Here is a 53538-nt window from a genome sequence, read left to right as displayed (position 1 = left end):
CTTGAATGCCTTTGCTTAATATATATAAAATATATGTGTGTGTGTGTGTGTGTGTATTTTTTTAAGTTCTGTAGCACAAGGGAAGGTGTTTCTTATTCTTAACTATATCAGTACTTTAGGGAGTAAGAAATCAACAGATTTAGCAAAATTGCTGTCTTTTTATTCTTAGCCTAACAAATTCAGCTAGATTTTTGTGGGAGGTACTACTGAGATTTCACCATCAAATATAAGGGAAGCATTCAGTGTATTTGAGATATATTTATTTTTGCCTTATAAAGAAAGTATCCATCCATTTCTTTTTTTGTTAGGAGTTTCCCCTTTTAATCAGAAATGCATCTTGAGTTTTATTACATGACTGTAGCATTTGTGAAGATCATATGGTTTCTCTTTACTAGCCTATTAATACGATGACTTAAAGTTATAGGTTTCCCAGTATTAAGGTTAAGTTTATTAGATTCATTTGTAGGTTTTGATTGTTTAGAACAATCACTGGCCACATAATATTCTATTTAAAAATCCATAGTAAAGAATGAGATTGTGCTGTGTGAGTGGAAGCAGAAAGAAGAGCAGGAAGCATGATAACAAAAAGATAAGAACTGTAAATCTATGCTACAATATAGTGCATAGTGGCATGACTTACAATGCAATAGTGCCTCTACTGATGATATATATGGAAAAGACAGTTTTTGTCTTGAATATCCTATGACTGGACCTGATGAAAACATAATCACTGTAGTTTACAAAGATAAGTATAATCCTGGGAAATGAAAACCTCAAGTTTGAAAATTGATTTGTATTAGCAATATATAGTCTGTCCTGGTAAAAATGGTTATTTTCAGTTATTCTCACCTTATCTACCCCTGCCCTTCTCAAAAGATACAGACTATTTAAATTAAAAACACACACCTTGAAGTTTTAAAAAAGTCTTTGTTTTAGCTACTTTAAGAGTTTTGATTTTCATGGGATATCTAATGCAATGCCAACAATCTCAGCCTTGATAATAGGAGTGACGGATTTAAGAAGCTAGCCATGGTAGGAAGTTTTAGAGGCGGGTATGTCAATTAGGGTATAATATTTACTTCCTTTTAAAAAATTAAATTCTATTTATGTTTATCCCTTATATAATTTTGAAAAATAGGCTCTTCCTTAGAGATAAAAAAGTTAAATCAGATGTACTAGTTTTCCCTTTAAGAAAGAATATTAATTCCTAATTAGTGAAATATTTATATTGACTGGATTTGTTAGCCTAATGAAAAGTTTTAAATATATTTAAATTTTAAAAGATATTTTCTGACATCCAAGGAGAAAAGATTACTGGTGATAATGACACTGGTTGTTTTTTCTTTTCTGTTATGATAGTTTCAATGCTTGAAACACTGAATTACATTTGTCATAGTACAATGGTTTGTATGATATTTAATATTTCAAAACTTTTATCAACTGATTAAACAGAAAAGTTTGTTCAGATTTTTAAAAGGGTTTATTTTATTCAAAGACTGTAAAAACAGTTTGTGATAAGGTGGGCAAGAGAGAGACTACTTTGGTTCTCTGCTGTAAAGTGTTTGATAGTTGTCCCCCTCCCCCCAAAACGTACATTCATTGAAAAGGATTGTTGATTATTTTTTCCCACAGTAACAGATAGACTTAATTTCTTATTACCGTAAACCAAATATATATCCATTGTTCAATTTAATCTTCAAAATACTTTGACACTTATTTTTGCCGTTGTGTTTGATATTTTTTAAATTGGGAAGAAATGGTGAAGTATGTGTCTGTGTTTTATGTCAGTGAGGAAAGTGGAAATGTTTTGGCTCTTTGTGATAACACTCAACTGAGCTGGCCTGTTTCTACGTGAGTAACATAAATTTCGCCTTTAAAATGAGGGGGAAAAAAAACAAAAACAAACCTAAGCTCAAGAAGGCACAACCATCCCAGCCAACCGATCACAGCAGGCGCAGGGCCGGTCTTATCCCTCTTCCGCCAGGCGTAGCAGGACACCATCGAGCCGTGGTCCTCCAGTGTTCCTAGAGCGTAGACAAACGTGCTCCGGAGAGTGGGAGCAGACCGTCGGCAAGGATGTCAGGCGGTGCCAGAGAGTGTTGGCTCCTCCTGTGGGACCTTGGACGGGTGAGCTGGACCTCGGACTGGGCTCTGAGCTGGGGCGGAACTGCGGCCTAGGAGACGAGGAAACAGCTAGTTCCCGGCAGGTGCAGAGAAGTCTCCCTGGACCGAGAGGCCGTGCGTACTAGGGATGGGGTTCGGGGCGGGAGGTGTCAGTTCTGAGGCCTACGAGAAGGATAAACCTGTGGATCAAGTTAACCGGGCACAACCTTCTGCTGCATATTTTACATATATTGATCACAATTTTAAATAGGTATTAAAGATAGGCCTCACTGAGAAGGTAATATTTGAGCAGATACCTGAAGGAGGTGAAAAGACCTGTGTGGCTTTTGGAGGCAGGAACTTTCTAGGTAGAGGTAACCGCGGTGCCAAAGCCCTGAAATGGGAGCTTGTTTGGCATGTTTGAGGGATAACAGGGAGACCAGAGTGGTTGGAGGGCAGTGAACAAGGGCAAAGCTTGTAAGAGACTGGGATGTTGGGGAAGGCGTGTAGAATAAATGAGCACTGTATTGTATGAGGAATTTTGTCATTTCTTTGTGTGAGTCTTTAGGGGATTTTGAGCAGAGAAAAAACGTGATCTGACTTATGGTTTAAAGCATCTTTACCTGGGAACTCATGATGAGAATAGATTGTAAAGGGGTCAAGAACAGGATAAGGAAAACTTAAGAGTAATTCCAAAAAGTTGCGAGTAATTCAGATGGTAGATAAGGATATCATGGGCCAGTGGTCAGATTATTGATCTGCTTTGAAAGTAGGGCCAACACTATTTGCTCCTGGATCAGATGTAGGATGTGAAAGTAAGAGAAAAGACAAAGATAAATCCAAGGTTTTTGACCTATGGATGTAAGAGATATTGGAGGAAAGATCTGAGGTTCAGTTTTGGGACCTTGTGTAAGTTCTTCAACTCTCCATGTCTCAGTTTCCTTTTTTGTACAACGAGGTTAGTGATAGTATCTTCTTTTTAGGATTGTGTGAGGATTAAATAAATTAATACGCATAAAGCATGTAGAACAGTTCTGGCGTATTGTTATGCTGAGACATGAAGTGTGAATGGACATTAGCAAGAAGACAATTGGAGGGTTGAAGGGTGTTCCAGGCAGAAGGTCTAAACTGTGGAAGGACCCAGGAGCAAGAAAGAGTATTGCAAGTTTAAATAGTTCATTAGATCACAAGAAAATTTTAAATCATATTAAATGTTTTAAACTTGATCGTAAGGGTAATGATGAGCTATTGTATGTAAGAGGCACAGCAGAAACATAATAATATTTCCTTTCCGCCTTAGAATGATCACCATTCGCAGTGTGGGAAATAGACCCAGACCAGTCACAGTGGTCTGGGTAGAAGATGGTGGCAAAGGGGATGAGGAGAAGTGGATGAATTTGAGAGATATTTAAGTAATAGGATCAATAGAACTTGATTGATTCTATTTATAATGAGTTATGAAAGAAGGAAGGAATGATCAGTTTTCTGATTCAAATAGCTGGGTATGGAGCTCCCCTAAAAAACATTTATCAAATTTTTTATTCTATATTGCTTTCGATATATAGTTAATCACATAATAGAAATGAGCCACCACTAATTAAACATCATATCTTGTATACCTGTATTAGGGTTCTCTAGAGAAACAAAATTTTTCTAGAGATATAGGATATCTATAGGATATCTATATCAATAAAGATAGATATCTAGAAAGAGATTTATAATAAGTAAATGGCTCACGTGATTATGGAGGCTGGCAAGTCTTAACATCTTCAGAGTGACTTTGTAAGCTGCAGACCCAGGAGAGCAAATGGTTTAGTTCTAGTCCAAGCCCAGAGACCTGAGAACCAGGAGAGTTGATGTTGTAGTTCCAGTCTGAAGGCCAGCAGACCCAGAAAGAGCTGGTTCAGTTCAAGTCTGAAGGTAAGAAAAAAGCTGATGTTTCAGTTTGGAGGCTGTTAGACAGGAAGAATTCTCTTAGTCAGGGAAGGATCAGCCTTTTTGTTCTTTTTTTTTTTTTAATTATTTTATTTTATTTTATTTTATTTTATTTTATTAAAGAGATGGGGTCTTAGTCTTGCTCAGTCTGGTCTAGAACTCCTGAGCTCAAGCAATCCTCCTGCCTCAGCCTCCCAGAGTGCTAGGACTACAGGCATGAGCCACCATGCCCGGCCATGCCTTTTTGTTCTAGTTAGACCATTAACCCAATTGGATGAGGACCACTCACATTATGGAGGGTAATCTATTTTACTCATTCTATAGTCTACAGATTTAAATGTTAATGTCATCTAAAAGCACCTTCACAGAAACATTCAGAATAATCTTTGACCAAATATCTGGGTACCCTGTGGCCCAGTTAAGTTGACACTTCTAACCATCACAATACCAAACTTTTATTTTCTGGCTAATAGTCATCACTTTCTTGGGCTTTTTCACTTCCATTAAGAATACTAGGATTTGGCTTTTAAAATTTTAAGTCCGTTTTTGACAAAGAAAAAATAACTATCAGTTGTTGAGTATTACTATGTACGCATTCAGGAATATATAGCAGTGAGAAGTATTTGGAGCCTAGCCAAGCACAGCTACTAATTGAGTGAGCCAGCCTGCCCCACCTCCACTCCCTACATGCACATCCATTCAAAGGCATGTATCAGCAGTTGGCAGATCCTATTTCACTAATCTATAGAGTCAAGAGTAGTCAAAATCAAGAATGCTAAAGGCCTGCTCCAAGGGACGATGGTGGAATTCTCCAAATTCATTTTTGACATATTGAGTTTGAGACGCTTCTGTAAGGTATGCAGGTACCAGATAGGAAGAGGGAAATTCAAGTCTGACACTCAAGATACCTGGTCTGAAAAATAAGGAAATCATCATCATAAAGATAGTAACTTAAGTCACAAACATAGTGTGTATTATCCCTACCTAGTTTCTGCCCTATTTCTCTCTTCCATTGAATGTCTTACTTTTTGAAAGAAGAATTTTTGCTGTCTCCATTTTCCTATGGCAGACTGGCTGTTCTCCCCATTTTACTACCAAAATTGTCTTCAAAGAGGTGACCAATGGCATCTGTGTTTTGAATCAAGTGAGTATGTCAGGTCTTAGATTAATCCACCTTCTTATAGCGTTTCACACTCGTAAGCACTGCCTCCTTATAATTTCACTTATAAATCGATGAATTCCTCCTATTCTTTACAATTATTATGTCATTTACCTCAAAATCTCTGTGAATTTGATATTATCTTCATTTTACAAATGGGTAAACTAAGTCTCCAAGAGGGTAAGTAACTTGCCTCAGGTCAGACAGCTTGTAAGTGGTAAGGCTGGATTGGAACTCAGGCCTGTCTGAGGCCCAGGCACCTTCTACCCCTACACACTTACAGAGATAGACCTCCTTGGCCTTCTTTGTACTGCTGTTTTTGTTCTCCTCCTACCTCTCTGGTTGTTGCATCTTACTTTTCTTCCTTAGGTGTAGGTGTTTCCCAAGATTCCAGCCCATGTAATCTTTTCCCAGCTATAACTAACTACCACACTGAACCTACTACACTGAATGTCAGACAGCTTTTACACTTTTCTCTCTGTATGAAAAACCCTTTTCCTATTTCCTTGTCTGACTAATTCTCACTTGTCTTTTAAAACTCAGGAGGACTCACCTCCTAGAATCCTTTTCTGACCTGCTTCTGAGAATGAGCTGCTTTGCCATTCACAGGTGCTCTGCTAGCATCCTGTGCGTACCTTCATTATGTCACTGAAGTACAGTTGCTAAGTCACTCAAGATTTCTTGAGAAGCAGAGAGCTGTAGAGACCACGGAATTGTCTTTTGTCTCTGTATTTCCAGTAACTAAGAGGGTCTGGTACATAATAGATAATCAGTAAATGAGATGAGTTATGAATATTCTTACCTTCTTTTAGTTAATTCTGATATCAAGTTTAAAGAACATCTAAATGGTTATATTTATTTTGTATCTTTTTTCCTTTTAACAATTTGAGAATTTTTAAATCTTACGGAAAAATTAAAAGAATAGTACAATTAATACTTATATACCCATCATGTAGCAGCAATTGTCAACTTCCTGCTACATTTGTGTACTCTCTCTCTTCACATGCACACTTTTTTTCCCTGAAACATTTGAAAGTAGTTTAGCATGCATCTCCTGAGAATAAGGATATTCTCTTTCATGACCATGAAACTATTATCCCATCTGAGAAAATTCTATATCAAGGGTTAGCAACCTTTTTCTGTAAAAGGCCAGATAGAAGATGGTTTTGGCTTTGCAGGTGATATGATCTCTGTGGCAACTACTGAACTCTGCCACTGTAGTGCAAAAGCAGATGTAAACATATCTAAACAAATGGGTGTAGCTGTATTCCAGTAAAGGAATAGAAAAACAGGCTTCAGGCTTTATTTGGTCTGCTGGGCTATAGTTTGCTTACTCCATTCTGATATATCTTTCATATTCAGATTTCTGAATTCTTCAAAAAATATTGTTAGCTGTTTTTTTTTCTAATGCAAGAGCCGAATTTCACACATTGCATTTAGTTGTGTCTCCTTAATCTAAACAATAACCTTCCCATACCCTCTTTTTATTCTTATAAACTTGATTATTTGGAAGAGTCTATGCCTGTGCTACATTTTGGATTTATCTGAAAGTTTCATTATTAGATTCATGTTAAACATTTTTAGTAAAAATTGTACATGGATGATAAAGCACATGATGTCAGTTGTCTTAGTGTTGCTAAGTTTGGTTATTTCGTTAAGTTTTCAACTGCCAGAAATCTCCATTTTTTCCCTTTGTAATTAATAAGCAATCAGTATGGTATTCTTTGAGACTACGAGAATGTCCTCTTCACCCACTCCTTTCACCCAGTGGTTTTAGCAACCATTTACGATTCTTGACTGAATCAGTCATTTTGAGGGCTGCAAAGTGGTGATTTTTCGATTCTATTATTCCAACTACATTAGCTGCCAATCTTCTGTAAAACAGGGTTTTTTTTCATTTTGTATGTGTGTTTAGGAGTGGTTGTTTTAAAGAGAAAAATAAATGGATAGCAAGAAATGTATAAACCCAAGAAGGGGTTATTGCTGTTGTTACTACTACTATTACTGTTTCTGTGATTCTTGTTATTATAATTTTAGGAGTATCCCTGAGGATACAGTCAAAAGAAAGTTCTCTGAAACAGAGAGAGCAGTCCGAAGCTCGGGATGGCAACAGCATTGGTGAGTGCCCATTCCCTGGCTCCCCTGAATCTGAAGAAGGAGGGGCTTCAGGTAGTGAGGGAACAGGGATTCAAGCTGCAAGGAAACAGCAAAGGCCTTGGACAGGAGCCATTGTGCAAACAATTCAGGCAGTTGCGCTATGAAGAGACCACAGGACCTCAAGAAGCACTGAGCCAGCTGCAAGAGCTCTGTCGACAGTGGCTGCAACCTGAGACCCACACTAAGGAGCAGATTCTAGAGCTACTGGTGCTGGAGCAGTTTCTGACCATTCTGCCTAAGGAGCTTCAGGCCCGGTTATTGGAGCATCACCCAGAGAGCGGAGAGGACATGGTTGTTATTCTGGAGGATTTGCAGCTGGAGCTTGGAGAAACAGGACAACAGGTGGTAAGGGTCAGATGTGCTCTTTTGCAGGAAAGCACAAATTGAGATCTCTTGCCGGACAGGTGAATGTGAACTCACCAGTAGGAAGGAAATTGCTAAGCTTTGGTTTGGTTTCTTTCTAGTCCATCTGTTCATTTCTGTAGGTCTCACCTCAACCTTGCCTGTCCCCTCCCCAGAGGAAACTGACTGTGCTCCCGATTCCTCAACCCCTTTTCCCTGCCCCTCTGGGGTTTCTCTTTGTTTTTTTTTTTCTAATGTTTGTTTTTCTGAACAGCAGTTTCCTAAACCCACATGTGCCTAATTGTATCTACATGTACCTAATTGTCCCTAGGACCTAGACAGGCAAAGAAACAAAACTGCTTGTGGAGGAGACAGCCCCTCTGAAAGCAGTGCAGGCGCAGCAGGTTCAGCCTGAGTGTGAAGTTTCAAAGCCTGAGAAAGAGAAGGGTAAGAACTGGATTGCATCTTTTTGTGTGCGAGATGAGGTGGGCTGTGTGGTTCCCTCTGAGGCCCTGCTGATCATCCTTGTGTTTTGTTTTTGAGTCAGGTTTATTGAAGTATAATTCACATATAGTAAAATTCACTCTTTTTAATTGTACATATCAATGCGTTTTCACAAATGTGAATTAATTATGGTTGGTCTTCAAGATATACAAGATTCTATCACCCCAAACATTTTAGTTGGATAAAACACCAAAGGAAAGGGTACAAAGGGAATCTAGACCTTCGCCCTGCTCTTTTCTCCTTGCTATAGGGATAAATAAAAAAAGTAGTGCTAGTTTCTCACCGAAGGCAAAGAATCCCAGCCATATGCTTCATTACTCATTTTTTCTTATCTCTTTCAAATTATTATAAATGGCTACTGTCTTTTATTTCTAAATGTCACCTGGATTTCTTTTTTTGTTCTACTATATTTTCTTTGTCACTGAAATTCCTCTGTCTAATTTCTGTTCCTTACATTTTTTTTCTTCTTTCTAGTCTGATACAGTCTCTCTCTCTTTTTTTTTTTTTGCTTTAGTGTCACCTTGGTACTTCCATTAAAGTTAAGTTACCTCCTCTTCAGTCTCCGTCATTTAAATGCAGATTCATCAATGTTTCTCCCTTCCTTAAAACCCTTCACAGAGTCGGGTATTGTTATTCTTTCTACTTTTTTTGATGTTTGAAAAATTCCATAATAAAAAGGAAAAAATAAAAGTAAGAAAAAAAATCACCACCTTCATTGACTCCCAGTAGCCTTTAACACAGGCTCACAGAGCATGTTCTGGTGTATGTTTACATCTCAGCCTCATGTTTTCTTGAGAAAACATGTCTTCTCAAGTCCTAGTTTTCTTGAGACTTTTAGCACTGACAGTTCCATGTCCTGGGAATTTCCTCAGTCCTCCCAGACAAATTGGGACAGGTAGTCACACTATGTCCCACCTGCTCACACTGTGTATTCCCATGATGCCAATATACATTCCATTTGCTCCTTGATGTTTCTCTCTTCTGAGTCTCTTCTGCTCCGTTTCTTCTATCTGGAATGTGTTTTTCTTACTCTCCCTAATTCCTACTCATCCTTCAAGACTTATCTTAGATATCACTTTCTCTACCCTTCCCTAAGTCTCCCAAGTCCAAGTTAGTTTCCCCATCTATGCTCTTAGAGCTCCAAGATTTCTTCTGTCATAGAACTAATCACATTATACTATAGTTACTAGTTTACTTCTCTTTTTCTCCTGCCAGACTAAAAGGACAGGAGCTTTATCTTGTTTCCTGAGTCTGCTTCAGTCCCTGGTCTAGAGTAGATAATCAATAAATGTTTATTTGATGAATGGCTGATTTTATATCTAAAGCCATGCTTTACTTTCTGCCTACTTCCTTGTTCGACTTCAAAGGTCCCCTTCTTCTGGGAGCCTTCTGAATAAAGAAGCTGAAAGAAAGGGGCCTACCTTTTCTGAATAGCCTTGCAGAAATGAACTTAAGCCATGTAATCAATGACAGGTATGTATTTTAAATATAAAGCGAATGAAATGACAGTAGATTCTTGAAAATGTTCTTTACCCCCTGGATTTGTTGAAAGTGTTATTTTATATTTAAAGTTAAGGCTGTTTTTTAATTTCAACCCTTCTCCCTCCTTTTAGTTATATATGCCATTACATTATTACTGCAAAAGAATCTATCCTATTCTGTTCTCTTAATCTCTCACTTCCTGCCCTCATTGTAGGGGCTACTTCATTCTGTTGCAGAGGGCCTTTACACACAGTTTATTATTTGCATTATTTAATCTCGCCACTCCCCACATGTGACTTGATTTTTTTCTTATATCTCCTTACTAATCCCTCACTTTCACTTTCACTTTTGGCTCTCATCCACTCTCTCTTTTTTAATTATCTGCTGACTTTATCTTGCTCACACTGATTAATCCTCATTTGTTTGTTAATGGTGCTGCTTAGAGTCTCTCTCATCTATTTTCTTTCTCCAGCTGCCCTTTTACTCTCTCATTCTGACTTTGCATCTCCATTCATGCTCCTAGCCTTTAAAGACTTATCCAATTTGCCCATCCTTCTCACCCTTCTGCTTGTGTGTCTGAGCTTAGGTATTTCTTCATGTTTTTTTAATTTCACCCTTAAGACACAGGCCACTTATTTAGCAAACATTTGTTTAGTTTCTATTATGTACTAGTCACTGTGCTAAAGAAAACAAAGTCTGCTCTGCATGTGCTTATAGTCTCTTGGAACATTGGAGGTTGAAGGGGGAGAAACGGACTTATGAACAAATTATTACAGCATTGGGATAGAAAAGATGTGTTGAACCACTTAGGAAAGCAGTTACTGCTGTCCAAGGGGATTGGGAAAGGCCAAGGCATTTTTGTGAACTTCATGTTACTCTCAAGATCTTATGATCCAGTGTTTTTAATTTATTGATGAGGACACTGAGCCCAAAGGATTTAAATTACCTTTCTAAGATTACATAGTCAGTGATAAAATTGGCACCACATCTACATTTCTTCATTTTTAGTTAAAATGCTATCCCTCTCTTATTGGCCTAGGGTCCTCAATTAACCTAGCTTTTTTATTTTCCATGTGATAAATCATTTTCAAGAATATACAGTCATGCCCTTTAAGACAGTTGGTTCGCTTGCTTACTAGCTTCTCTGTGTATGGTATGTATCACTTGATAAAATTTAAGCCATTTAAAATAATTTACCTCCCTCCACAATCCCCATCCTTCCCCAAAGGCAATCACAGTTAACAATTTCTTGTGTATCACTTCACATATATTTTATGCAAACACAAGCATCTACAACATTTTTAATTTGCACACATGGCTTGATTTAAATTTTTCCTCTTAGTAGATTCCTTTCCCTAAGCATCAAAAAACAAGTAATTGGTATTATATATTTAATGTTTCAGGTGAGGAGACAAGGATTGAGAATTGGAAGCTTGTTGTAGTGACAGACTTTTATGGAAGAGTTGAATCTTCTGGGAAAATCTCTGAACCCATGGAGGCTCATTATGAGGAGTATAACTTGGAAAGGCAACTGGCCAAGCCCGAGGAGACTGACTACAAATGCTCAGAATGTGGAGAGGGATTCATCCAGCATTTGGACCTGATTGAACATCAGAGTGTATACACGGGAGAGAAGCTCTATGAATCTGAAGCTTGTCAGAGTTCTGGCCTTACTCGACATCAGAAAATCCTCTCTAGAGAGAAAAGTCATCAGTGTCATGAGTGTGGGAAAGCCTTTCAGAGGAGTTCACACCTTGTCAGACATCAGAAAATCCATCTTGGTGAGAAGCCTTATCAGTGCAAGGAGTGTGGAAAAGTCTTTAGCCAGAATGCAGGCCTTTTGGAACATCTCAGAATCCATACTGGAGAGAAACCTTATCTATGTATCCATTGTGGAAAGAACTTTAGGCGCAGCTCTCATCTTAATCGACACCAGAGAATTCACAGTCAGGAGGAGCCCTGTGAGTGCAAGGAGTGTGGAAAAACCTTTAGTCAGGCTCTACTCCTCACCCATCATCAGAGAATCCATAGTCATTCCAAAAACCATCAATGTAACGAGTGTGGGAAAGCCTTCAGTTTGACCTCAGACCTTATTCGACACCACAGGATTCACACTGGAGAAAAACCTTTCAAGTGTAACATATGCCAGAAAGCCTTCCGATTAAACTCACACCTCACTCAGCATGTAAGAATCCACAATGAAGAAAAACCCTTTGAGTGTAATAAATGTGGAGAAGCCTTCAGGCAGAGATCAGGTCTTTTTCAACATCAGAGATATCACCATAAAGACAAACTGGCTTGATGAGGTGTTTTCTCCTTGTAGAACATCAGAGAGGGCACATTGACAAACAAATAGCACTTTAAGAGAAGTCACTCTAGCTAATGTTGGCATCAGAGCATTCTTGGAGGCCAAATTGGAAGCCGTCTGCCTCCATTCCCTCTGCTTTATTTTCCTTGAAGTCAATTTTGGACAATGGCAATTTCACCCTAGATGGTACTGTGGGATCAAGGTTAACCAGCATTCTTCACCACAGGACTTCAGAGTCTTTAACATAATAAATGCGTAATTATGGATCTCTAAGCAGTAGAGAGCCTCATGACTGAGTGAAGGCTTTAAGTCAGTAGTGAATCAAGGGTCCACAGATTTATAGGCTTAAGCAAAACAAGGGCAGGTTGGTATTTTTGCATATACTATAGTAGCAGACTCCTATAAAATAAGACTAATGATATTTGGAAATATACCACTCTCAAAGGTGTCTTAAAGTACAGGTTAATGAGGGCATTTTCCCCTACTGGCTTCACACCATTCCTCCCACTGACCTTACCCTTGTGCTCCCTCACCCAAAATCAGTGGAAACATTTTAGAAAGCAAAGATAATCTTTTGCTGGCTAACTATAGAACTTGCCTTCTTGGTTAGCTTCATGTAATTTTACCATTTCCCATTATTATTACCCCCATCCCCACCACATTATCTTATGATTCAAGTTATAAATCAAAGTTTACTTAGACTATGGAAGAGATTTCATGAGTCATTTGAATGAACTGTGCTGAATTAATCCAAGTAGCAACTGTCTTACTTGGTAACTCCAGTGCCAGTATAGATGCTGCTGCATGGACACTATTCAATAAATGTCCAATGAAAGAAATTGGACTTTTTTCCTTTAATATTGATGCAATTTTAAAATATTGCTTGTTCTGGAATTCTTTGAAAATTAAAACAATAAAGTCACCTTGGAGAGGAGATCATGGTCTTTATATCATGAATACCAGAATGTCATGGTAATGATGAGGAATATTAAGAGAGTCCACTCCAAAACACATCACCAGGATGATAAGCATCACTTACTGATTGGTAGCAGCTGCATAGAGTACTGCTGTTTGGAGAAGACTTCTTAGTCTGCCAATGTGGGAAGATTGGTGAACCCTCATGTACTGATTAGGACTAGGTCGGCACATATAGTTTAAAAACAACAACAACAAAATAGGAGTGACTTCATAAAAGTTTATTTTTCTTTCCAACAGAAAAGGCAGAGATAATCAGTCTGTCTTTGATGACTGCCGAAGCTTCAGCCATCACATGTAAAATGTTGACAAAAGGCAGGACAAAAAGAGGTTCCTCCCAATTCAGTCAGCTCCCTTTGGGCAGCCTCTCCAAGAATGTCTTAGCACATATATCATAGGCCAAAACTTCGGAAAGGAAGGCTAGAAAGTGAGCCTTATTCTGGGTTGTAGAGTACCCGGCTGAAAATTAGGCCTCTGTCACTAAGGATAAAAGGGAGAATGAATGTTGAATTAGACAGTTAGCAGTCTTTGGCCCACTTCCTATTCCTTCCCACTCTAATCTGACTGGGTGCAAGCTGACCAGAAGCAGCAGTCGATACCATTTTTTGAAGGGAGAACAAATCTGTAGGAGGAGCTATAACTTTTTGAAACACTAAAAGATTTCATATAAAGTCAGTCATAGTCTGTTGCTTAGGAAGCCATAAAACTATGTATGTTTTACTCTGCCTTTATGACTAAAATTAAATTGATGGCAGGAATTTTTCCCCCAAGTATTTTGAGGGCTATGCTAAGGTCAGTACCTAAACATTTAGCTGTATGTCATAGTTTAAAACTGTTTGACTCTGTTCAGTTTAAGAAGGAAAGTACATAGAATATCTTTATTATTCTTATGAAAAAGCAATGAAAATGAAAAGATTCCTAATATGAAGAACTATATACCCTTAGTTATCTGGAAAATTTATCTTGGCTTTCTTCATGATGATTATGTAGAACAGGTATAAACATTATATATTCACTGACATCAGGGACAACCTAATTCTTTCTTACAGCTCCAAAGGAAATGGTGTTATCATTCCACTTGGGGCAGATCCATATTCACCTGGGCATAAATGTCAGAGGTATATTTAAATAATAATGTTTTCCTTCTCAAAAATCATAGAAACATTGAACAAAGGGCAAGTGTCATAACAAATCTCAAGGTTTTGCTTGCATTGTAAGACACCCTAGTCACCCTAAAATGTAAATTAAAAATCTATTCAGAGGACAATGACCCAGGAGGAATGTATTGCTGCAGTATCTTCTGATCAGGCATTTCTGTTTGGGTAGCATCCTGTAATATCCAAATGTAGAATGGAATGGAAAGCCTCTGTGTCTCCATTTCCCTCTCTCCTGTTTAAAAAACTGATAAAATTATTACATAGCTTGCAATTATAAAAGTATTATAGTGTGGAAAAATAAGGGGAAAAAATTACCCTAATTGTCCACATTATAATACCTTCATACATTCTTATTAAATTTTGTCTATGATAAAAACGCATTGTAAAGAAAACTTGAAAAATATAAAAATAAATCACTATGTTTCATGGTCCAGATATAACTTCGTATATATTTTGAGATCCTATTCTTTTTTTGCACATAGAAACACTTTGCTTTTCTCACTGAACTTCAATTATATCATAAACAGTTTTCATTTGTAGCAGACAGGACAGTCAATTTGCTTATCTGCACACCCCTTTCTAGTCCAGTCCTGCCATGATCCTGAGTGGGCAGCCTGCCATGTGATCCCTCCCTGACCACTGATGCTTGGATAAAGAGGGAACCCCCTAAGCAAGGCTTAGCCATTTAGATACCCATAGGAAGTTGACACTAGATCACAGATTGTGGTTGGTCTTTATTAGGCATTTTAACCAAAAAGTAATATAGAGCTGGAACAATTTTTGTGGCCACATAACGAAATAGAGACAAATGGAGAAGCAAAAGAATGAAGCCAGCTCCTGAAGCAGAGATCCCACGAGGGCCGAGAGAGACTCAGGAGTAACAACCTCAGGCCTCAGCTTATGAGATCCATCTACATCCTGGTCTTGGGAGTCCCTGGAATACTCCTATTCTCTTCCAATAAAGGTTTCTTTTTAAGTTAGTTTGACTGGATTTCTGAACCTCAGAAACAAACAAATAAATCCCTGATTAAGACACACAGATCAGGCCGGGCGCGGTGGCTCACGCCTGTAATCCTAGCACTCTGGGAGGCCAAGGCGGGTGGATTGCTTGAGCTCAGGAGTTCGAAACCAGCCTGAGCAAGAGTGAGTCCCCGTCTCTACTAAAAATAGAAAGAAATTAATCGGACAACTAAAAATATATAGAAAAAATTAGCCAGGCATGGTGGTGCATGCCTGTAGTCCCAGCTACTCAGGAGGCTGAGGCAGAAGGATCGCTTGAGCCCAGGAGTTTGAGGTTGCTGTGAGCTAGGATGACGCCATGGCACTCTAGTCCGGGCAACACAGTGAGACTTTGTCTCAAAAAAAAAAAAAAAAAAAAGACACACAGATCGTTAATAATCTTCATGGAAGATAATTTTGTAGATAAGTTGCACAATATTCTATAGTACATGTCCCCATTTGTAGTCATTTAAGTCATTTACAGTTCTGAAATGCTCCAAAATCTGAAACTTTTTGAGCATTGACATGGTGCCACAAGTGGGACATTTCATACCTAACCTCATGTCACCGTCAAAATGCAGCCAAAACTTTGTTTCATGCACAAAATTATTTAAAATATTGTATAAAATTATCTTCAGGCTATGTGTATATATGGTGGTATATACAAAACATAAATGAATTTCATGTTTAGATTTGGGTCCCCTGCCAAAACTATTTCATTATATATATGAAAATAATCCAAAAAAAATGTGAAATCCAAAATACTTCTGGTCCCAAGCATTGTGGATAAGGGATCCTCAACTTACAGTTGCAATCATGCAGTATGTAGCCTTTTCAGATGGGCTTCTTTCCACTTAGTAATATGCACTTAAGTTTCCTCATGTCTTTTCATGGCTCCATAGCTCATTTCTTTTTAGCACTGAGTAATATTCCATTGTCTCAATATACCACAGCAAGATGTGTCTGTGAAAGGAATATTATCCAAAATATAGAAAGAACTCAAGCCTGAACAACAAGAAAACATTTTAAAAGGAAGCCAAAGACCTTAACAGACTTCATTAAATAAAGTATATACATGGCAAATAAGCATATGAAAAGATGCACCACATCCTTGTCATCAGGGAAATGCAAATTAAAACAACAATGATACCTCTACACATCTACTAGAATGGCCCAAATCCAGAACACCGACCATCCCAAATGCTGGTGAGGATGTGGAGCAACAGGAACTGTCATTCATTGCTGGTGGGAATGCAATTATGGTACACTCACTTTGGACGACAGTTTGGCAGTTTCTTACAAAACTAAACATAATCTTACCATATAATCCACCAATTTCCCTCTTTGGTATTTACCTAAAGGAGCTGAAAACTTATGTCCACACAAAAACATGAATATGAATGTTTATAGACGCTTTAGTCATAATTGCCAAGACTCAGAAGAAAACAAGATGTCCTTCAGTAGCTGAATGGATAAATACTGGGTCTATTTTTAAAAGGACATTTTTATTTTTACTATTGAATTGAACATCTTTTCCCATGTTAATTGGTCATTTAAGATCTTGATTTTGCGAATAACCATGTTCACTTCCTTTATTGATTTTTTTCTATTAGAGTCTCCTTTTATTTTAGACGGAAGTGCCTTAAAAATTAATAAGGAATTGCATATCAAAATTTTGAATGCCCGTGTCCTTTGACTGATCAGTTCTAATAATGTGTGACATTTGTCCTAGAAATATAAAAGAATGTGAAGGTATTGAATGGTATTTCCTACAGTATTGCTTTTAAAGAAAAAATATAGCCTAATTATACATTGATAGGGATAGTTAAGTAAATTATGGTACACTCGTACGATAGCATACTATTTAGCTGTTAAAGAATAAGTTAATATGGAGATATCTCCAAGCTATCTTAACTGAAAAGAGCTAAGGTGCAAAATTGTATCGTGACCTCGTAACTGTTGTAAAATATACAAACTTATTCACTAAACAAAATGTTTATTGAGTGCTACTATGTAGCAGGTAATGTCCCTGGAAGATATACACAAAATATTAACAATGTTTAACTCTAAGTTTCTAAAGGACACTTTTTGTTTTACAGTCTTTATGCAGCTTGAGTTTTTATTGTGCATATATAATCTGTATGCTTAAAGAAAATAATTTGTAGTGCTTGCTGTATTATAATTATTTATTGATCTGTCTCTCCCACCAGCCTGTGATGACCCCAGACAGAGATTCGGCTTTGTCTTCACCATTCTGTGGTTTGTAATTGAAATGATTTACATAAATGCAGGGCGTGTTTGAGCCTTCCGGATGGGCCTGGGGTCGAGCAGGCGGCGGAGACACGCCTGAGACGGGCGGGAGGTGGCAGAGGGGGTCCGCCCGGCGCACCAGAGAGACGAGCGGTCGCGTTCCTAGAGAGGCACGGAACTGGCCGGACACCGCTACTCGGCTGCCAGTGAGGCGAGAGGCGAAGCCCTCGGCCCCCCGCCCGCCTACAGGAAGAGCTGGCGAGACCCGCGAGCCCACGGTCGGGGATCTGGGGAGGCGGCCGGCACCCCCGACTGTGGAGCCCCGGGCCTCCGCGCTCCCTTGGGAGCCTTTCACGAGGTCGGCCACGTCTTTATTGTGCACCGTCTCTGAACTTCTGGTCTATTAAACAACAATTAGACACGCACTCATTGAGTGCCCACTGTGTGCCAAGCGCTGTGCTAGGTCCTGGGGTGTGATCTCCATCAGATACCTTCTGGGCCCGCCTAACTGTCCTGGCTACTGGCATCTCAGGTACGTCTGCGTGCATTCATCAAGAAGTCCATCAATATTTGTTGAATACCAGGTACGTACCGGGCTTGTAGAGGCTATGCAGAGATAAACCCTCGTCCTCAAGAAGCGGGGGTGGGGGTGGGGTATCTGTAATACAAGATTGGGTGGTGGTGCAGTTTTCCGTGGCAACACCCCATTTGCACCTGTGTGGCTTAGAGAGCAAAACAGTTTTCCCTGGCTCCACATTAGTTTTGGGGTTGGCCAGGGAATGTTTTACATAGGTCATTTGCGCTGGATCTTGGGAATTTACAGTTAGAAGGGAGGTCCTGGCTGTAAAGTATAAAGTGCATAGAAAAATTTGAGTACTCAGAATGGCAGCCACACGAGGAATTTAGGAAGACCATGGCTTTCTCAAAGGTAGGAACTGTGTCTTTTATTCTAGAGTTAACTTTATGCCTGGAAAATAATGAGGTGCTCCGTAAATGTTTATTGAGTGACAAACAAACCGGTAAAATCCAGTAAAGATCAGTTCCTGGGGAGTTTGAATTTAGTGCAATGAGGATTAATTAAAACTCGTTTTTTGGAGGTTTGTTGAGTATAGTCAGAATTGTGCTTTAGGAAATATTAATCCAATGACAATGGGTGGTGGTGGGGGGGAAGGTGGACAGGAATACCCCACAGAAAATTACTGTAATAGCGAATGAAAATGGTAACAAAGGAATAAAAAGGAAGGCGTGGCTGCAAGAGGCATTTCGAAGAATTGACTGAACTCAGAGTTGATTGTATATAAAGTCTGGTTTTAAGACTGAATACATGGGATGATGATGATGCCAGTAGAAATGGAGAAATACCAAGTGAGTGCAGTTTTGAGACACTGATTTTAATTTGGGCTGTGTTGAAATTATAGTGCAGGAGAGGCCCACAGCTGCTGGTGCTTTGAGATATGGGTTTGGAGTGTGAAAGGCAAGTTGGAGCCAGACAGCGATTTGAGTCTTCTTGGAACAGAGATATATTGAAATTGTGACTAATGAGATCACAAAAGGAGAAAATAAGTGAAGGGAGAGAAAAAAAGAACTCGATGGTTGTATACTGTTTCAGTTATCCATTGTCACGTCAAAGATAAATTAAAACTCTAAATTTAGTGGGTGAAAATAACCTCAGCTGTTTATTTCTCAGAATTCTGTGAGTTGACTGGGCAGTACTACTGCTGATCTCACCCAGAGTTACTCATATAGCTCATACAGCTGTATATAGCTGATGAATCATCTGAGCACTAGTCCCAGCTGGGCTTAAGCTTGGGTGTCTTGGTTCTCATCCACAGGACCTCTCTGCATGGCTAGCTTGGGCTTCCTCACAGCATGGCAGTCTCAGTGATAGTGTGCCAAGAGCTACAGGGGCACTTCCTCTTACAATGTCATTCTGCCATATTCGATTGGTCAAAGCAACTTATAGGCCAGCATGATTCCAGGGAAGGAAAAATAAACTCCATCTCTTGATGAGAATAGTGGCAAAATCTCATTACAAAAGGTATTTGAGGGTGGGGGACTTTGGAAATGGTCAACCACACCTACATTTAAAGTGGAATATTCAATGAGAGATACACAGACGGATGACCTTTGAGACTGTATTATTTGTCCATGAAGGCAGCCATTTAACTCAATGGGTAAAATTATTCCTTCTCCCCAGCTAACATGTAAGCTGCTCAAGCACTGTTATTGTTAACCCTTCTTCCTTTATATCCTACACATCCCTAACCTCAGGGATCAACCCCTTTAGTGTTCAAGATACGTTTCTGATTAATTTCGCTGACAATAGAGGTAAGCAGGTTCAGCTTTTGATCTTTACCTAGAGGGAGGACAAAAATATAAGTACATTACATAGAGTTTTGAATCTCTTATAATTTGCATATTACTGATCAATTCTTATACCTCAGATATACATTTCTGAACATAGACCCTAGCTAAGTGAACCTTTTTCTAGCCTCCAAGCTCAACATGTATGAAGCTTTGCCAGGCCCTGCTCTTGAAAATGAAGATGGCTCTGTAAAAGTGAAGGAGGAAGATCCCACCTGGGAGCAGTTGTGCAATGCACAGGAGGGCAGTTCCCACACTCAGGAGCTTTGCCGCTTGCGCTTTCGGCAATTCTGCTACCAGGAGGCTTCTGGGCCCTGGGAAGCTCTGGCCCAACTCCGAGAATTTTGCCATCAATGGCTAAGGCCAGAGATGCACACCAAGGAGCAGATCCTGGAGTTACTGGTGCTCGAGCAGTTCCTGACCATCCTGCCCAAGGAGCTCCAGGCATGTGTGCAGATGTATCCTCTGGAGAGCGGAGAGGAAGTAGTGACAGTGCTGGAGAATCTAGAGACAGGACGTGGAGACACAGGACAGCAGGTAGGAAGAGAATGTATGTGGTGGTGTGGGAGAAGAAATGGGGGACATGTATCTGTTAATTTTTAACTTTTTATTTGGAAATAATTTATAACTTACAGAAGTATTGGAAGATGTAGTCCTAGTTTCTTGGGAGGCTGAGGTGGGAGAATCACTGGAGCCCAGGAGTTCGAGGCTGCAGTGAGCTATGATTGTGCTACTGCACTCAAGCCTGGGTGGCAGAGCGAGACCTTTTTTCTGAAATCTAAAAAAATAATAAAATAAAATAAAGAAGTATTGGGAGAGTAGTTTACAGAAATCCTGTGTACTCTTCACCCAGATTCACGAGTTGTTAATATTTGTTTCATGATGTGCCCGCCCCCTACCCCGTGCACACTGTTGTGAAAACAAGTGCATATTCTCTGTTGCTCTGTATGCATATGTGTGTGTATACACACATATACATACAGGTTTTTTTTTTCTCAAACCATTTGAGAATTAGTTACAGACATTACGTCTCTTTACCTGTATTGCTAAAGATCAAGAACGTTCTCTTATATAACCTGAATATGACAATCAAGTTTAGGGAAATTAAAATTGTTATGATACTATCATATAGCACTAGTTTTTATTCAGATTTTGCCATGTTATCCCAATAGTGTTTTTATTGCAATTTCTCCCCAATCCAGAATACAAGCCAGCATCACACATTGCATTTAGTTGCTGTGTCTCTTTAGTCTCCATGAATTTGGAATATCTGCTCAGTCTTTCTTTATTGTGACATTGATATTTTTGAACAGTATAGGCCAATCTTTTTTTTTTTTTTTTTTTTTGAGACACAATCTCACTCTCTTGCCTGGGCTAGAGTGCCGTGGCATCAGCCTAGCTCACAGCAACCTCAAACTCCTGGGCTCAAGCAATCCTCCTGCCTCAGCCTCCCAGGTAGCTGGGACTACAGGCACGCACCACCATGCCTGGCTAATTTTTTCTATTTTTAGTTGTTTGGCTACTTTCTTTCTATTTATAGCAGAGACAGGGTCTTGCTCTTGCTCAGGCTGGTCTCGAACTCCTGAGCTCAAGCAATCCTCCAGCCTTGGCCTTCCGGAGTGCTAGGATTACAGGCGTGAGCCACCGCGCCCGGCCAAGGCCAGTCTTTTTGAATGCCCCTCAATTTGGGTTTGTCTTATATTTTCTCATGATTAGATCCAGGTTGCACATTTTGGCTAGGGCACCACAAAGGTGATAGTAGGTTCTCAGTGCATCACTTCGGGAGGCTCATGGCGGTGGTTTGTCCTATCTGTCCTATCACTGAGGAGGTTACTGCAGTATCTGTCAGATTTCTTCAGTAGAAGGTGACCATTTTCCCCTTTGTAATTACTAAATAATCTATGGGAGACATTTTGAGACAGTGTGTATATCCTATTCGTTATTAAACTTTCACCAACTAGTTTAAACATCCATCTGCTTTTTGTTTTTGTTGTTCTGGGCAGGAATCCTTTGCCTGTCTTGTCTGCCTTGTTTGCTGCTGTATCCCCAGCATGTAGAACGGGGCCTGGCTCTTAGTAGGCGTGCAGTCCACATTTGCTGAATGAATGAATGTTTCTGCCTTACTTGCTGCTTCTTTAAAGGATTAAATGTGGCTTGTCCTGTGTTCCCCAATCCCTAACTGCTAGCTCCCACCAGGATGCCTTTTCAAGGTAGATCCTTTTCAATGTAGGCCTCTGTCTACATTCAGGGACAGAACATACACCTAGAGGTGACAGATTATCATGGAGTCTCTTTGGAATGTCAGAACCTCCAGCTCCTGCCTGGTGAAAGTACCCTGAAGTGTGAACCTCCACAGCTTCACCAAGAGAACCCCCAAGAAGTGAGTGGTGAGTGCCAGAGGGTGAGTTTAGTGAGAACACTGGGAGCTGGCCATTGACAGGAGCTTGATCTTCTCAGTAGAAGCTTGTTTATCTGTGTTTTCAAGTTTTTGTATACATCGTAAAATGATTACCACAAGCTAATTAACATATCGATCTCCTCACAGTTACCTTTTTGTATGTGTACAGTAAGAATACCTAAGATCTACTGTCTTCACAAATTTCAAGTATACAAGACATTATTACTAACTATAGTCACCATGCTGTACCTTAGGTCTCTAGAACTTATTCATCTTATAACTGCAAGTTTGTACCTTTTAACCAACATCAAGTTTTGTTTTTTTGTCTAACCCTATATCTAAGAAAACCTTTTAAAACTTATGGAATTGTAAAATGTTAGAATTCTAAGATTTTCTTTTTTTTTTTTTTTTTTCAAAATAGAGTCTCACTCTGTTGCCTGAGCTAGAGTGCAGTGGCGTCAGCCTAGCTCACAGCAATCTGAAACTCCTGGGCTTAAGCGATCCTTTTGCCCTCAGCCTCCCCAGTAGCTGGGACCATAGGCATGCACCACAATGCCTGGCTAATTTTTTCAATTTTTAATAGAGACCAGGTTTCACTCTTGCTCAGGCTGGTCTCGAATTGCTGAACTTAAGTGATCCTCCCACCTCAGCCTCCCAGAGTGCCAGGATTACAGGTGTGAGCCACCGCGCCCAGCCTCTAAGATCTTCTTACCAACATCCTCAATAGTTAGGAAAGCCAAAATTCAGAAAGTTTAAGTAACTTGCCTAAGGTCAACAGAGGCAGAGCCACTTTTAGAATTTAAGTCTCCTGACTTTTGACCAAAACTCTCTCTCTCTACCATGTTTGTATTCTACATTTTTAATTCTACACCTATAGATGTTTTAAATATTTGTTTGATAACATTCTACAGATTTATCCTTTCCCCCATGGTAACATTTTCTTCAGTATCCTCTCTGCTTCTAATCTTTTAATCATTTTAAATGTAGCTTTAGGTGTAAAAAGATTCTCTCCATTTGGAGCTCACCCACCCTTGTGTAGGGCTTTCTCACTTTCCATATTTGGGCTTCTTCTCTAGGTAAGCATCCCAACTGTTGGTTGTATTTCAGTTCTATGGAGGCCTCTGGCAGTAGGGTAAGCCATGCAAAGAATGCAAAGTCTGTGTGTGCAGATTCATTGAGGAAAGAATACAAAAGCACACAGACACTCCTTTTCTTTTTATTTATTTTATTTTATTTTTTTAAGCCAGTCAAATTTAGCAGTGGGGGGTTGAATACCAACTTTAGTGACACGAATGTTAATAAGTTCTGATAACCCACTACCATCGGACCAGCCCAGACACTCCTTTTCAAAGAGGAGACCTTAGAACTTTATAGAGGAATATTTTTAACTCTTAGGGAGAGAGGGTGCTACCATTTTCCCTCCAGTATTTGTTGAAAGCTATTGCCTCCCTTTCCTGGAAAATGCATGCACATAAAAAATTCTGCACATGATTTCAGGGGATTGGTTTACCAATGACCATATTATCGATCTGTGAATATTGATATTTGGATAGTAAGGACAGAATAAATGGTTCATGTAATCAATGATATGAGAACATTAGAGGGAAATAAAATATATAGGGCTCAGATTATTTGTGATATTTACCCTTTGCAGCATAAACAGAATTTGATATTTCCCTATGTTCATGGCTGATTGTCCTATTATAGTTCTTCAGTTACAAAAATCCGCCGCTGCATGAAGCCCCAATGTTTTATTTATGTGAAGAAGTTTATAGGTGGTAAAGAACTCTACAGTCTTGGGAATTGGGAAAACTTTCCCAGAGTGGTGAGCCTGGTATTGAGCCTTGAAGGATGGCAGGATTTGGAGTGGAGCAAAAATGAGATAAGCATTCTTATTTACCTTTGAGATGATGAACATGTATCTGCTGAAATTGGTTTTATTCCATTTGGATTAGAGAAGAGAGAGGGGTAATGAAGAATGGAGGTGAGTGGTTGTCAGAATAGTGATGGTAATTGACAGATAACAGTGGTTGTAGAATATAAGATTCTTTAATGTAAGTGAAGACTTAAAAAACTGCATGACGTGGCTCATAGAGCTGGACTCCAGCATTCTCCTGGGCAGAGGGGTGTTTTCCCTTGATCCTCTAAGCCCCCCATGAGGATGTACCACTGCAGTGGTATGTATGATATGGGGATAAAGATACTCTAAAGATACTTTCTGGTCCTTCAGAAAGTACACCTACTCATTCCGAAGGCCTTTTTATAACCTCTTAGCCCTCCCAAATTTTCTGGAGACTCTGACTAAGGACTGGCCTGCCTAGTAGTTATAAACCCAGCACATTTCTCCAGGTTACCTGAGACCAGATGAGTCGAAGATCAGTTTTCCAGGCCTAGCTGCATCCCATCCTCCTATGCTGGTATTTTCAAAAGATAATAAGTCAACCAGCATGGCTAGAGGGTAGGGTTTCTTTAGGGAAAGATTGATTAGGGGGAATGGGAAGTTAGTTGGGGCCATATTAGAGGTCTTTAAATTGGAACCAAGAAGTTTACACTCCATCAAACTTGGCTTTGATAAAATTGGGTGTCCTTGAAGCCCTTTTTTTAAATAAAAAATACGATTTTTAGTAGTTGTGCTTGCTATTTGTATGTGCATGATATTTCATTCTCACCTGTCATGAAATACTAGATTTATTAATAAAATGAAAACTCTTGAATATTTTTGCCAGTCTCAATTATAATTGATTCTTAATGTCAGATACATTGTTAAGTGTTCAGATATGTTGATGGAGAAATAAAGGGACCTTGAGATATCATCTGGTTCATTGCAACTTAAGCCCATTTTCTCCTGTTCTGTCTTTGGCAGAGATGTACAGCAATAAAGTGTTGTTTGTAATGAATTTTCAAATGCTTGAAAACATTTCTTTGCTCCTTTCCCAGGGTTAACTCTAAGGCCCTTCTAATGCCTTCTACCTCAGGAGCAAACACAGGTCTGATCTGATCTTTGCTCTCTCAGATTGTGTTGCCTTTGATCTCTTTCCTCACTGCATTATATCTTTACCTCCTTCCATTTTCTGTTGCCACCTTCTCCCTTCTCAACTTAGCCCTTTTTATATCAGCAGACTTGCTTTATTTTACCACTGTGCTCTTTAAGCTGTTTGGTTTGGCATAGTAAAAGTGAATTAGAGAAAGGCTGTTTTTTCCAGCAAGCTATATTACCTTTAGAAATGAAACAACAGCACTAAAAAGATTCCACTGTGATCCATTGAGTCCAGAACAAAGAAAAATGATGCTATCTATGTTCTATGTTATATTTTGGGTTAGAATTACCATGTGAGCTCTTCATTTGGTAACTTTGTGCTCCTCGTATTGTTGCTTATCTTGAAAAATAATAATGCCTTGCCTTATGTGGGGTCTTCCACTTTATAGGGGGCTTTTGTGTTCATTATCTCGTTTAATCTTCATTAACCCTGTAAAGTAGATTATGTTCTTATTGTACAGATAAGGAATTAGAGATTTAGAGATTTAGACATTCAGCAGTGTCTGAGTTTAACCCAGCCAGGTCCCAGGTGAGGAGGGTGCCCAGGCTTTAGGATCTTCAGTAGTGGCCCTTCTTTCTGGCCACCTGTTGTTTGCCCTTTTCTTGGCTGACACTTGTCACCCTGAGAGGCTTTCAATCTCTCTGCCTTCACGTTGTCACAGAATATTACGCACCATGTGTACATCAACCAAGGAGCTGATATTGATTACATGCCACTGCTTCATTTCATTAGAGAGGCTGTGACAGGCCCAAGGTCACACAGCTGTAACTGTGACCCAGTTCTTTTGATATCAAACCCAGTTTATATCTGCATTCTATTTCTCTAGTTAATCTATAAACACATCGAAAGCAAAAAACATAGCTTGTACCTCTCTTCTTTGCATCAAGTACACTGTTGTGCATATAGTCAATGTTCAATTAAGGTTTGATGCTGATGATTGTTTTGGTTTCTGCGGAGTTTAGGTTTTCTCACTTCCTTTGGGTATCTTGGATGGCTGTTTTCTGGCCTTTAATTCTCCTGCCCATGCTCTCTACCTGTCTACTCTGTCTGTGATCTCATTGTCAGGCAACTCTTTCCTCATATTTAGATATTTCAAAGCTATCTCTTTCAGGAAGTCCCATCCTCACCCCTAACCATGATTGGACAATTTAAAGAGGGAACTCTGGCTACTCTGACAATATTTGAATTTCTAAAGATACAGATGTTCTCCCTTATAGTCAGTATTCAGAGATGAACCTTAAATACAAAAATTAACAAATGAAACATGCCTGACCACAGTGTCTTACAGTCTTATCAGTCTAGCTCTGATTTTGTAGTATTTCAGGTGCTTCTTCTTAGGTTAAGGTGGTTTACGAAATTGCCTCCTCCCATTATCCAAGGAACACTGTTTTTTGTCTTGAATTTTAGATGCTTAGGCATTAGAGCAATTTTAGGAGGAAAAGCGTTTCACATTGCGATATGGTATTTTGGCATCTGAATGATTGTGATCTCTGCCTTCATTCTGTATATCTCAGGAGCAGGCCAATGCTTTGCTGGAGGCCAGTAGCCTTGGGCCTCAGCCTTTAGCTTCTGTTAGAACTAGAATTATTCACTTTCTAAACTTAGCAGGCTGGAGCTGAGCCTTGTGTAACCTCTCTGCACTGTGGGAATGCTCCTGCCTTTGTTGTGTGGTAGCTACAGCAGTCCAGATCTTAGTATTGTCCTTCATGGTAGAAAACAGAGAGCATGATATTCCAAGGGTGATATGAACTGGGGGCCTGGAAGAGCCACTTTGCAGCATACATCATCTCCCTTTTCCCGGCACTCTGCACTGAGAGAAGCATTACCTCCTCAAGCTGCAGGACAGGAGGAAGCGAGTCCAGAAAGAAAAGTTATAGCAAAGAAGGACTTCTAGAGGTTTAAATGCATGCTTTGCCACCTGCCAACTGTGTGACCTGGGCAAGTTATTTAATAGGTCATTCAATTAGTCAGTCAACAATTATCTGTTTGACTTCTGTGTACTTTGCACTCAGCTTTGATCCCTCTGAATCTACCTAAGATAAATGAAGACAATAATTTGGACTTTTATGATTATTGTGAGGATTGGAAATCATCTTTTTAAGTAACAACACAGTGGCTGGCACTGTGCAGTCATCATCACTGTTTTGATTATCGTAGTTTCCTTTGGGATCAGTGTCTCCTAACATGGCAGATTCTCAAAGGCTCTTCTAGCTCATGGCTAACATCTCTTCTCTTTATTTTTGCATCTTTATTTCCTTTCATCTTCCTTTTTTCTGCTTTCCTGTTTCCCCTTTGCCTTGTCTCTCTCCTCTCTCTGTCTTTTCTTTCATCCCTCCATTCTCTGCTTGATCTTTCCTTTATTATCAGCTTCCTCCTCCCCTTTCTTTATTTTCATCTGTGATTTTTAATTTTTCTTTATGTGTGTAAAAGTGCATCACTGTAAAGCACCTTATGAGTTCATAAACCCCAGTCAATTTTGTGGGTGAGAGACCCAAGGTCTGTCAGATTAGAATTCTCGACAGAATAAAAGCAGTTGTGATGCTCTATCTCAGAGAGCAAGATCTGCATCTTAACTTATGGATGTTTAACAAACATAAGAAATTTGGTGGAGGAGGCTGGGTTCCCAACAAAGGCAACTCTTAAAGGCCATCATGTCTCACTTAGGACTCTTGTCTCCTCTCTCTACAGGGCCTGTTCCCCAGGTACTAGCCCATCTCCAGGAAGAAAGACCCAGAGACAAGACAGCAGTGTCTGAATTTAACCCAGCCAGGTCCCAGGTGAGGAGGGTGCCCAGGCTTGTAGGAACTTCAGTAGTGGCCCTTCTTTCTGGCCACCTGTTGTTTGCCCTTTTCTTGGCTGACACTTGTCACCCTGAGAGGCTTTCAATCTCTCTGCCTTTACGTTGTCACAGAATATCACGCACCATGTGTACATCAACCAAGGAGCTGATATTGATTACATGCCACTGCTTCATTTCATACCATATTTAAGAATCACATCCAAATCTCAAGGCATGGGAGTGAGAGGTGGAATTAGGCCCCTGGTTTCAGAAGGTGCCTCCACTCATTTGATGCTGAGTGACTGATGTTTTGTCTTTTGGAGTCTCTGGTTTCTCTCCCCAGCCCGAGACCTTTTCTCACACTCCTTTATGTTCTCAGTGTTCGCCACATATCCAATCAGTGTTTGGTGATGATAATGGAAAAATTCTGTATATCCAAGGTAGAACTTCACGTCTTGTGAACTCACTCACTCCCATGAGACTGCAGTATCCCTCCATGAGGGCATATCCCTAATGACCCACCACCTCTCAACACAATTACATTGGCAATTGAATTTCAGCATGAATTTTGGTGGGGACAAAACATATCCACTCTCTGGGAGGCCGAGACGGGCGGATTGTTTGAGCTCAGGAGTTCGAAACCAGCCTGAGCATGATCGAGACCCCGTCTCTACTAAAAATAGAAAGAAATTAATTGGACAACTAAAAATATATAGAAAAAATTAGCCGGGCATGGTGGCGCATGCCTGTAGTCCCAGCTACTCGGGAGGCTGAGGCAGGAGGTTCGCTTGAGCCCAGGAGTTTGAGGTTGCTGTGAGCGAGGATGACGCCACGGCACTCTAGCCTGGGCAACACAGTGAGACTGAAAAAAACAAAAAACAGAAAACAAAACATATCCAAAGAGCATGGCTCTTTGTAGATGTAATCAAGTTAAGATGAGGTCATAATGGATTAAGGTGAGCCCTAAATCCAATGACTGGTATCCTTATAAGAAGCCCATGTGAAGACAGAGAGACACACAGGGAAAATGCCACATGACAACTGAGGCAGAGATTCGTGTGATGCATCTACAAGCCAAGGAACACCAAGACTTGCCAACAACCACCAGAAGCTCGGAGAGAGGCAAGGAAGCTACTCCCCTACAGCTTTCAAACAGAGCATGGCCCTGTTCATACCTTGATTTTTGAACTTCTAACCTCCAGAAGAGTGAGAATAAAATTCTGTTGTTTTAAACCATCCAGTTTGTGGTACTTTGTTATGAGAGCCCTAGGAAACCAATATAGATTTCAAGACAAATTACAGATAGAAAAGGGGGAGAAAATAAGCAGGTGTGACATTACAAGCATATGTCTTTTTGTTGCACTCTGCTTTATTGCATTAGCAGATACTACAGTTTTTACAAATTGAAGGTTTGTGGCAACCCTGCATCAAGCAAGTCTATGGGCATCATTCTTCCAACGGTATGTGTTCACTTCATGTCTGTGACACATTTTGGTAATTCTTGCAATATTTTAAACTTTATTATTATTATCATTATATCTGTTATGGTGATCTGTGGACAGTGGTGATCTTTGATGTTACTATTGTAGTTGTTTTGGGCACCATGAACCACACCCATATAAGACAACAAAATTAATTAACAAATCGTGTGTGTATGTGTGTGTGTGTGTTTTAACTGATCCATTGACCAGCTGTTCCCCCATCTCTCTCCCTCTCCTTGGGCCTCCCTATTCCCTAAAACTCAATAATATTGAAATGAGGTCAGTTAATAACCCTCTAAGTGTTAGAGGGTTAATAACCCTTTAAGTGTTCAAGCAAAAGGATGACTGTCACATTTCTCACTTTAAATCAAAAACTATTATAGAAATGATTAAGCTCAATGAGGAAGTCATGTCCAAAGCTGAGATAAGCCAGAATATAAGCCTCTTGCACCAAATATCCAAGTTGCGAATGGAAAGGAAAAGTTTTTGAAGGAAATTAAAGGTGCTATTCCAGTGAACACACAAATGATAAGAAAGCGAAACAGCGTTATTGCTGATAGGGAGAAAGTTTTGAGTGGTTTGCATAGAAGATCAAACGAGCCACAACATTTCCCTAAACCAAAGCCTAATCCAGAGCAAGGTCCTAAGTTTCTTCAATTCTGTGCAGGCTGAGAGGCAAGGAAGCTGCAGAAGAAGAATTCGAAGCTAGCAGAGGTTGGTTCATTAGGTTTAAGGAAAGAAGCTGTCTTCATAACATAAAAGTGCAAGGTGAAGCAGCAATTGCTGATATAGAAGCTGCAGGAAGTTATCCATAAGATCTAGCTAAGATCCTTGAGCTACACTAAGCAACAGATTTTCAATGTGGATGAAACAGCATTATATTGGAAGAAGATGCCATCTAGGACTTTCATAGCTAGAGAGAAGTCAACGCCTGACTTTAGAGCTGCAAAGGACAAGTTGACTCTCTTTTTAGGGGCTTATACAGCTGACAACTCTAAGTTAAAGCCAGTACTCATTTATTATCTTGAAAATCCTAGGGCCCTAAGAATTATGCTAAATCTACTCTGCCTGTGCTCTATAAATGGAACAACAAAGCCTGGATGACAGCGTATTTGTTTAACAGCATGATTTACTGAATATTTTCAGCCCACTATTGAGACCTACTGCTGAGAAAAAAAGATTCCCTTCCAAATATTACTGCTTACTGACAATGCATGCACCTGGTCACACAAGAGCTCTGATGAAGTTGTATAAGGAGATTAATGTTGTTTTCTTGCCTGCTAACACAACGTCCATTCTGCAGCCCATGGATCAAGAAGTAATTTTGACTTTCAAGTCTTATTACTTAAAAATACATTTTATAAGGCTTTAGTTGCCATAGTGATTCCTCTGATGAATCTGGGCAAAGTCAACTGAAAACCTTCTGGAAAGGATTCACCATTCTAGATGCCATTAAGAATATTCATGATCCTTGAGAGAAGACCAAAATATCAACATTAACAGGAGTTTGGAAGAAGTTGATTTCAACCCTCATGGATGACTTCGAAGGGTTAAAGACTTCAGTGGAGGAAGTGACTGCAGATGTGGTAGAAATAGCAAGGAACGAGAATTAGAAGTGGAGCCTGAAGACGTAACTGAGTTTCTTCTATCTCATGATAAAACTTTAATGGATGAAGAGTTGCTTTTCATGGATGAGCAAAGAAAGTGGTTTCTTCTCCTTCCTCTTCTTTTTTCCCCTACTTTCCAGCAGACCAGACTTGACTGAAAAGAAAGTGATTTCTTGAGATGGAATTTACTTTTGGTGAAGATGCTGTGAACATTGTTGAAATGACAACAAAGGATGTAGAATATTACATAAACTTAATTGATAAAGTGGCAGCAGGATTTGAGAGGTTTGACTCCAGTTTTGAAAGTTCTACTGTGAGTAAAACGCTACCAAAAAGCATCATATGCTACAGAGTAATCTTTCATGACAGGAAGAATCTATCAATGCAGCAAACTTCACTGTTGTCTTCTTTTAAGAAATTGCCACAGCCACTCCAGCCTTCAGCAATCACCACCCTGATCAGTTAGCAGCCGTCAACATCAAGGCCAGGTTCTCCACTAGCACAAAGATTACTCACTGAAGGCTCTGATGGTTGTTAGCATTTTTTAGCAATAAAATGTCTTTTAATTAAGGTATGTACATTGGGTTTTTTTTAGACATAATGCTATCGCACACTTAACAGACTACAGTATAGTGTAAACACAACTTTTATGTGCACTGGGAAACCAAAAAATTGTGTGACTCACTTAATTGTGATACTCTATTGCAGAGGTCTGGAACTGAACCTGCACTATCTCCAAGGTATGCCTATATTTAAATGAGGTGGGCTTTTTAGTATTAATATCAAAATAATTCTCCGTTTGAAGTTTGGGATGGAGTAGTAATATGGTAAAGAGAAAACATATCTTCTGTCTTGAAACTCCCCTCCTTGTCAAAACAGACATTCAGTCTGTTAAAAGACCGAGTACTGTATCCTTTTTCAGGCAATGGGAAAGAGAGTGTAGATTGGGAAATGAAACAAAATATCAAGAGGTTAATAAAAAGCCATTTGGTAGGCCTTTGGAGATAGTGTCATACAAAGATAGAAAACCACAGACAACCTCCAAAATAAATATTTCAGGGTATAATTTTTCCAACCTAGAAATCTTATCATTGCTAGGTTTGAAATATTTTTAAATAATCTTTACTAATGAAATTCAGTGAGATCTCTGCATTTATATTAGGTTCCAAATCTGTTTAAAAGGAGTCTCAAGATTCCTCCATTAGTTATTTGTAATTGGTTTAACTATATTTGTAGTGGCTATAATATTGTATTGAAATGCTCTTCAACCAAATACCTAGTAGAAAATGCTATAAGACAGTGTGTAGAATAGTCTGAGTAAATCAACTATTGTGACAATGTCTTTATTCTATGTAAACTTCCTTCTTTGTAATGTTCTTGAATTACCAGTGTTTTTAGTATCACCCTATAAAAACTCTCTTATACTTAAGTGCAGCTGATTTATATTGATTGTAGGTTTGGTTCAGCAGGACACTTGAAAGTCCTACAGGATGTGGGACAGTTCTTTGTAGTGTGGGAACATCCCACGCATTGCAGAATGACTAACATCTCTGGCCTCATCTTATGAATGGCATTGGCACAAGGTGGTGGGGATCATTGTTACAACCAAAAATGTTCCCACAAATTTATAGAATGCCTTGAGGGGTTGGTACCACTGGTCTACAGTGTGGTATTCAACACCCTTCACAACTGGACCCCTTATCCTTACCACAGTGAAAACTAAGAGGCCATTTTTTTGTTTCTTTAGACATCAGTGAAGACTGAGGAAGAAACAGCCCAGGCCCCTGCCCCACAGGAGTGGCCACATCTGAGTCTGGCTCAGAGGAACCTCTGTGGGAACTCAGCTGAGGAGAAGGCTGCAAGCCTTGGTCTGATGAGTAAGGATAGGCCTCTGGCTAGTCCCCTGCATGTGCTCTCCTTTTCCCACCCCTGACCCTGAATTGGCCATTGGGAGACCACATTTCCTATAGACCCTCACCCTCCCCTTTCCTTCTTCTGGCCTCTGCCTGCTGACTTCTCTCAGCTCTTACCATTTCGTATCCCTCCCAATCACATTTTCTTCTTCTGTTGCTACTCACCCAGCTTAATGATTCTTGTTATCTTCTCTGCTCATCCCTCCCTATTCCCTGATTCTCAGTGACTCTTCCTTTGTATCCCCTTTTCTTCCCTAGTGAGGCTCCCATATGACTTGTCATTTCAGATATCCCTTCATACTTGGAAGCCCCATGAACACCTCTGCCTGTTCCCTTCTTCTTTACTTCAGAGGAAGTTCTCTTTACTCTCTGAGAACACAACTGTTCATGTTTAATTTTCTTTAAATGTGCTCTGCCCTGTTGGACCCTCTCCCAGCTGGGCTCTTGTACTGTAATTGACTTTTCTTATCACCTTCCCACACTGTGCCATATTTTGTAAGATTGATGAAACTGTATACCCCCGAGACACCTATTGATTTGTTTTTGATTTAATTTGGAACATCTATTCCCTACCCTACAGGTTGTTTTTTCAAAATTTATAGATATGACATTCAAATCATTAATGTATTATTTTAGCTGAAGAAATTGTAACTAAAGATGGATTGTTTAATGCAAAGCAAGAAACTTCTGAAGAAATGAAACAAGGTTGGGAGGCCTCAGGAATACCCAACAGGTGAGTGTCCATGGTCCTGAGTGGATCAAATCCTGGAGACATAAGAAGAAATTGGAATGGAACTAGAGAAACCAGTTGGTCAAGAGCCTGCTTCCCTGGAATAATAGAGAATGAGTGCCACTGTCACTTCTATGATCATAGGAGGCCTGATGCCAAGAACGTGACCTATTGAATATTGTCAATATACAATAATTATACAAAACCTTCATTTGGCACAGTTTCCTCTAAGAATCCTGTCCTGACTCAGGGTATCCTGCTTAATCACTCTTCCCTGGGGTCCTTTTACATATTTTTGGAGCTGCAGATAAAGAAGCCAGAAGACAGAGAATTTAGATGAGAGTAAAGGCTGCAGGTGAAGCTGCCATGACAGTTAAGAAAGAAATATCATCAGAACTGGAAGAGGACTTAGTGAGGCAAGTAGGGTATTTTCAGCCTTCAGTAGAAGACTCGAATAAGGAAGAGATCAAAAGGAATGTAGCTGATAAAAAAGGAGAAATTAATGATAGTAGTGGGCACTTCATAAGTGTTGTTTGTGGGAATGAGTGAATATGTAACATAAATACTGGTAAAGCAGGGACCAAATCACAAGCAGAGGGTTGGCTTCTGGTGAGGCCATTAACTCTTCAGAGACTCAAGAAAAGAGGAGAAAGGAAATAAGGCAGGATAATTAGGCTAAAGAGCAGAGCAGCGAGTAAGTAGGGCTTTATTGACATTTGCTCATCTTAGGAAAACAGGGAGCTAAATCTCTGCTAAATAGAAATGTCTTGAAGCTTAAGAAGAGAAGTGAAATTTCTCGTCTCTCTTTCATTAACCTAGTGAGGACTGAGCCAAGCTCCACTAAGGAAGAGAAATAATGTTCAGTAACTTAGTGCAGAGCTATAACTGGAGAATAGGAATCTGTTACTGTGCCTTTTGGGGGCATTCAGCACCAGCTAACTGAAACTGTGACCCATGACTCACAGTGCCTATAAGAATAAAGATATCTTATTGTTTCACATAACAAAAAGTCTGAAGGTAGGCTGTTCTCGGTTTGGTACAGCAGCTCAACCATTATGTCAAAGATCCAGCCCCACCTACATCCTTGCATCCCTCCTCTAGTCCCCTATTGTCACCCTACTTTCTTACCTCACTCACGCTTTTTCCCATTTCCTTCCTCACAATATTGGGCTTAATACACTGTATCTCGTGGAATTTAGATTTCAGCAGTGGAAAGGCTCAATGTCATGACAGTATTGACTGAAGAGGTGGATGTCAGGGAACTCTTTACGATGGATGTGTTGAATACACATAGACATTGAAGACACCCAGGATAATAAATGCTTTAAGTAAATATATGTAGTGTAAATTATATTAAAATATACTCTTTTCACTGCTTTTTTGCCCCTATGTCTTCTAAAACTAGACTAGTTTACTGATAGAACACTAGTAAATGAAATGCAAATATCTAGAAATAAGATAGAAGTTTGTATAAAATAATGCTTTTCATCTTAGTAACTTTAGTAACTTTAGCTTTACTTCCTTGTAAACCTCATAAAAATCAATTCAAGTGCAATGAGCTGAGTTTCTTCTTTGTTTCTTACCAGAGCAGTATGTCCACCAGATAAATGTAGCACTAGAAAAAGCTAAGTCCTTCCATGTTCAGAAATTCTTTGAGACATGTGAGGATGCCCAGTAAATAACAACCTTCTTCCTTGTCCAAGTACCAAACCAATTGACGGGGACACAGGATTAAAACAGATGGTTCTGGAAGCCTTAACTCTATTATTGTCAGACGCTAGAGTGGATAAAGCAGCTCAGAGGCAGAGCTAAATAGGCTCATACTGGCAGAGGACAAGTGCAGCAGATGTCCCCCTGCACAGTCCTGCCGATGCAACTTGGGGCAAAAAGGAGCATGGGATATCTGGATCCTTCTCCTAAAGAGGACAGAGGAAGGGGCTGCACCATGGATGCCCAGTTCCTTTCCCCAGATTCGACAATTTCTTACGTCATAAGAAATGAGTGAGAGGTGGAGAGAGGCCAGAAATGTTAAGTCTAGCCAAAGTCCTCCCCATGGAAACAAGAGGAGTGAGAAGTAAGTAATCCTCTCCTGCCAAAAGATCTAGGCTTTAGTGGATTTCTCATCTATTAAAGAATAACGCTGAGGTTTTTTTTTTTTCCTTCTTTCTATGTTGTCCAGGCTGAATTCAAACTCCTGGGCTCAAGAATCCTCTGGCCTGAGCCCCCCAAGTGGCTGGGAAAGACTGAAGATTTTTATAACGTATGCTCTTTTTTCTTTCCCAGAGATCATGCACCCCAGATCCCTTATATTCCTGTCCCTACTGAAAGGACAGTTGTACATTTGAACACTCTGAAGGACCGTCACCCTGGTGACTTATGGACCCGGACACACATTTCATCCTTGGAATATGCTGCAGGAGATATTACCCGAAAAGGGAGAAAAAAAGACAAAGCTCGAGTGAGTGAACTACTCCAAGGCCTCGCATTTTCTGGTGACTCAGATTTGGAGGAAGATAATGAGCCTGAGACCCAGCCTGCTCAAAAGAAGCTAAAAGTGTCAAGTGTCCCAGAAAAGAATTGGACCAAAAGAGACATTAAACCCAACTTTCCAAGCTGGTCAGCCCTGGATTCTGGACTTTTGAATCTCAAGAATGAAAAGTTGAACCCAGTAGAGCTCTTTGAATTATTTTTTGATGATGAAACATTCAACTTAATTGTCGGTGAAACCAATAATTATGCTTCTCAGAAAAATGTCAGCTTGGAAGTCACAGTTCAGGAAATGAGGTGTGTGTTTGGTGTTCTGCTTTTGAGTGGGTTTGTGAGGCGTCCCAGAAGGGGACTGTATTGGGAAATCCCTGATGCTGATCAGAACTTGGTTAGAGATGCTATTAGAAGGGACAGATTTGAGTTGATTTTCTCATACCTGCACTTTGCAGATAATGGCCACCTAGATCAAAAAGATAAGTTTACAAAACTGAGGCCTCTCATAAAGCAAATGAATAAAAATTTCCTCTTGTATGCTCCTCTAGAAGAATACTATTGCTTTGATAAGTCAATGTGTGAATGCTTTGATAGTGACCAATTCCTGAATGGAAAGCCTATTAGAATTGGCTATAAAATTTGGTGTGGCACAACCACACAGGGTTATCTGGTTTGGTTTGAACCCTATCAAGAAGAATCAAGTATGAAGGCATATGAAGATCTTGGCCTTGGGTTAGGTGAAAATCTAGTGATGAACTTTGCTGATGTTCTTTTAGAGAGAGGTCAATATCCCTATCACCTGTGTTTTGATAGCTTCTTTACAAGTGTCAAATTAGTGTCAGCCTTGAAGAAGAAGGGAGTGAGGGCAACAGGAATGATTCGTGAAAACAGGACTGAAAAATGCCCCCTTATGAATGGAGAACATATGAAAAAAATGAAGAGGGGGTATTTTGATTTCCGAGTGGAAGAAAATGATGAGATAATTTTGTGTCGTTGGTATGGTGATGGCATTATCAGTCTGTGCTCCAATGCTGTAGGCATAGAACCAGTTAGTGAGATAAGTTGTTTTGTTGATGATGAAGAGATCCCTCAGATAAGTCAACCATCCATAGTGAAAGTGTACAATGAAAGCAAGGAAGGTGTAGCTAAAATGGATCAAATTATTTCCAAATATAGGGTGAGAATAAGAAGCAAGAAATGGTACTCAATTTTGGTGAGCTACATGATTGATGTAGCCATGAACAATGCATGGCAACTACACAGAACCTGTAACCCAGGTGCCTCTCTAGACATCTTGGATTTTCGGAGATGTGTTGCACATTTCTACTTGCAACACAATGCTAATCTGTCAGATTAAGGCAGATAAATGGACACAATGCAGACATTAATAAGACATAACAAAATGATAACTACACATTAGATTGTACCCTTCCAAAGCAAATCTGATGTATGTAGTGAAATTAACTAATTAAGTAATATTTTAAAAATCAGACATTTATATAAAGTTTCAAAGACTTGTAACAAATAATGTTAAAAATTATCTGAGAAAATGTTGAACTCCAGTGGTACCCTTTCTCTATGTCTAATTTTGTGTCAGACATGTGGGGAAGCATTTCTTTGTTGCATTGACTATTTTATGCATTTAAAGAATGAAATCCAGCCTCTTTTTTAAAAAAAAAAAATTTCTCTGGAGAATGCCTTTTTTTTTTTTGAGACAGGGCCTTGCTTTGTTGACTAGGATAGAATGCAGTGGCGTCATGATAGCTCAATGCAACCTCGCACTCCTGGGTGCAGGCCATCCTCCTACCTCAGCCTCCCGAGTAGCTGGGACTACAGGGGCATGCCAACACACCTGGCTAATTTTTCTATATTTAGTAGAGACGGAGTCTCGCTCTTGCTCAGGCTGGTCTCAAACTCCTGTGCTCAAGCAACCCTCCTGCCTTGGCTTCCCAGAGTGCTATGATTACAGGTGTGAGCCACTGCGCCCAGCCACATTTATGTTCTAATGTGAAGGTGTTTTAACCACTGCTCAGTAATTCTCAAAAGGACACATCTACAATCATTCACGGTGAGGGCCATAGTTAATTCTCTCATGTCTATGCTGGTTAAACTAAACATATGTGACTCAAGCTATACAAAGTAAACACAGGCTATGATAGAATGATAGAACAAACAAGAAGCCAAACATGAGAATAAATTCTTTGTCTCCTGAAGGAATGATAAATATTAATGCTGCCCACATATCTTAATTCATTCATTCCACAAGTACATATTTCATATGTATCAACTGGGTGTGAGAAGATGGATAGAGAGGATTTTGATGAAAGGGGAAATGAATAAAAACAGGCCCAAAGATTACTTATATATCTTTAGCTGGCAGTACTTTCATCTTAGGAGAAATTTTGCTTCTGACTAGTCTTTGGAATGGTGCATGGTTTTGGAGGTTCTTATTTGAACTGGGTCTTTCCAGGCAGCAGCTGATTGACTAAGGATGCCTGCAGTGCCCTCAGAGGTAATTTTTCCTTCATTATTATGTCCCTTTTATGGAAATGGGCTGGACCCTGAATCAGTAGGTTTCTTTAGAAATTATTATGGGAATTAGGACTAAATCCTCAGAGAAGAGACTTGTGGGACATAGGGCAGGAGGAGAGGAATCAATGTTTCATTAGACCATTTGAGGGCTACAGGGGGGATATTCAAAAGTTCAAAAGAAAAACACCAATAACTGATAACTTTATCTTGGCTCAGTAGAGACTGAAGCTTCTCAGACATACTCTGCCCCCCGCCCATACCAACTTGTTTGCGCCACGCCCCTTGTTCTGGCTCTACACCTCCAAGGCTTCTACCTGTCCATCTTCTGTCTTGATCCATCAATCTTTCTCTTCTACTCGCCCAACAAGGTCACAGCCTCTTCACTTTCTGGGTGATGTTCTCTCACTGAGGTCTGGAGTTCCTCAGGCAGGATGATCAGGAACTGCTCCAGCGCCAGCAGCTCCAGGTGTGGTCAGGCTACAACCTCTGATGACAGATCTTGCAGAGATTGCTCAGAGTCACTCAAGGCCCAGGGCAATCATGGTAGCAGAGGTACCTGAAGTGCTCTCTGCAGATTTCCTAGTATGAAGGACTCTTCCTCAAACTCTGGATTCCTGATTCCACGTTGTGGCCAAGCTGCTTTTTTCCACCTTGACTTTTGAAGCCCTTTTCTGTACCTCAAGGAACTGGCATGGCCACAACTAGGACTTCTCTTGGTTCTCCAGATAGTCTGAGCCTAGAAAATTTAGTAGCACGTTTACTCTGCCTATACTCTGGGATTCAGGAAGACTCCTATTCAGCATCTAGTCTTCAGGGGTAGTCCTAATTTATTGAAAAATGAAATATATAATAAATATATATGTGTATATATAAACACACACACACAAGGGATTAGTATCCAAAATACAAAAAATTTCTACCCACTGATAAGGAGAAGTTAAAAAGCCCAAAGATACCATTACAAACCCAATAGCTTGGCAAATATTTTTAAGTTTGATAATGGGCAAGGAAATAAGATAATAACCATACTATGTGGTGGGAATGTAAATTAGCACAGCCAATTTGAAGGCACTTTAATGGTTTTAAAATTTTATTAATAAATTCACATATGATCTGATATTTTAATTCTGTCATTCCCCACTGTCTTTGAGAACTGGGATACTTGACATGGGAGTAAAGTGTGGGAGGCAGCCTCTAAAATGTTTCCCAATGATCCAACTTCTTAGTATTCAAGGCCCGTATAATCCCCTCCTTAAATAACTTGCTTCTAATTGATAGACTACAGCAATGTTGAGAGAATGTCACTTCTGTGATTAGGTTACAAAAAAACCGACTTCTGTCTTCTAGCAGATGCTCTCCCTTGGAGGTTTTGATGAAGCAAGCTGTCATGTTAAAGAGGCCTGCGTGAAAAGGAACTGAATTCCTGTGAACTACCAACTCACAGGAAATACAGAAGACAGAAAAAGATGTTAAACTACACTACAGAGATACGTTCATCAAAATGCATACAGTGAGCAATTACAGGATGAACACTCTTTTTTCCCCCTCAAAAAATACAATGCAATGGGAAAAAAATGAAATGGAGGGGAAACCCGTAGATTAAAAGAGACAAGATGTATCAGGCAGACATTCTTTTTGCATATCATGGGGGATCTTGATTCAAACAAATGTAAAAAACTTATGTTTGGCCGGGCGCAGTGGCTTACGCCTGTAATCCTAGCACTCTGGGAGGCTGAGGCAGGTGGATCGCTCAAGGTCAGGAGTTCGAGACCAGCCTGACTGTCTCTACTAAAAAATAGAAAGAAATGATCTGAACAACTAAAAATATATATATAGAAAAAATTAGCCGGGGCCGGGCACGGTGGCTCACGCCTGTAATCCTAGCTCTCTGGGAGGCCAAGGCGGGCGGATTGTTTGAGCTCAGGAGTTCGAGACCAGCCTGAGCAAGAGCGAGACCCCATCTCTACTGAAAATAGAAAGAAATTAATCGGACAACTAAAAATATATAGAAAAATTAGCCGAACATGGTGGCGCATGCCTGTAATCCCAGCTACTCGGGAGGCTGAGGCAGTAGGATCACTTGAGCCCAGGAGTTTGAGGTTGCTGTGAGCTAGGCTAACGCCACGGCACTCACTCTAGCCCGGGCAACAGAGCGAGACTCTTTCTCAAAAAAAAACAAAAAAAACTTATGTTTATAAGAACTGGAAATTTAAACATCTATTGCATATGTAATGATAGAGGAATAACTATTAAACTTTTAGGTGATAAAAGTATTATGGTTATGTTTTTAAAGGGTTCTTATTTATTAATGATATATACTGAAATATTTACAGGTAAAATAATATATCTGGAAGTACAAGGCATGTCACTGCAGTGTTGTTCCAAATAGTTAAAAGTGGGACACAACCTCAGTGTGTAGCAATAGATTTGCTGAATGAACTGTGCTCTCAATTCCAAGTAGGGTAGTTGTTAAAAAGAAATCCAGCATAGATGGACAGCATTGACCTAATATTTTGTAGTTTTGTGGGTATAGAAGGCAAATCAATGAGGGAGCAGACTTTGACTTTATCTGAAATGGAGTCAAGGCTAGATGCAGTGGCTCCTGTGTGTAATCCTAATATTTTGGGAAACCAAGATGGGAAAATCACTTGAAGCTAGGAATTAGAGACCAACTGCCTGAGCAACATAATGAGAACCCTTCTCTACAAAAAATAAAAAAATTAGCCCAGGGTCGTGGTCTGGCCTGTAGTCCTAGCTACTTGGGAGGCTGATGCAGAAGGAACCCTTGACCCCATGAGTTCAAGGCTGTAGGGAGCTACCATCCAGCCACTGCACTTGTGGGGCAGGGTGAGGTGGGGAGGAGTGTGGAGCAAGACCCTGTAGAAAAGAAGGGAAAGAAAGAAAAGAAAAGAAAGAAAAAGGAGGAAGGAAGGAAGGAAAAGAAAAAGGAGAAAGGAAGGAAGGAAAAGAAAAGAGAAGAAAGAAAGAAATGCGATCAAGAGCACAGTGGGTGCCTCTGCTGACTACAAGCTTTGTGACTTTGGGAGAGTGACTTAATCTCTTTGTGCCTCAGTTTCCCCCTCTTTAAAATGGAGTTAATTATCACGTTTAGATCATGTTTGAGGATTAAATCAGTCAATACATGCTAAGCAACTAGAATTGTGGCAGGCTTATGGTAAGAACTACGGAAGTCTGTATTATTACTACTGTATTTATTCCTGAAAAGCCAGCATTTACTAGCCACGGTTTGTGACGCCCTAGTCACTCCTGGGCTTAAGCGTGGAGCCGAATGCGCCCGTCCTGCTCGCCCGAGGACTCACACTGGGCGGGCCAAGCTCCGACCAAGACTCTTCAACTCCGTGGTACCTGGGCGAACACCGCACGAGGGACCCCCTGCCCCCTCCACCGCGGGCGAACACTCCTGCTGCCTCTCTAGGCGGCTCAGAGAATATTTCATCTCGTTGACCAAGCGGTGGGCCCATTTAGGGCAGAGGCAAGCCGGCGACTCTCTCCTTGCCCCATTCCCCAAACATCCTGGGATCTCTTGGCTCTTCCCTTCCAATTCCTAACCGCCCCCACCCCGCCCTACTCGCTCCACAAATGGATTTCCATTTACCTGTATTGCCTTACATTCTGAGATCTCTCTCCTCACCCACCTAATCTTCATGTCTTTCCAAAGGGCACAGAGAGGTGAAGTAACTTGTCCACAGTTACACGGCTAGATAGTAACAAACAACAACTGTGCTATGTCACCAAGTAGCAACCTTGACTGTGTCTCCCATTCTCCCACCCCTTCACTTTCCCAGCCCTTCCCCCCACCAGGCTCCAGCTGCCTCCAGAATCCCTGCACTTCTGCCCTCTCACTCTCCAGCCTTTCACACCCATCCATGAAGATCACATGACCTGCAGGATTCTATGCATTTCTTCCTCTTGTGTACCAACAGGTTATCTGCTGCACCCCATATGCATCACATATGTTTTCTAGATAAGGAAGAAAAGAATAATTTTCCAGATTGTAAAACAAAGTTTCCAGGTACTTAATAGGAAAGATCACTAGAAAGGGAATCAGTCAGTCTTGAATGCAGACCTTTGCCACCTCACAGGCATGTGACATCAACAATCCACTTTATTTCACCATGCTCAGCTTACACAACTATGAACATGAATGGTAAATACCGATGCCTTCCTCTTCTAGGGTGATTGTGAGGATCATTTGACCAATCCAACAGGAAAGCTATTTTTATTCCAAACATTAGGGCCTTTGCACTGCCTGATCCCTCTTCCTGGAACACCCTACTCCCAGATAGCATCGGGCTGACTCTCTTATCTCCTCCACATCTTAGTTCAAATGCCTCCTTCTCAATGAGGCCTCCCTGACCACCCTATATAATGAAACCTTACTCTTCCTTTAAGCAGCTCCACTTTCTTCTAAGTATACTGTATAATTTAATTACTATGATTATTGTTTATTACCCACCCCCCACCAGAATGTAAACTCTGTGAGGCAGGAACCTTTGTCTACTCTATTTGCTGATGTGTCCCAAGCCCCTACCATGGTGCCTGCTGGCCCAAAGCAGGTGTGCAGTGGATGCTTGTGGAATGACTGTGTGGCCCTATCCACAATCCGAACCACCCTTCTAGTCTCTTGGTACTTCTTTGATCACAGGCACTGAAAGTCCTTTTTGTCACTATCAATGGGACTGAATGCAGAGAAGTGGTGGCATCAGCTACTATAACACTTTGGACCAGATTGGTGAAACAGAATCTGAAAAAAATGAACCATTCCCAAATTCTTTCAACTTTCTCTTTGCTGTAGGCTTGCCCTATCAGGCCCTTTTTTCTCCCCCATCCCTTTCCTCTCCCTCTCTCACCTATTTGGGAGGTCCCTCCTTCCCTTACTTTTTTGTCCTTTACCCTTTTTGATCTCTATTTTGTGGCTACTTTCTCTTCTATGAGCTTTTCTTTGCCTTTCTGAGTAGGTGAGAGAGGAAGGGGCTGCCTGAGCACTGGGGTTGGAGTCACAGAGGGCCCAAGCAAAGCTTCAGTGTTGAAGATAAGTGTGGCATGTAGTAGCACCATAGGTAAGGACATCTCAGCTGGAACCTTGTTCCTGTGGCCTGAGCAGCTCAGAGAGCCCAAGAGAGCACTGAGAGTGAGGATCGGCAGGTCTGTAGTGTGTGTATAACCACACAGCAGCTCCTTTCAACAGACTTTTATGGATCCTGTTTAGACTTCCTGGGTAAAGATTTGGCTGTATTTGCCTGTGCCAGAGCAGGAGCAGCCTAGCTCCCCAAAATCACCTCACCCCACCTGCCCGCTGTACTTCACAGGCATCTAACTCCTGTTAGGGTAGGACAGGCAGTGGGTCCGTGTGGGGAGCACAGGTTTAAGGACTACATGTTGATGTAGAGGTCGCTGGTGGAAGGATGCAAAGGGAGCTGTTATTTGCTTGGTGCCTCTAGCATATTAGATGGACCATACGAATACTCAGGGAAGTCTGGGGCCTCAATACTCAAAGTGTGCTCCATGAACCAGCAGCATCAGCATCTCCTGGGAGCTTACTAAAATGCAGATTCCTGGGCCCCTTCTGAATTTTTGAATTAGAGTCTGCACTGTAACAAGATCCCAGGTGACTTATAGGCACTCTAAAATTTGATAAGCACTATTCTAGAAAATTTGGCTTTAGCTAATTGCTAATTGTATTAACAAATGATATAGTAAAGGAATTTTAAAGAGTTTTTTGTATGATTTCTAAGCTATAAAGAAATACACACACATACAATAATATTTTTTAAATAAACTTCAAAGACAAAGGTTTAGAGCAATATACTTTTAAGCTGAACTTTTATTTCCTCTTTTGAAATTCTGATTGAGATTTTGACTGTGGAAAAAAGTATAATAAGAATGTCAGCAGAGGAATTTAATATCCAAGTGTTAACATGATACTTACAATTCCACCTACACTTCTTAAATGGTATTAAATTATTTCTTACATAAATCATAGTGCACATTTATTGAGAGCTATGTTTTAAGTGCTTTACAAGTTTGTATTTATTTAATCTTATGTATCCTATGAGGAGGGTACTGTTATCTGCTCTGTTTTACAGATGGGGAGGCTGTAGCATAGAGGCATTTTGATAAGTTGCCTAAAGTTCCACAGCTCACAAATGGACAGGTAGGATTTGAACGTGGACAGTCTGGTGCCAAAGCATGTGGTTAACCCTGACAATGAATACACTGAGCAGGCTGGTGTTCCCAGTAAGTGGCAAGCTGCCCGAGGTTAGAGGCTCCTTTTCTTTATAGAGTTACATCTTCAAAGATGCTGCTTGCAATGGCACTCAAAGTTGCTGACTAACCCCCAAAAGGCAGTGGCAAGGGAATAATGCTGACAGAAAAGACTATAAATTAAAGAGGTACATTGTGAAGAACAGAGGTTTTACAGTATGATATTACTCATTACTTATAACAAAACCAGAAAACTTAAATATGTTAATGACCTGTACTGAGAATCTGGAGTTAAGATATGAAGTGGGACACAGATTTTTATACTGTCAAGACTAGACCATGGATAACACTGCTCACAGAGGCCATTTATCACATTCCTAGAGGAGACCACAGCAATGATTTCCTGTGAAAATGCAGACAATTCTTATTTCCAAAAACTTTGTGTTTAAAATGTAACTCTTTTTTTTAAATTATAGAATATTACAGGGTACAAATTATTTAGTTACATAAATTGCTTTTGTACAGTTTGAGTCAAATTTGTAAGTGTGCCCATAACCCAGATAGTGTGCATTGTACCCATTAGGTGTGAATTTACCCATCTCCCTCCTTCCCCCTCCCACCTGCTTGATTTCTGTTGAATTTTACTACCATATGTACATGAGTATTGATCATTTAGTTCTAATTTAAACAGTGAATACATGTAGTGTTTGTTTTTCCATTCTTGTGATACTTCACTTAGGAGGATGGTCTCCAGTTCCATCCAGGTTGTTACAAAAGGTAATAGTTCACTACTTTTTTATGGCTGAGTAGTACTCCATGGTATACATATAACACATTTTATTAATCCACTAACTTACCGATGGGCACTTGGGTTGTTTCCACATCTTTGCAACCTTGAATTGTACTGCTATAAACCTTCGAGTACAAGTGTCTTTTTTATAAAATGTCTTTTTCTCCTTTTGGTAAATACCTAGTAGTGGGATTGCTGGATCATAAAATGTAACTCTTACCAAAAAAAAAAAAAAGACCCACTCTCTGAATATCCTTTGAACTTAACAATTTTGAAAAAGGATACACTGTTAGAGTTGTTTAATATTCAGTATTACTCAAAAACAGCCCCTCCATACCAATATTTTCCAAATAAGATTTGATCCCTTTAAGGGACATCAATAGAAATGAACCAAAGGATATGGAATAAGGAAGCCACCTAGAAACCCCCCACTCCCACAGTCATCTACCCAGGAGACACCAGCACATGGTTTGTAGACAAGCTACTTACTCCAAAGCAAAATAAATTTGATAAGAAAAGAATAAGCCACTTGAAAATCTTACTTTCCAAAATGGCCCCACTTAAGGGCCTGAGGGTCCATAGACTTAGTCCAATTATGTAATAGTATGGATTCTAAAATGCCTAATAAGGTTGCAATGATGACTGAAGGCTTTCCCACACTTGTCACACCCATATGGTCTCTCTCCAGTGTGGCTTCTCTGATGTTTCATAAGGAGTGTCCACCTACTAAAGCTTTTACTACACTGACTGCGTTGATAGGGTTTCTCACCAGTGTGGATACGAAGATGCTGGAAAAGCCCTGCATTCTGACTGAAGGCTTTACTACACTCATTACACTGATAATGCTTCTCTCCAGTGTGTATCCTCTGATGCTGAACAAGGTATGAGCTGAGGCGGAAAGCCTTCCCACATGCCTCACATTCATATGGTTTTTCTCCTGTATGAATTCTTCTGTGTCTAATGAGGCCATTGCTGGCACTGAAGGCTTTCCCACACTCCTTACATTGACAGGGCTTCTCTCCAGTGTGGCTCCGCTGATGTTCATTCAGGCCTGACCTCTGGCTGAAGGCCTTCCCACATTTTTCACATTTGTATGGCTTCTCCCCAGTATGGATTCTCTGGTGCTGAATGAGGACTGAACTCTGAGTGAAGCTTTTCCCACATTCATTGCACCTGTGATGTCTCTCTTCAGTGGTGTGTCCCTGCTGCTTTTCTGCCCTGCTTTCACGTTTACAAGTTTCTTTGTACCTAGAATCCAGAGGAGCATCTCTTTGGAGTCTGCTATCCTCAAAATGTTCCATTTCTTTTAAGACTTCTTGCTTCAATGCCAACTCCAGGTTTTCAGGTACAGTTTTACCACCTGGAATAATAAGTGAACCAAACAATGTCATCTCTTTCCTTTATGAAAGAATACTATCATAGATGGGAATAGAAAGATCCATATCAAACAGACACATTCTAGGAATGAAAAACTGGTGGTGTAATGAAAGAGGGGTTAAACAGAGATATTTAGGTTAGCAAAGTAAGGGGTCATCAGCACTGCTGAAATGGCTGGAGGGGGTCACTCAGAGAAAGCAAGGCTCCCAGGGAGGATGTATACAAGCAGGCACTATAGAATATTTACTACAAGGCAAGTACTGTTCTAAGTGTTTTAAATATATTAAAATACTTATTAAATCTTCAAATGACTCTGTGACCAAAGTGCTGTGATTATCCCCATTTCACAGATGCATAAGCTGAAGGTGCAAGGAGGTTACCTGACCTGCCTATTGTCACAGAATACTAAGTAGCAGTGCTTAAATTCCAACCTAGGCAATTTGGCCCCACAGTCCATAGTATTAACTATTATCCTATACAGAGCCACCAGAGATCTCATGAATGGACCTATTAAAGTCCTTACCTTGTTCTTGAAATTGGTGGAGACCAAAACATTCATATTTGAGCTGTGTCACCATGGACAGAAGCTGGATGACCATTGATTTCTGTTTGGCCTTCAGATGTACCACATCCTCTGAGAGCATTTCAGAATGTCCATGTTTGTGATCTGGGGCCTGAAGACACATAGGTATATTTGAGTTCATAAGAGGAGGACAACAAGAGCCCAAGCTAATACTCAATAAAAGAGATCACATGGAACCATATGAAACATTTTCTAAAGAGATGGCACAGTGGAAGGACCAGAGTTTAATTCCACACCCAAGTGAAGAAGGGGGAGAGTAAAGATAGCCCAAATGGTGTGGTGGTTTAAAATAAGTCCACAAGTTCTTTGACATTCCTCCTTTTAAAAGGTGGAATCTAATTTCCCTCCCCTTGAGTGTGGGCTCACTTCCGCTGAATACAAAATGTGGCAGAAGTGATGGTATATAACTTGAGTCGTAAAAAGCATTGTGCCTTTTTTCTTTGTCTCTCTTTCTCTATCTCCTCTACTCTGGAGGAAGCCAGCTGACATGTCGTGATGACACTCAAGCAGCCCTAGGGAGAGACCAACATAGCAAAGAACTAAGGCCTCCTGTCAACAGTTGGTAACTGAGGCCCCCTACCAACAACCATACCAGTGAGCCATCTTGGAAGTGGATCCACCAGCCTCAGTCATGTCATCAGATGATTATAGTCTTGGCCGACATCTTCCCTCCTCTCACCTGGTTCCCTGGCTCACTAAGCTCTTGCTCCAGACCTTCAACCACAGCCACAGCCTCTTCCTGGGTGCTCCCGTACCCAGGCCTGGAGCTCCTCAGGTAGGGTGGTCAGGAACTGCTCTAGCACCAGCAACTCCAGAATTTGCTCTTTGGTATGTGTCTCTGGCCTCAGCCACTGATGACAAAGTTCCCAAAGCCGGCTCAGAGCTTCTCGGGGACCAGAAGTCTCTTGGTAACAAAACTGCCTAAAAAGTTGTTGGGAGGCCTCCTGGCCAGAAAAGTTGTTCACTCGAAGGTGAGTTTCTTGGTCCCATATAGGGTCTTTCTCCACCTTCACAACCTTAAGTCCATCTTGTTCATCTGTTGAAGCCATTCTGGGATTACTTAGAGGCTCACTCCAGCTTGGGGTGAAGAGATAACTGTGATTTAAGATTCCCTGATTTAATCTTCTTCAGGAGAATACACCTGGTGATAGAACATTATGTATTAATGGAAATAAATAATGAAGTAGTGTGGGGAAAAATGCAAAGTATGGAAACAATGAATGCTATCATTTATGTTGATAAAAAGTATATATAAGGTGTATACTTATGTGTTTAGAAAATGGAAAAAGGCTATGGCAGAGTACATTAATAGCTTCCATTCTTCACCCTTATCCATAGCCATGTACTGTGTAGTGCCCTCACACTGTGACTCTGGGCTCAACCACATGACTTGATTTGGCTAATGAGTTATTAGCAAATATGATACAAGCAGAGGCTTGAAGGGTACTTGTATGATTGAGCTTGCTTATTCTTGCCCTCTGAAATTGCCAGAAGGCTAGCCTTCAGATGATAAGAGACATGCAGGATAGAGCCAAATCACCCCAGTGGAGCAGATGAGATCATCCGAGATCAGCTAACAGCTAGCTAAACCACCAGACATGTGAGTAGGCCTAGCCTGAGCTCTGCAGAGCTGTTTGGTCGACCCACAGCTGACTGCAGATATACAAATAAGGCCTCCTCACCCCAGGTCATCTGTGCTCCATAGACTCATGTGCCAAAGGCATGCTTATTGCTACATGCCACCAAAGTTTTATGGCTGTTTATTATATCACATTAGTATGGCAACAGATAACTGATATGGGGGAGAACCTCAGGGAAGAAAAACTAGGTAATTGTGGAATAGGAAAGCAAGGGAAATTTACTTTTCGCTGAATACCCTTTGTACTTTTTTCTGATTTTTGTACCATTTGGAATAAAGTACTTACTCCAAAAAAAAAAAAAGATAGATAAATATTAACACATGTTGAGCATCCCTAATCCAAACATTTAAAAACTGAAATACTTGAAAATTTGATACTTTTTGAGTCCTGACATATGCTCAAAGGAAATGCTCATTGGATCATTGCAGATTTAGGATTTTCAGATTAGGGATGCTCAATCCATAAATATAAATATTCCAAAACCTGAAAAAATCCAAAATACTTCTGGTCCCAAGCATTTCAGATAAGGGACACTCAACCTGTAGTAGTGATTTAAAAGCCTGGTAGACCATCAATATATGGTAGCTCTAGCTAGAGAACAGGAAAACAAAACTAGCTATAATATTGAATGATGAGTGCTATAATAGAGGCCTCGACTGAATATCCAGGGAGCAAAGAATAGGAAAAAAAAAATCTGAGCAGGTATGGAGCATTGAAAGAATGTGGCTTAGGGGCAAGTACATTTGAATTAGGCTAAAATAATGAACAGGAATTTATCAGGCAGAGAAAGGGTGATAGGAGGGGATTCAACATCATAGATCAAGCAAACATGAGCAAAGGTATTTAAGGGCACAGACAGTGGCTCCAAGGACAGACATGGCTGACAATGGCAGCTGAACTACAGAATATGGGGTGTGGGTAAAAATGTGAGACGAGATGGGGTTAGAAAGATGCATAATACTGGAATAGAAAATAGCCTTGAACTCTAGGCTAAGCTGTTTAGACTTCATTGTATGGAAAATTGAGGGGTATCAAGGATTTTATTTCATGGTCATAGCATTAGATATGTATTTTAAAAAAATATTGAGTAAGGCTGGGCACAGTGGCTCATGCCTGTAATCGCAGCACTTTGGGAGGTCAAGGCAGGAGGATCACTTGAACCCAGAAGTTTGAGACCAATCTGGGCAACACAGTGAGACCCCATCTCTACAAAAAAATTTTAAAAATACGGAGTAAGACTCAGGAAGGAAATATTAAGAATATCTTGTAGGGCTATGGCAGTTTAAGATGGGAGGTTTAATGGTGGTTACACTGATAAAATGTTTACTCTAGTGGTAGAATTTAAGTTTTATGTATGACTTTAGCCCTATGTTAATAGAATTATTAGGGTGTGAGAGTATTTGGAAGTTTTTCAATTATGCTTCACTGAGGGAAAAGATATTTATTCCTTTCATTCAAATACTGTGTGCCTACCAGGTGCCTACCATAGTATGGGGATGCTTAGGTCAAACAGTGAGAGGAAATAGACATGGTCCCTGCCTATATGGTATTTACAGTGGGAAAGACAGACTTTAATGCAATATTTACATAAAATTATGTTACAGAGTTGAGAATATGAAGAGTTACAAAGACCATGCCACTTATTTTTTATCACTGTTGAAGGCCTGCTGCATTTCCTTTTAATCCTTACTATAGTATCTATGTATTGAGTTTGTTGAATCTTCACTGCAGAAAGACTGAAAGTCTGAAAATTTCTATTTATGAATTTGCATTGGATTCCATTATTATTAAAAATGTGACTTCCGGTTTCTGGATAGCTGAACATGGCAGGCTTCCTGGAGGGTGAGGTACCCCATGCCCCATACCTTGCCCTATGAATCTCTTCGTTTTTATCGTTTGTAATAAGCTGATAAAGAGGAGGAGCCAAGATGGCGGATGAGAAAAGCCGCCAGTCAGAGTGTCTCTGCAAAAAAGACAAATTTTAGAAGAAAGAGAAAGAAATAAGCTAGCAGAGAAACATAGATCGGGTGAGGGTCGGAAGGAAGGGTGCCTGAAACTACAGGAGACTCCATGGGAAGATGTTGTGGAGGAGAACTGGAAGGAGAACAGTCCCGAGAGGCCTGGAGACCAGCTACAAGGGTAGGTGGAGCAGTTAACTTCCCCCTCCCTTACATCTCGGACTGCTGGTGGCTCCTGAGCAGCTGGAGAGACCTGCCGACACCAGCCCAGAGACGGCTGCCGCCAGCGAGCAGTGGCCTCTCACGGACGCAGCGCCAGGCTCCCAGCCCCCTCGGGGCACCTCCCCGGGCGCAGACCCGAGCCTAGTGGCAGACGCCATAGTGCTCCATTGTATCCTTCCCCCTCCCTACCCGTGGGTGCCCAGAGAGACAATTTAGCCATCACACAGAGGCATCTCCAAGGAACAGGGCCTTTCCTTTTGGGGCCCTACAGCAGACTGAGGGGTACTCAGACTGTGAGTTCCCTACCCGCCAGCCCTCCCAGGTGCTACTTGCCTGGAGACTCCAGGAGAGTGGGGCAAATCCCAAGGTGGAGTGAAATCGATCCAGCTTGGGCACCCTGTAGGTGATTCAAGACCGGCACCCCTCCCCCTGGCAGGGTCAGGGATTGATCTCCAGGGTCCAGGGGACAGGCCTGCAGATCAGACCCCATACACCCAGGTCACGATCGCACTGCCCCGGGGCACAGAAGAGAGATCTGTGAGAGAGCCTACTGAGGAGTGGGTGCCTTCAGAGACAGATCAGCATGCCAGAGCAACAACCCTCCTCCCAAAAGAGGGCTGTGCACCCAGCTCAGGCTACGATCCTGGGTGGGGAACCTCCCGGCCCACGTCACAGCCAGGGGAGATCCATCAGCCTGAGTTCCTGCTTGCTGGCAGAGGCCTGGGAGAGGCCACGAAGAGGGGGAGAGTGGAGAGGAGCGAGTCCTGCTCCACAGTGCAGCTCTTGGACAGCCCCAGCCCCCAAGCCCAGACTTTCAGCTGAGTGGAGCCATTTCAGCCCCTCCTGGCAGGTTTGCACAGAAGCAAAGAGTAGACCTCTGACCCTGCTAACAGCAGTTGTGGAGCCTGAGGGCAGGCTTGCCCAACCCAGCCCCACCCAGACTTACTCTCCCCACTGAGGTGGAGAATAAGGACACACCTGGAAATCCCAGGGCCCCACCCACCACCCGAGGCACAAGAGGGCCTCTCTAGAGGAATAAGCTGGCTACAGGACCCAAAAACAGCACTGCAGCTCACTCCTCCCTGCAAGTGCCACCTACTGACAGGGAGGTCATGCTGCACACCCTTTTACTGCATCTACTGATTCATCATAAAGGGTGTGGTCGAATCTCACCCACAAACACCACCTACTGGCTCAGAGACTAAACAGGGCATGTCATTATCCAAACGAAAATCTAAAGGCAAGAAGGAACAAGCGATCCAGATGGGAAGGAACCAGCGAAAGAACTCTTGAAGTATGAAGACTCAAACAGAAAGCACGCCCCCAAAGAGGAACAACAGCTCCCCAGCAATAGACATTAACAAAACTCAGAACACTAAAATGACAGAAGAAGAATTTCAAACATGGATTGTAAGAGAATTGAATGATATGCAAGAAAAAATGGATAACCAACACAAAGAAACCACAAAAAAAATCCAGGACTTGGAAGAAAAATTCACCAAAGAAATTGAAATATTAAAGAAAAATCAAACCGATTTCCTGGAAACAAAGGACTTATACAGGGAACTACAAAACGCCGTGGAAAGCCTCAAGAATAGGGTAGATCAAACACAAGAAAGAATCTCAGAGATTGAAGACAACTCCTTCCAATTAAATAAGTCAGTCACAGAAGTCGAGCAGAAAATTAAGAGAAAAGAAATAAGCCTACAAGAAATGTGGGATTATGTGAAAAAACCGAACCTGAGGGTGATAGGGGTTCCGAAGGTGAAGAAGAAAACACTCAAGGGCTTGATAAGCTATTTGAAGAATTAATAGAGGAGACTTTTCCAGGCCTTGCTAAAAATCTAGATATACAGGTACAAGAAGCTCAACGGACCCCAGGGAGATTCAATGCAAATAGGAAGACACCATGTCACGCAGTCATTGGATTGACCAAAATAGCCACTAAAGAGGCCCTTCTACGAGCTGTAAGGCAATAGAAACAAGTAACATACAAAGGAAAGCCCATCAGAATAACTCCAGATTTCTCAACTGAAACCCTACAAGCAA

The 53538-nt window shown here is 40.7% G+C and overlaps 3 protein-coding genes across 9 annotated transcripts; 2 read left to right on the top strand and 1 right to left on the bottom strand.

Annotated features, from left to right (window-relative positions):
• The first annotated feature begins 3789 nt into the window (after positions 1 to 3789).
• ZSCAN26 (zinc finger and SCAN domain containing 26) lies at positions 3790 to 12611 on the top strand. Of its 6 annotated transcripts, none has more exons than XM_012664355.1 (5): positions 3790 to 4023; positions 7235 to 7699; positions 8028 to 8143; positions 9568 to 9673; positions 11086 to 12611. In XM_012664355.1, the coding sequence occupies exons 4-5, from the start codon at positions 9667 to 9669 to the stop codon at positions 11982 to 11984; spliced, it is 906 nt and encodes a 301-aa protein (XP_012519809.1). In that variant the 5' UTR covers positions 3790 to 4023; positions 7235 to 7699; positions 8028 to 8143; positions 9568 to 9666; the 3' UTR covers positions 11985 to 12611. The 6 variants fall into 6 exon arrangements, with proteins under 6 accessions (XP_012519809.1, XP_012519808.1, XP_012519813.1 ...); XM_012664354.1 differs by lacking the exon at positions 3790 to 4023 and adding an exon at positions 4796 to 5182; XM_012664359.1 differs by lacking the exons at positions 3790 to 4023; positions 9568 to 9673 and adding an exon at positions 4796 to 5182 and having other exon boundaries at positions 7235 to 7315.
• Positions 12612 to 17613: 5002 nt separating this feature from the next.
• PGBD1 (piggyBac transposable element derived 1) lies at positions 17614 to 37791 on the top strand. Of its 2 annotated transcripts, none has more exons than XM_012664344.1 (7): positions 17614 to 17955; positions 19836 to 20272; positions 21966 to 22122; positions 27860 to 27948; positions 32786 to 32915; positions 33588 to 33684; positions 35965 to 37791. In XM_012664344.1, the coding sequence occupies exons 2-7, from the start codon at positions 19877 to 19879 to the stop codon at positions 37517 to 37519; spliced, it is 2424 nt and encodes an 807-aa protein (XP_012519798.1). In that variant the 5' UTR covers positions 17614 to 17955; positions 19836 to 19876; the 3' UTR covers positions 37520 to 37791. The 2 variants fall into 2 exon arrangements, with proteins under 2 accessions (XP_012519798.1, XP_012519797.1); XM_012664343.1 differs by having other exon boundaries at positions 17620 to 17955; positions 19816 to 20272.
• A 6718-nt stretch (positions 37792 to 44509) lies between these two features.
• ZSCAN31 (zinc finger and SCAN domain containing 31) lies at positions 44510 to 48811 on the bottom strand. Its single transcript, XM_012664347.1, is given in 5 exon segments — positions 44510 to 44575; positions 46252 to 47069; positions 47610 to 47760; positions 48349 to 48412; positions 48414 to 48811. Coding segments are annotated over 4 exon segments (1287 nt in total). The 5' UTR covers positions 48719 to 48811; the 3' UTR covers positions 44510 to 44575; positions 46252 to 46302.
• Positions 48812 to 53538: the final 4727 nt, after the last annotated feature.

The sequence above is a fragment of the Propithecus coquereli genome, unplaced genomic scaffold (genome assembly GCF_000956105.1).
Source record: "Propithecus coquereli isolate 6110/MARCELLA unplaced genomic scaffold, Pcoq_1.0 Scaffold882, whole genome shotgun sequence".
NCBI classification, from domain to species: domain Eukaryota; kingdom Metazoa; phylum Chordata; class Mammalia; order Primates; family Indriidae; genus Propithecus; species Propithecus coquereli.
The sequence above is the reverse complement of the archived record's forward strand: the minus strand, read 5'-3'. Positions and strand labels throughout refer to the sequence as shown.

Bases quoted from the DNA above. Each gene is read 5' to 3' on its own strand.
- PGBD1 (XM_012664344.1), top strand. From the start codon at position 19,877: ATGTATGAAGCTTTGCCAGGCCCTGCTCTTGAAAATGAAGATGGCTCT. The intron at 20,273-21,965 runs GTAGGAAGAGAA...TTTTCAATGTAG, and splicing joins GTGGAGACACAGGACAGCAG to GCCTCTGTCTACATTCAGGG. The intron at 27,949-32,785 runs GTGAGGAGGGTG...TTGTTTCTTTAG, and splicing joins TTAACCCAGCCAGGTCCCAG to ACATCAGTGAAGACTGAGGA.
- ZSCAN26 (XM_012664360.1), top strand. From the start codon at position 7,301: ATGGCAACAGCATTGGTGAGTGCCCATTCCCTGGCTCCCCTGAATCTG. The intron at 7,706-8,034 runs GTCAGATGTGCT...CCTAGGACCTAG, and splicing joins CAGGACAACAGGTGGTAAGG to ACAGGCAAAGAAACAAAACT. The intron at 8,144-11,085 runs GTAAGAACTGGA...TTAATGTTTCAG, and splicing joins AAAGCCTGAGAAAGAGAAGG to GTGAGGAGACAAGGATTGAG.